The sequence below is a fragment of the Mixophyes fleayi genome, chromosome 1 (assembly GCF_038048845.1).
Source record: "Mixophyes fleayi isolate aMixFle1 chromosome 1, aMixFle1.hap1, whole genome shotgun sequence".
Classification (NCBI taxonomy): domain Eukaryota; kingdom Metazoa; phylum Chordata; class Amphibia; order Anura; family Limnodynastidae; genus Mixophyes; species Mixophyes fleayi.
The window spans coordinates 239,223,295-239,295,383 of NC_134402.1; the positions used below are offsets into that span (position 1 = coordinate 239,223,295).

Here is a 72,089-nt window from a genome sequence, read left to right on the forward strand (position 1 = left end):
ACTGAATATATATGTGAGGAGGAGCACGGGGAGAGACTGCAATACAGGGGATACACGGGCACCTTAAACTTGATCCACAATAACATGCACAATATATTAATGACTGAACAGCACTGCAATAATAGAAAGTCACTTGAGATAATCCGGCACAAGATAACACAGTCAATGATGGCAATAGTCTCAGCGGATAGTAAACTCCAGAGGAGAACAAACTCAGTCCAGCAAGATATGCAATACACCAGCACAGTCAATGAGAAGTATGCATACCGTGGTTCAGAAGCAGGCTGTCAGACAGGAGTGCAGAGATACCTGAACGGCTGGAGGCCGGCAGGATGCGAAGTCCCTGGAGGGGTGAAGCGGTAATCAAGTAGGTGCAGCGCACAGGTAGTTAGACCAGCAGGGGAACAAATACTCAGGAAGCAGTAGTATGTAGGACTGGACTCCTGGAGGACCCTGAAGAGTAGCGATGATCTAGATGAGATGAAAACAGTGAGGCGCAGATCCAATGCAAACTGGCGAGTAGAGACCAGCGGGAACACGAAGAAGCACGGAGAGCGGGTCAGCTGTTGTAGGACGAGTAGAACTGAGAAGTAGCAGCAGCAGGACTCTGCAGATACACGGAGGTAGCGGATAGCAACCAGCAGGTGCAGCAACGATGAAACACGGGAGAGCAGAGCTGAGCTGGAACTGTTGAGCACTGAGAGTAGCGGATAGGAATCAGCTGTAGCAGTCTCGAGGAAACACGGGAGAGATGAGATGAGCTGAAGACTGAAGCGCACGGAGGCAGCGGATAGGAATCAGCCAAACAGTCACGATGAAACACAGGCGAGTTGAAGTAGATTGAAGACTGTAGTGCATGGAGGCAGCGGATAGGAATCAGCTAACAGTCACGATGATACATAGCAGAGTTGAAGTGGCTTGAAGACTGTAGTGCACGGAGGCAGCGGATAGGAATCAGCTAACAGTCACGATGATACACAGGAGGGTTGAAGTGGTTAGGAAACCACAGGAGTAGAAGTGGTCTGGAAACCACAGGGGTAGAAGTGGTCTGGAAACCACAGGGGTAGAAGTGGTTTGGAAACCACAGGAATCAGCAGCGCTGAATACACGAGGAAACACAGGAACACCTTCAGAGGCTCATGGGGAATGAGACTCCAAGATCAGGCAACGTGGTATTGACCACAGGTGCTTAATATAGGGAGTGTTGCCTGATCTGCCAATTAAGTTAAAGGAACAGGTACTGAAGGGTTTGAAAGGGCTGCGCATGCGCAGACCCTCAGGATGGAGGACGACCACGGTTCCTAAATATACGGGAAGAAGCACTCACAGTCCGGTGAGTGACAATTTGTTGACTTTAAATACACTAAGGTTTTATCTATTGCAAAATAGCGTGTCAGTTGCTGTTTGACGAGGCAGGTGCCCAACTGGTGTACGGTATACAAGGCAGGTATACCGGGGGGCGGAAACTGAATACGTTTTCGCGACGTGCACCCAAGGGTAATCGCATCACTTACGGATTAGCTTTAAGAGTTGCGATTGCACCGCACGGCAAGGAAAGCCGAGATTGTGACTTGGGAGTAACGGGGAGAAATTACGTTGGTAAGGCTGGTAATTGACTTTACCGGATTCTACCAGTTATAATAAACTCAACAGATTTTGTTGGAGAGTCAGGGGTGATCAGGAAGCTGATAACCCTTTAGTCCGCATTGATATTTCTTTATTAGGGGTCCTTGTTTAATACAAGAGGAAGTGAGTGGACGCGGCTTGTAGCAAATACGTCCACAGGCCGGTAAAATATCTCTAGCCGTAGTGTTGAAAATTAGTGGCTGAATATTGTGTTATTTCTGGAACCCTATTTCGTGGCAGAATATTGTGATATTTCTGGGACCCTATTGTTCAATATGGGTGCTAAGCAAACGCTAGAGAAGGCCAAGGTACTGCCTAAGGAAGGTCCTATTGGTTCAGCGAGATTTCTCATGTGTAAGAAATATGGTGCATATGCAACTGCGTATTGCGACACGTGGGTCAAGATGACCAAAGGTTGTGATAGGCCTTTCCCAACAATAGGGAGTTTTAATGCAGAGGTACTAAATAACGTAAAAGATAAAGTACGGTTGATTAAGTCAACGAAAGTGAGAAATGCACATAATGATTGTTTAAAGTCGTGGCAAATGGAAGGTAACACGTGGCAGAGCAGCGAACACACAGCGGAAGTGAGTGTAGCGAAAAACGCGTGTTCAGCGGAAGTAAGCGTACCGGAAACAAGCATTCCGGAAGTGTGCGTTGCTAAGCGTGGCGAACTGAGCGCAAACACGCCCCCGATAAATTCGGTCGGGGCAGGAAGTACAGCCAATACCAAAAATGTAAAAACTGTAACTAGTAACTTGTATGTTGTTTTAAGTAATGTTAAAAGTAATGTTTCAGGACAAAGAAAAGGAACGGTCACACCAGCAGGGGCAGCGGCTGAAAGTGTTGAGAATAATGAAAAGGTTAACACAGGGGGAGACATCCATTGTACTGCAGCAGCAATTTCAGCAACTAGTTTTAGTGATTTGGTAGACTTGCATCCTGTCTGCACAACAGCAGTTCCCAATGGGAAAGCGGACAGAGATAGTAATGTTCCCTTGAAACATGTAGCAAAGCATGATCCATGCACTAGGTCTAAAACATTTTCAATTTTGTCTGATTTCCCTGATCCTAGGAAAGATTTGACCAAATGTCAGCAGTTGATTAGATATTATGGTAATGTGTACGAGCCAACTAATAACGATTGGCGAGTATTATTGAAGACCTGTCTTCCTCTCAATACTGATATACAAAAGTTCATTAAGGACTGTATGTTGGAGGAGGATGAATCCTTAACCGAGGATGATAATCAGGACAATATTAGACATATAATCACACAGTTGGCCATATCTTTTCCAGTGATAGTGGACTGGAGTAAAATTTTTACTATCCAGCAAAAAGATAGTGAAAATGCAACAGACTATTTTTGCAGAGCTCTGATAGCAATAGGCAAATATACCGGGGTACCCAACATAAAAGATAATGTACGCTACAGAGATGTTGCTGTTAAAGTTCTAATGGATGGCCTCAGGGAAAACTTGAAAAGAAGGGTGCAAACTTCATTACCAAACTGGAGAGGAATCACTGTAAGTGCTCTCAGGGAGTCAGGTATAGGACATGATTAAAGTATAAATGAACAGAAAGAGACACTAAGTGATATGGTAATGATGGTAAGTATCCCAGCACTAGAGGGACTGCACACACGACCACCAGCATACAACCCACATAACAGGAAACCCAGAATAGTGAGATGTTACAATTGCAGAGAAGGACACATTAGGAGAGTTTGTAAAAAGGAAGTGAAACAACATGAGTTGAGGAAGTGTTTTCAATGCAATAAAATAGGACACCTAGCAAAACATTGTGCAGACATGACAGGGACGTGCTTCTACTGCCGTAAGAAGGGACACATGAGTAGGAACTGTGTAGAGAGAAGAATGGATACCTGGGTTTGAAATCACATAGACATCCACAAAGGAGGCGTACACTTCTCTCAGAGGTTCCCCTACAATTGATTGCACACTCTGTAACAACTAATATTTTGGGGGAGAAATATAGCCGACTCTAGAGTTAATCTGTGGTAAGTATTAAGGTGCAAAATGTAGAAAGAAACTTATTTAAACGGTAATCTTTGTTGATTTTGTTTGTTTGTTTTATGTTGTCACATGTTTGCTTTCCTAAATCGCTGGCCGATGGAAAAGAATGAGAATGTTTGGTTTGTTTGTTGTTTAAAGATAACTATCTTGTCTTTTCTTCACAGATAAAGGCAGACAAAAGAAGTATAGACTAGTGTTTAAAAGGGGTGAGATAGAGAAATAGAAGAATTACTCTTGAAAGACTAATTAATAATAGACAAATAGAACACTCTTTGTTAGGCTGCAGTGTCTCATGATAATTTGTTTGGCTGAGAATCATTATCCAACAATGAAGTATATACGTACTTTGCTCCAAAATATCGTTTATGTATCTCAGATGAGTCATCAACAGTTAATTTTTACATGTCTCTATTATAAGTTAGAAAAGTCTGTTGAAAAGGTATGTAGTCAATGAGATACCGAGTTCTTAATGAACAAATGACGGACGACGCTGGATTGCACTGTTAAGACTCCCTAGTCAAGTATGGGGAGGGGTCATAGTTAGCAAATAGCTAAGGGGAGCAGTGGAATGAATACAGCCATTTCCCCATAGAGTCAGAATCCAATGCAGCTGTCATTTTGTTGTAAAAAAAATCTCCCTTTCTGCATGTATGTTTGTATTCAAATCTTTATATTCCCATCATTCATTGCTTTCCTATTTCTCATTTTTTTTACACAAACGCTAGTCTCTCTCCCTCTCTCCCTCTGTCCCTCTCTCTCTCTCTCTCTCTCTCTCTGCTCTGGTAGAGATAAAATCAGACACAGTCTCAACAATGGGGCTAAAACATATTTTTATTTTTTTACATAAGACAAATTCAGAGATACACACACTAGATTGACATGAGTTACAGAAACAGTCAGGGGTTTTGTTTTCATGTGTATAGAAACTGCTGATTTTTAAGCAGAAAGGTTCTGTTGTGGAAATACGATTCATGTTTTATAGATTGCATATCTGTTTTTGTTTTTTTTGTTTTATGATTTGTGCCTCCTGTACAAAAATGTGCCTTTATATGGATGCACAAAGGGTGGATAGGAGATTGCTGGAGGTTAGGCATACAGATATGCATCTCTGTATAGAACATTGGAGTAGGATTTATACCACAAGATACGACATAATGTGAAACCCTAGAAAATGTAGAATTTTCATGTTTTATTTTTTTTTCACTGTTAGACAGGCATGTACTGGATACTGTTATATTTGAAGAAAGTGTTATAGAAATAGACCCCTTTGCCTTTCCCACTTAGTCAAGTAGCTGAATGTGAGGTACTGAGAATGACATGTGAGTTGGCAGAGGGAAAATCGATTGATATACATTGGTCTTCAGCATTTTTCTAGTCAAGGGGGCGATGTTGAGGTAACTGAGAAATAGTTTTATAGCAATACCAGCACATGATTAGGACACTACATAGAGGACTTTATACAGTGACACAGTTACCAACTGAAGTAGCTGCTAGTAAGGTCCACACTTACACACACAACCATACATGGCTGTCACACCAGGGCGAACATAGCTGTCAAATAGACAGCAGGGTTTTATGTTACAGTTAACAAATCTATGTTTTGTTTTGTTTTTCGTTGTATTGTTTTAAGTTTTAAAATGTGAACACACACACACATGCACGCATACACATATTGGTTAATATAGGAAGATTTGTGTTACCTGAGGGATAAACTGTCTCGAAGGTGAAGAGATGTGGTGAGGAGTCTGGTGGACTCTGGAGAGATGGACAAGGTAGACCAATAGAGCCATCCCATATCCCTCCTGCTGATGGGTTTTCCTCCAGGTAAAACAAATACACGTCATCCAATTACCACCATGCAGGATCCTCAAGTATACACTGGTGTACCAATGAAATATGTCTGGGTAGAGGTGTATTGAAATGTGTCTAATGTATTACTGTATCATACTCAAAGCTTTTGTTATTCAATGTGATAGTCCTAGAGTTATAATAGACCTGTCAGTTTTTGAAATGTTCTTGACCCCTCATGAGATTGTAACTGGGAGGCTAGGTTAGATCTTGAGAGAAGGTAAATAGTGAGACAGCAACCAAGAACGTCCAAAACACTGTTTCCTGAAAGGTCACACTAACTGTCAGGATGTTGGATCGGGAGAGTAAGTTGTGGAGCAGAAATTTCTTAAGCTTAGGTTATTTGACAGACAGGTACCAGGTGTAGGCTACCAGCATCACGGCTTCAAGGGTAGCAGAGACACACTGGTGCCCATTCCACCCACTGCAGAGGGACCAACACTCAGAGAAGGGTCCAAGGGCACTCATGAGTCTGTACTGGAAGGCCTCGAATGCAGTTAGTAGCACCTGAGCCAAAGGCTAAGACTGTTGTCCAGCATGAAGTTGTAGTTTTTCCTGTTTTGTGTTCTCTCATTTCATTCTCTTCTCAGGGCGGTTAATTCTTTTGATTATTAGCAGGTGACAGAGACTGGTTCAGGTAGTGATAAGGAGGTATTGGGGAGGAAGAAGTTAGTAGCATAATCAGTCCAGAAAATTACTCTATTCAATTCAGGGGTAAAGGAAAATTTAGAAAGCTTGGAGAAAGTGCGAGGGGCTATTGTCTGAATAGCATTACGTCCGTAAGTACGGCGAACCCATGGTTAGAAAAGAGATACACCCAGCGATGTCAGTCCAGTAATATTCGGACTTGAGCAGGCATCCTTGAGAATGATTATCATTCTTGGGAGGGTAAGGTTTTAGACCAAACAAAGTGCTGGGCGTGCTCACACGTGCCTCAGTGATTATATCAAGTAGGATTAGTTCTCTTTCCACTAAATATTCTTGAGGTACCCGAACTATAGGCGGGAGGTCACTAAGGGAAAAAGTAGGACACCTAGGTCCCTTAGTCTGAAGTCTCCCAATGCTTTGCAAGCCGATCACTGTTAAATCTGAGTATTGAGAGACTGGGAAGAACGAACAGACAATAGCCCGCCCACAAGTGTTGATGAAAAGAACTGATGACATTATAAGAAGTGTGTATATTAACTCAAGCTGAAGGAGATTGTATATGACATTATTGATAGACATAGGATGATGCTATTGATGAACATGAAGTGTTTAAATGTATTCTGAGCTTAAAGACATGCGTTGGACAGAAGAACCTGTTAAACTTGAAGAACTGTAGTAGAGAATTCTGTATAGCTGATACATGTTCTACTGTACCTTGTACCTTTCCAAATAATGTATTAAGTGTTTTATTGCACCCTTAAAGGGCATACAAAAGGTTATCTCCAAGCTCCAGAAGTGTACGGTTTATAGTAAAAGAAGAAATCGTTTAGAGGATTAATCTTATGATAACTTGTTTAGACCTACAAACAGCGTGGTCATACACCAAGGGGGATTTGTATAACATAACAATGAAACGTGGTACTGAGATCCTGCATATAACATCTTTATGGTAATAGTTTATTATACTATCAAAGGGTGGACTGTTGAAGTTGTATAATTGGATGAACGAAAGTATATTGTTTTAATATTGGTAAGCGGTGCGTGTTGCGAAGCGTACGCCACGTAACACGTGGTGTGATGCGATCGCACGGTAAAATACGCACGCACACACTCGCATTACAACATTTAGTTATTTATACAATTCATATCGGTTCCGTTACACTGTAATTTATGAGCAGATAGCATTTGGTTTATTATTAGTTTATATAATATGATTATATGTACATTTTAGTGTTATTAAAGGTTTAGGTTATAGGAAAGGTGTCATGCCTGATATCATATTGAAGCCCTAATCATCAGCAGCTGTCCGGTGCAGTCGGCGAAGAGATCGCACATTGCATACTTTAGTTATTGATATTAGGGAATAAACCTTTGCATGATGCTGGCTATGAAAGGAGCAGACCCCCTGGAGAGACGACCCCTTCCTTTGGATTCCTTAGATTGAATCAGCCTATGAACTGTTTACCCTGAAGCCACCCTGTGCCTGGACTTATGGAAGCAAGCTACGTCATCTCTATTGTTCACAATGAAACACTGACTGTATATATTAGCTGCATCCCCCATCAGGGTCAGTCAACTCTGACCACAGTTATCTAACAGATACACTGTTCCATTGGGACCCATGGAAGCGCAGCGAATGCAGCGGTATGTATGTATGTAACTTTTGGTATTGGCTGTGCTGTACTGTACTGTATTATAATATGTTAACTTATTGAATTGTTGACTATTTACATCTGCTAAAATAAACCACCATGTGCTTTGGACACACATACAATTGATTGAGCAATGCTTATTTTAAAACGATAAAATTACTTTAACACCACCTACGACATAGGAAAAGGAGTGGGGATGCGCCTGAGTCAAGCGCAGTGGAGACTGATTTCTGTCTTGTGCAAGGTTCTGCAGTTGTTTGAACTTGCCACACAAGAAGTCAGTTCCGACACTGCCAGCTTGAGTCAGGTCATTCCCCTGATCAGGCTGTTGCAGAAGCAGCTGGAGAAAGTGAGGGAGGAGCTGGTAAACCATTGCGATTCCACCAAGCATGTAGCTCTTGTGGATGAAGCCCTTCGTACGCTTTGCCAGGATCCGAGGGTGGTCACTCTTTTAAAGTCAGAGGAATACATTCTGGCCACCGTGCTCGATCCTTGGTTTAAAGCGTATGTTGTGTCTCTGTTTCCGGCGGACACAAGTCTACAGAGGTGCAAAAACCTGCTGGTCAGGAAATTGTCCTCTGAAGAGGACCGTGACATACCAACAGCTCCACCTTCATATTCTTCCACACCTGTGGCTGCGAGGAAAAAACTCAGTTTTCCTAAAAGACCCGCTAGCGGGGATGCACACAACATCTGGTCCGGACTGAAGGACCTGCCAACCATTGCAGACATGTCTACTGTCGCTGCATTGGATGCTGTCACAATTGAAAAAATGGTGGAGCATTATTTTGCTGACACCATCCAAATAGATATGTCAGACAGTCCATATTGTTACTGGCAGGAAAAAAAGGCTGTTTGGAAGCCCCTGTACAAACTGGCTCTATTTTACCTGAGTTGTCCCCCCTCCAGTGTGTACTCGGAAAGAGTTTTTAGTGCAGCGGGTAACCTGGTCAGTGAGCGGCGAAGGAGGTTGCTTCCTCAGAACATTGAAAAAATGATGTTCATAAAAATGAATTATCAATTCCTCAATCAAGTACAGCACTGCACTCCAGATAATACAGAGGGACCTGTGGTTGTAGAGTCCAGAGGGGACAAATTGATAATGTGTGAGGATGAGGAAGTACACACTGAAGGGGGCCAGGAGTCAGAGGATGAGGATGAGGACGACATCTTGCCTCAGTAGAGCCAGTTTAGTTTGTACAGGGAGAGATGAATAGCTTTTTTTGTGTGGGGGCCCAAACAAACCAATCATTTCAGCCACAGTAGTTTGGTAGGCCCTGTCGCTGAAATGATTGGTTTGTTAAAGTGTGCATGTCCTATTTTAACAACATCAGGGTGGGTGGGAGGGCCCAAGGACAATTCCATCTTGCAACTCTTTTTTTGGCATTATGTGACCGTTTAACAGTCGTTTGCCATGAGCACAAAGTAAAACAAAATTAAAACAAAATTAAACAAATTAAACCAAAAGTATAATATAACTTATAAACACTACACTTGAAAGCTTGAGCCTTTAAATGAAAAAGTCACTCTTCATTGCACGAAGATTTGCAACAGGGACAGTTTTTTTGTTCACAAAGTCAACAAATAACACTTTGACCCTGTCTGTCTTTGACATACTTGATGGGATCTCAATGATGAATGCTCTGTACCATGGTTGGAGGAGGTATTGTGGCCCCGGTACCAAATTGGGTACCGGGGCCACTCCACTACGCAGTCCAGAAAGCTACCTCGGTGCAACGTTTTGGACTAAAAACAATATTGTGAGGTGTGAGGTGTTCAGAATAGACTGGAAATTAGTGGAAATGATTGTTATTGAATGCTATTGAGGTTAATAATAGCGTAGGAGTGGAAAACAACCAAAAAACAGGATTTTACCATTTTTTATGCTTTTTAAAAAATAAATCAGAACCCAAAACCCAAAATCAGAACCAAAACCTTTCGTCAGGTGTTTTGGCAAAACAAATCAGAACCAAAAACCTCAAGCTAATCAGAACCCAAAACCCAAAACACTAAAAGTGCCCGGTGCACACCCTTAGTTTTAATGTCAAGTTCCAGTCTGGCCCTGTAAATTACCCATACACTAGCATATATAAGGTAAGTTAAGTAAACGATTAATGCTATTTATTAATGCATCATATTTTCCCTTTTATAGGTTTTTACATTAACAGGGCTTTATGTTCTGAAAATTAAAAAATTGAAGGATATTTCAATTACAAAATAATAACCTTTTTTGGGCTAGAGATAAATTGTTTTTAAACATATTTGTTTGCAGGTAGCTGCTTCAAGAAAAAATGTTTTGAAAGAATATCAAAGCATCTAATTTACATACCACAACATCCTGCTGAAAAAGCAGAACACATGAAATAACATTTATTGTCAGTTGAAGTGAAGCTTCCTCTGTGTATTAAACACTGCGCTTGGAGAAAAAGATGATTTTATATTGTCCCATATGTGGCAAGCCTGTTTATTTTGGTAAGTTATTTTGTCTGCTTCGTGTTTGTGTATGTTGTCAGATACAAAGCTTTTATCAGAAAATAATCTTTTATCACCGTGTAGCTTATAAAAATCCAATGCATTTTATGTGCTTGTGCTTGATGTCATTTTTTATGAAAAGTATGAAGTAAACAAAAGATTTCACTTTTTCATTTAGGTATGTGCAGCTGAGGAGCTAGTCATCTGTATTTATTAAATTGCTTAATGTTTTTGTTATATTTGCCAGGCTTCTTACAGCAGGCAGGAAATGAGTTTACTGTATACAGCAGCAACAAACTTTTTTGCATTTAATAGCATTATAAATAAATTTTGTTTTCAGCGTGTATCACTCCTTAAGAAGGGATAATTGATTAGTCTCTTGCTCCTTTCTTAAAACCGCATTAGCATTATCTGTTTTGGAGATACAAATTACTTACTAATTGTGAAATTTCATGAGAGTATATAATCAAGTAAAGCTTCTGAATTAGAAAGTCTAGTAAAAGGACAACTTTGATACTCCTGTACCACCAAGAAAGCAGCTAGCAATAGGCATCATTGAATCATATAACTATTTGTTGTTATAGCCGGGCCCCGAAACTTTTGAGCCCAATCCCACTTGTAACCACCACAACAGTTTATTTTTTGTAAACCTATTACAGTGCCAGAGTCAGGCAGAATAATGAGTCTCCTCTATTTTATCTCACATATACGAAGCAGGTTCACCCTTATTTACCCTTTTACAGTTTTTCATTTTTGTTTTCCATATTTTTAACTGATTATCCCTACATAATGCAATCTGCTACTAAAATAAATCCCTATTTGTTTTCTAGAAGGAATGTGTCAAGAACACTATTAAGATGTTGCACAAATAATTAGTTATAAAATGCACTTATTTTAATTTTATTTTTTTTATCATTTTTATTTTAAATCAATTGTAGTTTAGCTTTCTTATCTGTAAAACAGACAGCCAGGTGTAGCGTTAAACCTAAAAAAATTAATACACTTCATAGATAAGGCAAGTTAACATATGACAAAACTGACAAGAAAAGTATTTATAGCCAACAACACAGCAGTTATTCCAGATTATTTAGAAATTGAGTGTAAGCACACAAGAAAGTGGATTTACATGCATTTTTATTTTAAGGGGCAAAATAAAACAAAGCAATCGGGGTTTCTGTCTTGCGTTCTACATGTTCTACATTTGGAGAGTAGGATGAAAGCAATATTGGTTGTGTGATAAGGCCCTATCAACAGTACAGATCATATTATATCATTCTACATAGTGGGAATAAAAGTTGTTCTTTAAATTGGTTTCATCGTCCATGCTGTGATTGCTTTACTTTATCTGCCTCAACCTAGTGTTGAAAGAAATCAGGATTGAGTCAATGTAATATCATGCAGGGTGCAATCTTTTCTGTCAGCAGTTAACTTTACATGACTTTATTTACTGGCACATTGGAGCACAATGTACACATTGCAATTTTAGTTAAAGTAAAACATTCAGAAATTTGGCTCAGTTTCTAGTCGTGTTTTTCTGCAGGTATTTAACCTATTCTAAAGACAGAAAAATAGTATAATAACGATTCTTGTCCTAAAATATATCATAGTAACATCACTAGGTTTGTTTCTTTACTGTGATCCCTTATGGGACAAATTATGTATGTAGAATGTAGACCCTGTGCTTTGACCTATTGGAAGATACTAATTACCGACGTAACTCTCATGTGTATAAAGTTATAACATTGCTCTGATGATGTGCCCTGATGATATGCCATGGAGGGAAATAAATAAATTGAAAGCAATGCGATCTAGTCTGTTACATGCCTAAATAAATTGTTGTATAGCATGATATCCAATTGCCTGTTATGCATAGTGATTCAAAATCAATGATGCTCTAGACTTCCTGAAAATGTATAGATCACTACAGTATTGTATAAATAGTAAGGGGAGCTCCAAATTGAGTCTCCTTAAGTAATATGCAGAAACTAGCACCAATAGGGAAAGTTAACATGTTTGTAACACTCCTTTACTTCAGCAGTTTAAGGGGTGTATGTGCGTCTTCTCACAGTTTCTTAAAAACCACCTCTGAATATTTATTAAAGGACAGATTGAAAAATAATGGGATGAATAATTTAATTGGTGGTTGTTAGCATAAAAGAAACTATCACAGTGTATCAAATTCACATGGGAATGCACATAAACAATGTAAAGGTTACAATAGAAAAATACTTTCAATGTGGGACAACTGAACAATAATGAAAATCAACATAAGTAATATAACACGGTGGGTTCACTTACACATCACACTTACACATGCACACAGGCTCACGCCACACCCCTAGGTCTAACTAGGCAAAATAAAAGACAATGTAGTATAACAGTTCTAAACTGTCACAAAAATAAGGAAGGAGATTACGCACAGCAGCAACCCTTTCTGATCAGGCATTCTTTTACTTGAAGTCCTCAAAGGTCACTAGCAATTATTAATCTTTTATTATTAGTCTTTATTTATAGGGCACCACAAGGTTTCTGCAGCACCGTACAGAATACAGACAGAGGACCATACATTGTAGGACAGAACAATAAACAAAACATTCTAAGACCTCAAAGCTCCAACCATAGCTTGCACATTGAAGATGGAGCAGAAGAATAGGTAGTGAACAGAAGAAAAGAGGGCCCTGCTCATGAGAGCTTACATCCTAAAGGGAGGGCAAACAGACAGGAGGCACAATGGGGAGTCAGAGAGGATCAATTGCAAGAGAAGCGAGTGGCGGGATAGGGGAAGAGAGGTGTGGAGGTCAGGCATGGAGAGCAGGTTTGGTGGATGGCTGGTAGGCTTTGAGGAAGAAGTGAGTTTTAAGTGCCCGTTTGAAGGTGTACAAATAAGGAGACAGTCGGATGGAGCGTGGGAGGTCGTTCCAGTGGAGGGGGGCAGCCCAGGTGTAATCTTGGATTCTGGAGTGGGATGAGATGATCAGAGAGGAGGAGAGGCTACGGTCATTGGCCGAACAGAGGAAACGTGATGGATGTAAGTAAAGAGGAGGTTGGAGATGTAAGGGGCAGTGGATTGGGAGACTGACTTGTTGGTGAGGGTGAGGAGTTTGAAAAGAATTCTGTAGGGTAATGGATGCCAGTGTAAGGCAAGGCATAGAGGGGAGGCAGAAGAGGAGCAGTGGGGGAGGTAGATGAGTCTCGTAGCAGTGGTAAGTATAGACCTGAGGGGGGCAAGGTGGGAGAGGCGGAGGCTGGGGAGGAGAATTTTACAGTAATCAACACAGGAAATGATGAGTGCATGGATGATGATTTTAGTGGCATCCTAAGATAGAAAGGGCTGGATGCGAGTGATATTAGGGAGTTTGAAGCGACAGGATTAGGCGAAAGATTGAAGTAGGGGGCAAAGAATTAAGGAGGAGTCAAGGATGACACCCAGGCAGCAAAGCTGGGGAACAGATGAGATGGTGGTATTGTTAACAGTGTTAAACAGATCAAGATGGGAAGAAGATCTAGAAGGAGGAAAGACAATGAGTTCAGTTTTGACAATGTTAATTTTGAGAAAATGTGAAGACATCCAAGAGGAGCTAGCGGAAAGGCAGTCAGATACACAAGAGAGTAGCAGAGGGGAAAGATCAGGAGAAAAGATGTAGAGTTAAATGTCATCATCATAGAGGTGATATTGGAGACCGTAAGAGTGATGAGACCACCCAGGAATGTAATGTAGAGTGAAAAGAGTAGAGGTCCAAGAACCAAGCCCTGATGATCTCCTATAAGAAGGGCATAGGGGGGGAAGGATAATCCATAAATGGATACAGAGAAGGAGCGGTTGGCAATTCACCAAAGTCAGGAGTCTACTTCATTGGACTCACTTGAAAAGTAGTCACCAGGCTAAAAAATAGTCACTAGGTCCCCTGCGTGGGATAATACTCCACATTCAGAGGAAGGGTGCAAACTCTCCCTTCTCTGACACTCTCATAGTCTCTGGCATTCCTCACTCACGTGCATGTGCACAAGGCCTGATTAAGGGATATATTGGTTAACATACCCATAATGCCCTCCCCATGTTTCAATGTTTACATTCGTATTCAGCAACAAGCAAAACATCATACTGCACATGCACAACAACCAATTAATGCACATAGGGAGTTATATATTGACATTTATTATATCATTTAAGTCATATATTTGGAACTTATTAATGAATATTCAAGAGTATTTTACATTCAAATTTAGACAGACTGTGCTATTCGTTTTTACCTGTTCTTGCAGCTGTGACTACCTGTCTTGCTTGTTCTTGCAGCTTTGTTGTCGTTTAGCTGGGTTCTAGAAAGTTGGGGTCCTGTATAGAAAAGATGCAAAAATTGTATTTTAATGCAGAATGTTAACAAACTCTGAATGATTAATCTGATTAGTTCAGATACAAAAAATTGATTGTCAGGACTGACACTCTTTAGACCAGAGCCAGCCAGGATTTATTCCCCAAGAGACAAAACACAAGTTTAAAAGAAACAAATAATGTAAGAATAGAGTCCATTCATGGAACTAGTAGTGCAAATATAGGGCCTGATTCATTGAGGAAAGTAAAGCAAAAAAATTAGTAACTTTAAACCTTGGCAAAATCATGTTGCATTGGAGGGGGAGCTAAGTTTAAAATGTAAGGACAGATGGGGAAGGGCATGTCCTAGATCAAGTTTAAATTTCAGCATAAAAATAAATATATCAAGTATTTGTGCGCTACATGAAAAAACAGCCAATATTTAACTTATGTGCAAAATAATAAACTAATGTCCAGGAGAAGACTTACTCATTGTTTTGCTTTGCTTTCTTTAATGAATCAGGCCCATAGAGTCCATTCAAATGACTTCTAGTATAAAAATCAGGTTTGTTATTTGGAATGTAATTGTATCCATGATCATTGAAGCTCAGTATCCAGTGTTTCCCAAACCTTGCCATTTAAATCATGAAGCTTAAAAACCCTGGTTTGGGAAACATTGAATACGTGATGATCCCTCTTCCAAATGTGTTCTGGGTGGCCAATTAGTGGATAACCCTGTGAGGGGGTCCCCGTAGGGTGTATGCTTACAAGATGGTTTCTTTAAAAACTGCACATCAAACAAATTCCTGATGGGGAACACGGGGTCTGTACCTCACGGCAAAATATAAACAGCATATAAATATGAGAGACGGGGTCAATTACCCACACGGCAGTAGATTCTCAAAGCTGCAATATTTCCTCAGGTAGTCCTAAACGATTATCTTCCAGTTAGATCAACGCGTTTCGAATCCAGTAGATTCTTTTTCAAGATCTTGAATAGGTAGCGAACTGAAATATGCTGTTTATATTTTGCCGTGAGGTACGCTCCTAGAAGCAGACAAATTTCTGCGGTTTTATATATATTTTAATCATTTGCAATAAATGGTATTATGCTATGATTTTATCTTTTGTGCACATGTTTTATTGCTGGAGACCACAGTAGAGACAGACCCCGTGTTCCCCATCAGGAATTTGTTTGATGTGCAGTTTTTAAAGAAACCATCTTGTAAGCATACACCCTACGGTGACCCCCTCACGTGGTTATCCACTAATTGGCCACCCAGAACACATTTGGAAGAGGGATCATCTTTGAGGACATCTTAAATATCCCCATATAAATGTTGGGACTTTACTGCTCTATGTATATTTTCTTCTTATGTTACAGTTATCCATGTTAGATGCTGGCATTCTTATGTATGTGAACCTTTCAACGCTGTGAGTTATCATTTTCCTTGTCATACATTTATTTGGGGAGCAGGTGGCTCTTTATATGTTGACTCAGGCTGCTCCTTGGTGACACAACAGCGCTCATTCTTGATTACATTGCTCTATTATACATTGAATACATGATGTTGGGCTTTAAAGATCATGGATACAAAAAAAATGGACTAGAGATATTTGTGTATTTATGTAGGGACTACAAGGAAACTGTCCCTATTTGTGTGAATTTTTGCATATTGCTTTGGACTTTCAATTTAGAGCAGCATTTAGGGATAATTTCTAATTGGTAAATTTGTTAAGTGAGAGCTGAGTAGATTTGATTTGCAAAAAGTTTGGGCCTCCTGCCATTGTTAAGGACAATTTGTATTGCCTTTTCTGGATCACCTTTGTTTATTCAATTTGTTAACGATACCAGTTTGCTCTTTTAGTTTTCACAATCCTGAAATATGGGTAAAGTAATGATTCACCAACTGTAACATAATAAATTAATGTCTAAGAAAGAACTGATATGCTGAATTAAACATGTGTAGTGGCGAGACTCATGGTCAAGTATAAGAATAATAGGAAGCTAAAAGAAATTCTCAAATTGATCTCCAATGTTGTAAGTTAATGTGTTAGAATTATCCTCTTTGACCACTATGTATATATATTTATATATTATTTCATTATTTATTATTTATCAAACTAATATCATTATAATAATAATAGTAATGGGACCTACAAATAAACATTCATGTTATACCACACAATAGTGTCCCCAGTTCATATTATGCCACATAGTTGTGCCCCAGATCATATTATGACTCACACCTGTGCCCCCCAGTTTTATTCCACCTAGTTGTGGTCCCAATTCACATTAAGCCTCACAGTTGTACCCCCAGTTCCTCCTATGCCTCATGTTTTGCCCCAATTCATGTTAAGCCCCATACTTGTGCACCTAGTTTCTCCTATGCCTTATAGTTTTGTCCCAATTCATGTTAAGCCCCATAGTTGTGCCCCCAGTTCCTCCAATGCCTCAGCAACTCTTGCTAATACCAAAAATGCTGGATGCTGGTGGTTCAATTTCACATCACGCAAGTCAGCGACATCAACATTTAAAGCGGAATTTTAAGATAAGAGTTAGGGTTAGGCTGTACCTGCTACTATTCCACTTTAAATTTACATATTTCCATGTCGCTCACTTGTGTGACGTCAAATTGAAGCGCCAGAATCCAGTATCTTCGGTATTACCAACAGTCACACTGTTTTCGGAAATCTACGCTGTCTGTATTAAGGTAATTCTACATTTAAATCATTTAGTTGTTACAGTTCTCAGGGTTTTTTGGTCACTATAGTGGGTGTCGCTAGTCAAAGCACCGGAATACCATACCCAACCCAAAATCAATACTTTAACAAAAGCAGTACAAAAGCTTTATTTTACAATGTATTAAAACATGCAAAAATGCCAACAACAAATACATTCCTAATATTAAAAACAAATGTCATGACCATGGCATTCTAATGAAAAGCATAATATGTATAAAAAATTGGTGTGTAAACAACCTCAATTCTGAATAACAGATGCACAATTTAGACAGTTCAGAAAGCATCAATGTTGCAACACGTTACTCCCACATGGTGGGTACATCCAAAAGGTAGCTGTGGCAATATAACTGAGTGCAGTTCAGGTGGTTTGATATAATATAGTATGTTTATATGTGTGAAAATGTAAGTAACAAAGTATGTCGTACTATAGGATTTGAGAAAATATTGTAGCCTAAATTGCAGCAGCCAAAGGCAAATTTCTAGAAACAGCCAATCTGAATATTGCACAACATACTTACACAGATAGCAATGCTTCAAAAGATGAGCAATCTAAGACACCCAAATCACAATAAACAGGTTTAATAGCCCACTTCAAATTCATTGTCTACTGTAAGGTGAGTGTAGTTAGGTTACATTCACCCAAATGAAGACACATATACTTCTGTCAGGAGTCATATCTTTTGCACTGGCTAGAGGGCAGGTCAACTGTTGGCAACCATGAATCCTTAACTGAACTGCCTATGTATTTTAGCTCTAGAGAAAGCTGTTGATTTCATGCCACACCGGCAGTCTTGTGAAAATCCAACAGCTTGGAGTGTGTAGCCCAGTGATTTACTGTAGCATCATGCTCACTGCTAGAAATAGTCACAACACTTGTTTCAAAAGTTGCGCAGCACCTATTGCCACGAAAGAGGCATTGGAGATCACCAAATGAGAAACATAGATAGCAACAGCAATCACAGTTGATAGCAATAAAGGTTGAACTCACTGTCACACATTGCACCAGCTACCTTTCATTTTGGTCACTGTTCTTATCTGTTTCCCTTGGTTCTCACTCCCTGCATTCACTTGCTGGTCTAAACTGAGCATGCGCACACCTGGTCTTTTCAAAACTTCCTGCATTCTCTTGATTGGCTAATTGTCTGTCAGCTCTGTCGATTTAAAGCACCTGCTTCTCTACTAAGCTGCCAGATTTTGAGGTCTCCTTACCTGTTAGGGCGCTGTTCTCTCTGGCTCCCTTCTACACATCGGTATCCTGTGTTACCTGTTCAAGACCTGTGGTATTATTGCAAGAACCTCATGCCTCATCATTGGTCCAGTCCTCAAGCTATTCAGTTTCCATCGATCTCAGTGCATCAGTTCTCTGCAGGTCACCACCTCTCAGTTGGTATCCTGTGTTACCTGTTACACGATCACGACCTGTGGTATTGTTGCAGGAACCTCGTGCCTCAAAATCAGTACTGTTCTCACTATTCGCTTTCTAAACACCTCAGCACTTTGGTTCACTGCCGTTCACCTGAAGCTCTGCATTGATCGTCCAGCAGTAATGCTCCATCTCGATTCCATCTCACCCTGCTCTAATCTCCCTTAGAAAACCGCGACATGCAGCTAGAGAGCAGCGAAGTCCATATTCCCTTGCGGGGATCCTTGGTGAATACCTCTACCGTTAGACTCCGTACCTCTCTGGGGAAAAGTCTATCTAGAGCGGGGCTTTGACGTCTACTCCAAACTCAGGCTCCGTAACGCTCACTGGGTCAAGTGTGAAAGTTGGTATGAAAGAGGTATGAAGAATGCTTGGTCAGGACATTATTAAGCTACATTTAGAAAACAAAAAACCACTTGTGAGAGCATATTATGGTATCTTTTATTGGAAATAACATCAAAACAATGATCTACATAATCAAAGACAACAAATAAGTTCCATATAACAGGCATATGTTTTGTCGCTATTTAAAAGTGGAATAGATTATATGTACAGAGCATCATTTTCTTATCATTGACACTTGTAATGAAAACAAAATAGAACAACTATAGTTTTTAATAAGGGTTGATAAGATGTTTTATTCTTTAATATGGTGCTCAATCACTTCCGCCTGTAGCTCCGCATTATGCAGAAATTGGTAAGGAATTGTATTACTAGTGGGCTGATAAAGAGCTGGTCGCAGAATGGGATAACTTTCTGTTAAAAAAAGAACAAGAAATAGCGTACACATGTCCAGATGCATCCGCTTCCGCATCGGCAGTTTTGATTATAACAAGTCATCAGTAGCAGTGAGCATTTACATCTGCTCTACAGCAGGTGGAAATATACTGCTCCTAACAGATGTATATATGTTTTTCTATCCAGACACAGCCAGGCATACGTGATATAAGGGCTATGCTGAACTAATACGCCTCGAGCTGGAACTATCCAATCCAGTACTAGAGTTTGTCATACAGACTACTGTGAATACACATGCAGCAAGCACTTTCTAAGTTTATATGGGCAGGCCGTAGCCTTAGGGTTCGAATGCGAATTGTTACCAAACACCAAACAGCTGGAGGTCTGGGACTACAAAACCTATTAAAGTATTATCAAGCAACACCTATCCCAATGTATTCTTTGGCATTCACCTCCCAGCAGTGGGTTTGAATCAGGCATACTACAACTATACTCTCCATATTCATTACTATGGGTCCCGCTCCAACCCTGGACCAGACACCGGGCTCAAATCCCCATATCACAATTTTCCATATCCATTTGGGACCAGGTATCCCAGACCTATAAATTATCCATTATTAGTTCTCCTTTGGCATAATAAAAATTTCCCAGCAGGCTAGGACCATAAAATGTTTCACAACTGGACCTCACATAATTTGCTATTTGTCTGGGACCTGGCCCCGAGAAGATTTTTCCCTACATTTTCAGAACTACAACACAATTAGATTTACCACACAAGATATTTTATCAATATCTTCTAATACAACGTTTCTTTTATTCCATGCAAACACCTCTCCTATCGAATCAATGCTCGGCTCTGGAATCTCTGTTACTCTCCCATAACAAAAGGTCTAATATCTACCTTGTATCAATTAATCAATAGCTACAATCTACCAATAAAAAACCCTCTTGACCTGGCCTTGGAGTGGGATGTGGGGGAAACCCTGAGTCCTAAAGAATGGACAAAAATTACGTCCAATCTACTTAAATCATCAATTTCAATCAGAGTATTTAGTCCCCTCCCGTCTTCATGCTATGTTTCCTAACTCGGTTGACCAATGCTGGAGAGGTTGTGGCTTTCGTGGTACCCTGCTGTACGTTTAGTGAAGATTTCCAAACATACAGACCTATTTACAGCAAATCCATACTCTTGTTGAATCTATTACGCTGTTATACTCTTATTTCACCAGACCGCTTCCTAACATCACCCAGCCTATACAAAAGCTAATGAAACACATTTTGAATACAGCTAAATGCTTAATAGCAGCATTTTGGAAAAGTACCTCCGCCCCTCACTCTCTGCCACTATACAGTCATGGGCAAAAGTTTTGAGAATGACAAAAATACTATTTTTCACAAAGTGTGCTGCCTCAGTTTTTATTATGGCAATTTACATATACTCCAGAATGTCATTAAGAGTAATCAGATGAATTGCAATTAACTTCAAAGTCCCTCTTTGCCATGACAATGAACTTTATCACAAAAACAGCATTTTCACTGTTTTTCAGCCTTGCCACAAAAGGACCAGCTGACATCAGGTCAGTGATTCTCTTGTTAACACAGGTGAGAGTGTTGATGAGGATAATACTGGAGATCACTCTGTCATGCTGATTGAGTTAGAATAACAGACTGGAAGCTTTAAAAGGAGGGTGGTGCTTGAAATCATTGTTCTTCCTCTATTAAGCATGGTTATCTGCAATGAAACACGTGCAGTCATCATTGCTTTGCACAAAAAGGGCTTCACAGGCAAGGACTTTGCTGCTAGTAAGAGTGCACCTAAATCAACCATTTATCGGATCATCAAGAACTTCAAGGAGAGAGGTTCAATAGTTGTGAAAAAGGCTGCAGGGCGCCCAAGAATGTCCAGCAAGCACCAGGACCATCTCCTAAAGTTGATTCAGCTGTGGGATTGAAGGCACCACCAGTGCAGAGCTTGCTCAGGAGTGGCAGCAGGCAGGTGTAAGTGCATCTGCACGCACAGTGAGGCAAAGACTTTTGGAGGATGGCCTGGTGTCAAGAAGGCCAGCAAAGAAGCCACTTCTCTCCAGGAAATACATCAGGGACAGACTGATATTCTGCAAAACGTACAGGGATTGGACTGCTGAGGACTGGGGTAAAGTCATTTTCTCTGATGAATCCCATTTCAGATTGTTTGGGGCATCTGGGAAAAATGCTTGTCTGGAGAAGGAAAGGTGAGTGCTACCATCAGTCCTGTGTCATGCCAACAGTAAAGCATCCTGAGACCATTCATTTGTGGGGTTGCATCTCAGCCAAGGGAGTGGACTCACAAATTTTCCTAAAAACACAGCCATGAATAAAGAATGGTACCAAAACATCCTTCAAGAGCAACTTCTCCCAACCATCCAAGAACAGTGTGGTGACGAACAATGCCTTTTCCAGCATGATGGAGCACCTTGACATAAGGCAAAAGTGATAACTCAGTGGCTCGGGGATCAAAACATCGAAATCTTGGGTCCATGGCCAGGAAACTTATCAGATCTTAATCCCATTGAGAACTTGTGGTCAATCCTCAAGAGGTGGGGGGACAAACAGTATACCATAACAACATTTGTAAAAAAAGGTCTTAAAAAAATATATTTTATGTGATCTATTTATCAACTATCAAAAACCAATAAAATTATTTTCTCAAAAAAAAAAACAACAAAACTCCAGATGGGGCTTGGAATATTTATGTTGTTTATAAAAGTTAAGGTACAGCATCACATAAGCCTCCAATTGCTCCGAGCATGTGCAAAAGGATTGCAGATAGGATGTGCTACATAAACTGGCGTACATCCCACTCTGTATCATCCCCTAGGTATATAATATATATACATGCATGGATGCCATGAATAAATGAATATAGTCAGCATACAAATTACATAAATTACAAGTACAAGTCATACAAGTACAATTGCAAGTAGCATAAACAATATATAATTACAAGTTAAAGTAAAAAAAAAGTACAAGTTAAAAAATAAAAACATAACACTCCCACAAATACAAGTTAAGCATAAAATTATAATAGTTACATTTTAGGTAGACAAATGAGGTGCAGACCTAAAACATATGGTAGAGAGGGGTCTGTTGGCGAGAGCTTGCATTATGCATAGCACTCTTGTCGGATCCTGGAGTTGTAGATTTCCAGTCATGACAAGTTTACTGAAAGTGATAAAGTATTTGCACTTTAGATACATCTCTTCAATACATTTTACAGTCCCTATAATAAAATGGTAAAAACACTCTACATGGTGAAATAGAGACATTTTGTTGTACAGTTGGTGAATATTGCAAAATGAGGGCATATCCTGGGCTTAAAATATCCAGGGGTGAATCTTTGAAACATGACATGGTTGCTGAATATTAGAGATAGCTGACAACAATTCAGGGGCTCAACGCAAATTGCATTTTATGGTGAATAAATCCACTGCAAAAAGCACTAGTTCTGAAATGGTTTATGTGCATGCTCCAATGTAAAAAAACATATTATATCCCAAAAACGCAAACTGTGTTCAATTCAACATGAACCCCTGATGAAATAAACATTACTAAAATCAAACATTATTTAGAACTACTAAATACTTATAACTATTAATTCACTACATCGACTAAAATACTTAAATGTGCTTCCACTTATGTGCTTCCATATATATATATATATATATATATATATATATATATATATATGTGTGTGTGTGTGTATATACTAATATACTTATCATAGCATCAGTACATCTTAGCAACTAAGATGTATTTAGCAACTTCAGGATGCTGAAATGCCATCTGTGCAATAGCACTGTGCAATGAGAGAGGAATACGCAATACAAAAATTCACCACCATGTAAACAAATCTGCATCAGTCCAGTGAACAAGATATCTAAACAGAAAATATACACTTGTAACCAAAATCATTAGCAGCCTTGCAGTTATTGAACGATTTGTTCCAGAGAATTGTTGAAACTAAAAAAAATATTATGGTATCCACATATGTATTTTTTGTGGTTTGCAGTGGAATAAAAATATAAAAATCAGGAAAATGTACTAAGTAGTTGCTTGTTCCACACAGAAATCCTTAAATGGGCTGGACAAATATTTTAAAATATAATAATCACCCATTAAACAAGCTTAAATAGAGAAACTGACTCATTCTCCTATTTTGTGTCACTGTGAAAGCTAGAAAATTATCAGAGGAGGTCAGACAGAAAATTGCAAGCATGAATGGATGACCTTAAGGCTACAAATCAATCTACAGAGACCTTGGTGCTCCTGTTTCTACCTGACCTGATGTTATTATGAAGGTTAAGGCCAATGGCACTGTAAGCCAACCTCCTTGGAAAGAGAAAGCTTGATAAAAGATTGTATGAATGGAGAAGAAAGGACCTCAATAAGCTACCAAACAGATTCAAACTGACCTTCAGATACAAGGTATAACAGTTTCAACTTGTACTATCCAACTTAATAAAAGGCCCAAGAAGGCCCCCTGCTGAAAGAGACATAAGAAAGCCTGGGTGGAGTTTGCCAAAACTCATCTGAACAGACCAACTTTCTTTGACAGACGACACCAAATTAGAGCTTTTTGGTGAAGCACATCATCACTATGACTACAGAAAGTAAAATTATAACAATACCGCGCTACAGTCAAACATGGAGGTTTGGGGCTGCTGTGCTGCATCTGGCAATGGGTGGCTTGAAGGTGTTCATAGTATCATGAAATCTGGAGATTATCAAGCAATTTTGGAGCTCAGTGTCAAAAAGCTGGGTCTCTGTTGAAGGTCATGGGTCTTCCAGTATGACTAACCACAAGCACATTTCAAAAGCACTCAGTATTGGTTCAAGACAAGCTGTGGGACTGTTCTGAAGTGTCCATAAATGATTCCAGATCTAAATCCTATAGAACACCTGTTGAGAGATCTGAAAACAGCAGTTGGGAGAAGGCACCCTTCAAGTCTGGGAGAACTGGGTCAGTTTGTAAAAGAAGAGTGGACCAAACTGCAGTAGAGAGGTTCAAGAAGCTCATCAATGGCTATAGGAATCGGTGTGATTTCAGTTATTTTAACCACTGACTGTGCTACCAATTATTATGTCTATGGTGTTGATGCAATTTCTTTTCTTTGTCTTATTTACACAGTATTGAACTCAGAATAAAAACAAAGGTTATGAATTTTAACAGAGAAAGAATTGTTTAGATTAAATGGTGTTGTTAATTTCACCCCATGTTTAGAGGAAATTGTGAGTTATTTGAAAAAAAAAAAAAAGTGCAAGGGTGCCAATATTTTTGGTGATGCCTGTATATGTTTAATAAACTAAGTTAAATAAGCCAATGAAAGAAAGATATCATCCCAGTGGTATTTACACAGTGATGTTCACAGAATTGCCACCAACGTAAGTCGCAAAACAGTGCATTAATGAAAAAGAGAGGAGAACAATCATGAAATACAGAATAATAATACCCACAACCTAAAATTTTACCTAAAATGACTACAATTCTACTAAACCATTGGAGAGATCTGTACAAATGAATAAATGTACAATTCCACAGTCGGCAATGGATCCTACTCAGTACCTGTAGAAACATAATATGAACCACTAATGAAGCAGACTCAAGAGATTTCAACCAAATGTTTATAAGAAACAACAAATATCAGTCCTCGTTCGAGTTTTAAGATGCTAGTATATTAAGCCGGTTAATCCATTTTGCTTCCAATTATAGTAATATTTTATGTATCTAATGGCATAAAACAAAAGTCCAGAATTTTGTGGGTAAAGTGCCTTGCAAAAGGAGACATGTTTAAATCCAAAGTCTTGAAATTTTTAAGAGCATTCTTGATTGAAAATCGATGTAAAGCAATATGCTCATTCTGGACTTTTTGTCTGCTTATAATTTGCTTCATGGGCATACAAGAAATCTGCTCTCACAGTAAAGACATTGTAGTAGCAGTAGTACTACTGTAGTAGTACCCATATTAAGATGCTCACAATTATAACAGATAAGTGGAAAACAACAGTTATCACAACCTGTACATCAGTAGATACAATGCTTCAAGGAAAGCCAACTTCTAGTCTCTGGAGGAGGTGTGTATGCTTTTTTTTATATTGATGCAAAAATAGATTTACATATGATGGGCCTGTGTATCCCATCTCAGTCCCCTGTAATTGGTAATAAAATGTATGTTCAAATATTTAGTAATTTTTATGAAGAATCACATCATTGATAAGCATCAAATAACAACAGGTAGCACAGAATGGTGTGGATTGGAGATTCTAGAACATATAACCATATCCATGCCTCCATTGTGTGGGATATTTGTTTACAAACTAGATAAATCTCCAGCCCACACAATAGTCAACAGGTGGACCAGATATTGTGGACTGGAGATGTATCACACAGTAAACAGTAACAGAAAGGCAACTGTTGGCAATGTATCTGTTTGACACCACTATTAATTTCTTGTTAGCCTATTATTTTCCCATTCTTTCCATATAAAAGGCAAACTATCTATTTATTAAAAACAAATGTCAGGATGTCATTGTCTGAGACAGGTTTTGCTTCTCAATATTTTAATTTGCTATGCAATGTTTTTTCTCTACGTTTCAACATTCATTTTTGTTTCAATATTTCTACAAAACATCACCCACTGCAAAACTTTCATTTTTATTTATAATTGTATGGAATTCTCAACCAAAATGTATATTGAGGGTATAACAAGCCGAATTATTCATCATTAGTTTTCTTTTATCATGAAGGGATTTTTTTAGCCTTTGTGTATTTTCGGTCACTAAATGTCAATAATTGTCAACATATTGATGGTTAACATAATACTCATTAACCAGCGGTACCTAACCAGAAAAGATTGCAGTCCACAGGCTGCAAGTTTTAGAACTTTTGACACTTTGGAACTGTTCTCCTAACTACATTAGGACAGTAAGGGGGGTATTCAATTGTTAGCGAGTTTGTAATTTCGTGCGAGTTAAGTCTTTTTTTCTTATTTTCGAGCGCGGAAACTTCTCCCGCAATTCTAATCTTTTTTTTTTTTTTTTTTACCGAAACGGTCTTATCGCGCTCCAACCGTTTGTCAATGTTAAAGTATAGGCTGGATGCGAGCCCTCAGCGGAAAAAGCTATTCAATTGTTTTTTAACGCTGTGGGTGAAACAGGCAAATCTGCTGTTTCATCTCGCACCTCCTTGGTCTGCTCAAAGAAATTTTTTTTTTATTAAGTTAAGAAAAATATACATTAAACTGAAAAAATAGGTGCGAAAGTCCATAAAAATAACCTAAAAACTGAAAAGTACTATTTTTTTAAAAAAAAAATAACAGTGTAATAATTAAAAAAAAATTCAAAGTTCCCCCTTTAAAAAAATCCATTAGTGGGGAGGGGGGGGGGTGGTTGTGCCTGACCTCAGTCAGCTTTCATCAAAATTGTGAAAGGTAGCATGTTATTTATGTATTTTTTAAAACCAAAAGCGTTTGCTCCCCACTCAATACTTAGTCTTAACCCTAGTGCTGGCAGGCTATTGCTGTGTGTGTTTAAATCTTTGAAACATTTTGCGTAAGGTTCCCCCTATTTTCATTGAACCAGCACTAGGCAAACCAGCCGGGGTGATAGGCACTATAACAGGGGGGTGGGGGAACGCAGGTTGGGTCCCACGGCCATAATGACTAAACACCCACAGACTGTTCAGCGCTGGCCTGGATTCTCTAGGGAGTGTGGTCCGCTGAAAAATGTAAGCGGGCCACCCCCCTAGGGACACCCAGTCCAGTGCCGATAGCACTAGGGCTCTTCCTACTACCCCTGGGCTGTGGGTAGTAGGGTAATAAATGGGGATTTTGTATAAAAAAAATAAAAAATAAAAATTTGACTTGTGGAACTACATGTCACAGCCAGCCATGTTGGCCTAAATAGTGTGGGCATGCTGCTACTTGTCTAACTACAAGCACCAGCGTACCCATGGCACCCAGGGCATGTTTGCACTTGTAGATCCACAAGTGCCAAAATGCTCTTACACCCACGGCTGGCTGTGATCTGTAGTTCCACAAAGCAAAATGTTAAATAAAAGCACAACACCCTCATTACAACCACAAATCTTTATTAAAAAATAATAAAACCCCAAGAAATACAGTAAACACCCTCATGTACACCATTGATGTTAATTAAAAACAAAAAAAAACAAAATACTCACCATGGACGAAATCCTCAGTTTTCTGATGCTTTACCTACACACACTCATTTACGCAAAGTCCCAACAAATATTTGTACCTTATAAATGTCCATGCTTGGCCAGTGTTCACGAAATGTTTGTAAATGGCAAAAAATTTACCTACTTGTAAAATCTATCTGCTGTCCAGGGGGGGGGGGGCATTGTTGCTTGCAGTGCTGGGGCCCTTCTTGATTGCAGTGTGGGGGCCCATTCTCTTGTGCAGTGCTTGGGCCTTTCTTGATTGCAGTGTGGGGGCCCATTCTCTTGTGCAGTGCTGGGGCCCTTCTTGATTGCAGTGTGGGGGCCCATTCTTTTGTGCAGTGCTGGGGCCCTTCTTGATTGCAGTGTGGGGGCTTATTCTCTTGTGCAGTGCTGGGGCCCTTCTTGATTGCAGTATGGGGGCCCATTCTCTTGTGCAGTGCTGGGGCCCTTCTTGATTGCAGTGTGGGGGCCCATTCTCTTGTGCAGTGCTGGGGCCCTTTTTGATTGCAGTGTGGGGGGGCCATTCTCTTGTGCAGTGCTGGGGCCCTTCTTAATTGCAGTGTGGGGGCCCATTCTCTTGTGCAGTGCTGGGGCCCTTCTTGATTGCAGTGTAGGGGCCCAATCTCCTTTACAGTGCTGGGGCCCTTCTTGATTGCATTAATTTTCTTTTATTTTTTTATACTAAAATAACTGCCTTAACCACTCCTCCTTTCAAACTCGCTAGGACCAATAATAGAGCGCGAGGGGGTGGATGCAGTGTTAACAATTGAATTGAGCGTTTTTTTTTAAAAAAAACGAGCGCAGGTTTTTTGGTTTTTTTTGAGCGCAGGATTTTCACCCTTCTCGCTAACAATTGAATACCCCCCTAAGACTGGTTCCTAAGGAGAGACTTGGTATGTTTTAATATGTGATGGTTTATCTGTGATTTAGTCCTTATACAATCAACATTGAACAATGTAGGCTACTGCAAGCTACCAGTCAGTTTTATACACATGGTACTTTTTTATGAGCTTGTTTTTAGCTTCATATATATTAATGGTTTGTATTTTGTTTTCAACTCTGGCTGACTCTTACTATGGCCTTTTATTAAATGACATACTGTTACATGTCATTAGAGTAATTTTAGTGCTGCTCAGTTAACACTTTTGTTGTATATCACTGTTGACAGGAACAGTAGAATCACTAGAGCAGCAGCAATATAGACTTTTAAGAGTATAATGCCAAATAGGGCTATTTTTTTTTTGTTTTGAGAAAATGGTGTCTGTCCTCTTCTGAGACCTGGGAATGGAGTAATGAACTGTCTCATTTGGTTCACGGTACCCTGACTGCAGCTTATAGCACTCAAACACAGCACTCTGAGCTGCTTCCTGATATGAAGAGGAAATCCTGTGACTTCACTGCAGAGGGTAGTCCCAGAGCAGTGCAAAAACTATAAGGTTTCGCCTGCATGCTAGCACCATGGGATCTAGGTCAATTGGATTTAATAGAACCAACTGTACTAGATACAATTTACATTAGATCATTTAGTGTCACTAAATAGAGACATCCATCAAAATCCAGGGTTTCTCTCAATTAAAACATAAATCAAAGTAAAACATGCCATCAGATTTCAAATAATACAGCACCCATTGTTAGAATCAGGAGATTATAATTGTTAGATTTCTTTGGGCTTGCGCTAATTTTTTAAAAGTTACAAAACACAGAATCTTGGAAATAATATGTTTTTCCTAATTGTGTTTACTTTGCCTCACATAGTAGAGTAAAAACAAAACATTTCATTTCTATAAATTGGTGAAGCCATGAAATGGTTAAAAATTGTAGGGAAAATACCTCATGAACTTTTAGGTGGGTAAATCAAGCCAAAGTGAAACTCTTATTTGATTCATTTTAAGTGTTATACAAACAAACCAAATTTACAGCACAGAGTTTTTTTATTGAACATTTTACACTTCAGCTTCACAAGCCTGTACTTATGTACTTGGTGTAGTGAAGTGATGTGAGGAAAAACATAGTGATGTGTTAATAAAATGGTATTAGACTTAGTCCATGAGACAATATTGCTTCTGAAAACAACTCTTTTTAACCGCTTTTGACTTGATTAGATTAAGAAAAATGAGAGCCAGAAAATGTCTGTTCAGGGATTTTTTTTCTCCATTTTCTCATTACAAACTGAATCATTATTGTATAAAGATTGTATAAGTCCATTTACTGTAGCTACATTTACATGGATAAGGCATCTGTACTTCCAATACTTCATTGAAACTCAAGCAATTAACTCATCCAAAGACAAATGAAAATGGAAATGTTTCATCTTGTACGTTATAAAATGTACACATTTTATTGTCTCTCAGTACGCTGTACAGAGTCACCAACTCACTCACATCAGTCCCTGCTTAATAGGACCTTACAGTCTAAATTCCCTAATACACACACAGACACACACACACACACACACACACACACACAGACAGAGACTAAGGTCAATTTAATAGCAGCTAATTAACCTACTAGTATGTTTTTGGAGTGTGGGAGGAAACCGGAGCACCCGGAGGAAACCCACGCAAACACAGGGAAACATACAAACTCCACACAGATAAGGCCATTGTCTGGAAGCGATCTCATGACCCCAGTGAGTCAGAAGTGCTAACCACTAAGCCATCGTGCTGCCCCATATACATATGTATCCTTTGCATATTCTGTGCTTAGGTCATTTATTATTGAGCAACCTGCAATAAGCGAGTCTGTTGTTTGCTCCTGTGCCACTCACAAACTACACAAAACATTTTGTTTTAAATAATTCATTTTAATTTATTTTTGTAATCATTAATTTATTTAACCTTTAATGTGCATATTACTTTGTGGGGGACGTGGCTTTAAAAGACGCATGAATATGTTTTACTTCAGACACAAATGTTTCCTAAAGCTCTTTTCAGAAATGTGAAGCACTTGACTTAATTGATGGAAGGACTCCTGTGGATAGAGAGAACATCAACGAGTGCCTATTTGAACAACCTATTCAGTCAAGTGAATATAGAGCAGATTGCATAACTGCTATCATTAGAGTGAATATTTTAAATGAACTGTCCTTTACTGCTGAGCATGCCCTTCAGGAAATCTATAGCAGAATTTTACTATTATCTTGTTTTGATGCACCATGCAGATTTGGGACCATGCAAAACTTTTAGTTGTGTATTTCAAACATTATGGTAAGATTACTAGTTTCATCACCAAATTAATTATAATGAATTATGATCACACAATATAGTATTAGCCACTACAACCAGAGGTTTATGTCATCCAATCACCTTTGGCCTTATTTAGAGTTAGGCATAGAAGAAGGGGCAGAACAGACGTCTCTTCTGATAAGCACATGCACAGTGGATGCATGTGCTAACCATGCCTGCTCAGAAGATGAGACGGCTCTGCTCTTTTCAAAGCAGAGTGGGGGCTCAGGAGCAGCATAATTACTTTGTATACTTATAATAGTTCTATATAATATTTATTATATATTATTATATACATATATTACTTTGGCAACTACTTTATGGGACACTTTTTGCTCTATCTAGGTGCATTTTAAAGAGGAAGTGTAATAATAAGCACAGATATAAGCAAGCAAGTTATATGGAAAAGTTTTCATTAATTAAACACCGTCTTTAAATGTTTTAATAGGCAGTACTTTGAGTTAACATTTTTACTTTTAGCAGTGAAAGGAGGATGCGGCGTCTTCAGGGTGTAATCACCCCCTTGTGACATGAGAGGAATATCCCCCGCTTCCCTTTAGCATTTCAGTATCGGAGTAACTGAGCTCTACTAACACTAGCACATATGCAGTTAGCATTAAAAGCTTTAGTCTGATACTTCTCCAGTCCATACAAGTAAATTGGATATTGTGACTTCACAATGAAAATGGGTTTTAATAAAAGAGAGTGGACAAATACAAATAGAGCCCAACTGTCCCTCATGTTTGGACAAGCTCCGGGATAATCAGGATAGTTCCCTAAAATCAGGACTATCCTGATGGAATTGGTAAAGGGAGGTAAAGGTATGTTATTTTATTGACTATTGAAGACAAAAATACAAACTATGGTGGATTATAAAATTACCTTTATTTTTATTTATAAAGTGCTTAAATAGAAAAATACAGGAAAAATGCTAAAATGCTTACTTTTATTGGCATAACCTATTCACAGAACTTCTGGTCCGATGCCTGTAATAGGTGCCAGTGGAATGTGAGAAGGAAGTGAATCCACACACGTTAGTAAATTTAGCCAGGAACGTTGGTACAGACAAGTAACTTGCAGTTGGTGAACAGCGGGCAAACAGGAAATATCTATCTATCTATCTATCTATCTATCTATCTATCTATCTATCTATCTATCTATCTATCTATCTATCTATCTATCTATTCCAGTCTTGTATATATTAGATATGCAGTCTTAGAGCCAATGTACTACTCATCTATGTAGAACACCTGTTTTTTATATGCAGGGCAGACACTATGGCACTATCTACTGCAGTTCCAATATCTTTTGCCCCCTACACAGCATAGACACGCGGCTTAATATCACGCAGCCAAATATACCGAAGGGGAGTCGGAAACTGCACACATAAGAGTTATCATAACTGTTTTTTCAACTGGATTCCCATTTATTATGTAATTTATTTTCCACCCCACCCTCAACATTAAATTAATAGCATTCCCATTTAATGTACTAAAATATTCCTTTGCCGTCAGAAGCCCCAACAGTAAGTGAATAATATTTTCATTTTATAAAGAGACCTATTTCTCCCTCCACCAGCCCTAACATTAAATTAATAGCATTGCCATTTAATAAACCTACATATTCCCCCACCTTCAACAGTAAATTAATAACATTCCCATTTATTAAACAGACATAATCACCCCTGCAAGCCCCGACATTAAATTAATACAATCCCATTTAATAAAATATGTATTTCCCTATGAGCCCCAAAACCAAATTAATATCTTACACATCTCCCCTACATTTAATAGAGTTTATTATTGCTAATAAAGACATCACCACCTTTTGAATATATTACCGGTTTATTTTTTATAGTTATATTGAATTAGCTATTTTTATTCTATAGTATTTATGTATCATATGTTTATGTACCATAAAGAAAATCCCCTCTTCTCTCCAGCATCCAGCCACCTCTGCCCCCGCTGTTATCTCCAGTCCCCCTCCTTTGTTTTCTCCAGCTCCCATTCCCCATTTTATCTTGCCACCTCTCATCCCTTTTCTATAGCCCACCCTTTCCCATTTTCTCCAGCCCCCCTCCTCCATGTACTCCAACCACCTCTCTGCATGTTCTCTCTGAAGTAATATAATTAACTTCTCCTCTTCTTTTGTCTTCTTGCTCGCTTCTCTGCTTCTTCTTGCTTCTTTGTCTTCCTGGCTTCTTCATACTGGCAGCGTTGTAACGTCACAACTCTGCCAGGAGCTGGCAGCTGGGCATCCTTTCCTCTGTTTCCGGGCTGGTCTGCAACCCTGCATGAAGTCAGCCAGCCGGAAAGTGTCCATTTCCAGCCAGTATGATATCATTGTGAAGCAGTTATACAGCGGCGAAGATAAATCATATTAACTTATCTTTATGGGCTTAATTCTGTGGGGAGACCTGGGGCTTTACAGTGTGGTAAAAACAAATTATGGAAGTTGAGATGCTGATGTATTGCCTGGGAAATTATACAGTTTAAGGCATATTTAGAGATGGCTTATGTCCATTTATCAGCAGTAAATATATGCTTTTCCATACTGTGCGTGTGTACCAAAATGCGTTTGTATTTAGATTTGAGCGGGTCTTAGACTTCCTACACTTTACATCTGGAGAGGCAAAAAGGGGCAGGAAAGAGTAAGTTGACTAGGTAAGGGTGTATACACATAAGTTAGCACGCTCCCTGGAGATGCAACATAATTAGACTTGGACACAGCTCCAGATACATTTCTTTGGATGCCTATATTTTATGGGTCATAGAAATCTGGTATAAAGATACGTGACAATGATGACACCAGCAGCACTATTTAGCCGGATGTAAATGACTGTGTTGATCCTTCCAGCTGTACTTCTTTTATTATTATTGCAGCTATAGTATGACAACTTATGGCCATCTATTTGGAAATGTTATTTCTATTCGGACTACTGCAGGAAAGATGATTTCCATTGGATTTATAAAGCAGTAAATGACAGTTGTTGGGGTGTTTGTATTTAATTAACTTTATACAGGATATACAAATTACACATTTAACAATAACACTGTCAATACACTATTCTCTCCACTATAGATGGACGTAACTCTACATATTTGAATGCCCCACTTTGGTCTGTTGTAGAAATACTGTTATGTCTGAAGTTGGATGTATGTTGAGATATATAAGACTGAAAAAACACACATTAGACTGTAATTTTGCAATGTTCAAGACATAGAAATACGTCATGCTCTAAATCAGATAGCAAATGGTACTAATTACTAGGCATTATAAGACAATGCACCTGTTGAGATGAGAATAGTAAGCAATGAATTGCTTGGGCTATTTTAACACCAATATAGGTATAACAAATAAAAAACAATGGTAGCAAGGAAGAGTGTCTCTGTAATAAATACAGTTGTGGCCTTCAACCACAGTCCTATTTCAACACCTAAGCATTGCCCTGCACTTACAGTAAGCTATGTGTAGGTTACAATGAACAAATTTTTTTGTCGGATTTTACATTTATACAAATGCCACTGTTTCACGTCCAGCTAATCAAGTTTCACTAAAAGACATGTCGTGTAGAATAAAATTGACATTAAATAAGTTGTATTTAACAAATAACATCATATAAATAAAACTTTAAAAGAACAACTAATAGGATAAATATTAACTATAACTGCATTTTTATACCCATAAAATATCTTTTCATTTTTGTTTGCTTTAACAATTAATCTATTTGACGTAAACACAATAATTGTCTTGATAACATATATTGTCTAAATAATTCCATCTGGTAAGACCGATCACTCTCATTACAAGGCAGCATTAACTGTGGGAAACATTCATGTCTTCTTTGGTCATGCTTCATATAAAGAAAACCCAGCCTAGCATTCTACATCCTTTTTCCAAACAGAGAACTGAACAAACTCTGTGGCTTAAAAGGAAAGTCTGATGAAGAGGCTTGGAAAGACAAGAGACACGGATAGCTAAAAGGTCCATATCAATCAAACTTAAAGAAACCTCCGACAAAAATTACTATGGTTGGTATTATACTTCTACCTGACTCCATAGAATGTTTCCCTTTTGTCCGATTGCCTCCTTCTGGGTCGCATGGCTTCTTACATAGTCTATTTGAGGCTCCAGTTGCCAAAGACCTCCGGGTATTCCTCCTATGCTACCCTCCCCAGGACCTTGACAACTGTTCCAAAAAACTGACCCATACATATTGGCAGCCGCCAAGTCCCTTATAGCACTCAACTGGAAAAACACTTCCCCCATCTCTCTCCGCCCTTAAAATACAAATTTGGCATGTTTCAGTCATGGAAGAGATTACCTACTAACTTAACGATAGGGTCCATATCTTCAACTAAATCTGGACCCAATGGCAGTTCACGGAACACACGTTCCCCTCCAGCTTTTAGCTTTCCCATGATGACCCATGTGCGGTGAGGCAAAAAGACAAAATACTGTTTTTAAGTAACATTTGAACCAAGGTTGCACAATTGTAAAAGTTGGATGTATGAACTTTGATTCATATTGAGGTACATCTAGCATACAATGTTCCAGAATCAGTTTAACATGAGCTTGATATCATTACTCACTGTTGATGGGGGACCCTGCTGCCTGCTCATACTCGGTCTGTAGTTTCCAGCTTGCCTATATTCCCAACCCCGCATTTTAGCACTGTCTTGGTCACATGTAGCCCTGTCTTCATTAACATATTGACACATGAATATCACAATTTTTCACAATATGAGCATACTTGCATAATAAAATAATCTGTGCTGCTCTGAATAGTCAAATGATCTGATTGGCTACGTGTTCTACCGTTACATGCAGTAGAAGAAGGATGACAACAAAAGGTGTTCTAAACCTAAATGTACCCTAAAATGTGAGAAAGTCCACAATTATAACAGTAAAAACTGATGTAGTCATTGAAGTGTCCCAAAATTTATACATCTTGCAAAGTCATTAATAACATGTGCGGCAGTAATATTTGCAATGTTTATAGGTAAATAGGTAAGGCATTTTAAACAAGGCTCAAGTATATTGGGATTTTGTTTGCTTAATTACTATATACCGCACTTGTATATAGATGTCCATGCCAAGTATTAATAGCGGTTTAAGTGTCTATAGTCTCAGAATTTGCAATATTCAGTAAGGCTGAGTGTTGAGGGGTTCAAACAAGCACAATATGCTTAAACCCTAGCCTGTTGTGTATACAGATATCTAAATACTACCAGGAATATATATATTTATATATATATATACAAGTTAACTCGTGCATGATACTCATGCATTCTAGTCAAATCAAGCTACTTAAGGTGTTAAAAAGGTTCTTGTCATGCATTTGAGCCATAGCCCAGGCCTCAACCACCAACCACTCCCCACTGTCACCCCCGGCAACCACCAACCACTCCCCACTGTCACCCCCGGCAACCACCAACCACTCCCAACTGTCACTTCTCCTTCAAGAAATATATATATCTTTTTTTAAAATTCTTTATAAACACTTTTACCAATTAACAAATTAAAAACATCTTAGTATACCAAATTTCAGCCCTTTCTGAATTTTTTTTTACACACACACTAAGGGGCATATTCAATTAGCTTTTGGATTCGCGGTAACGCGCCGGAACAGCCGCGAAACGTATTACACGGTACCGCAATAACGTGGATTTTTGTTCGCAGCCCATAGGGTTGCGAACGAAAATCCGCGTTAATGCTGTACCGTAATACCCGCAAGAACGCGCACTTTTTGCGGCAACGCGCGTTACCGCGAATCCAAAAGCTAATTGAATATGCCCCTAAGAATTTAGTAGGTCAGTGTATAACTCCGCCCAGCAGGTGGCGCTGCAGCTTGGTTTTATATTTTCCACACACAGACAGACTAACACACGCCACTAAGCATAAGCATTTATATTATATATATATATATATATATATATATATATATATATATATATAAAAATTTAGAACTGGCGGCACAAAAAATATACTAGGAGTGTAAGTGAATGGAATTTCTTAGTTTTATGCTAAAGGCAGTCTGAGAAGTGGCGTTATGGCATACCACCGTATACACCCCTCTTCGACCTACACACACACATATATATATATATATATATATATATATATATATATATATTATCCCAGGACATTGTGATGTGTGTTTTAAGAAAAATTTTAATGTGTTAGAGATCAGCTGGGGGATGATCCCTTATAAGAATGACAGGGCCTGATTAAGGGTTCCAGCTGCCCTAGGATAACACACCGGTTGCCGCCCCCCCCCCCCCCAACCAATGTTTACGCACATATTCAACTGTAAATCTGTAATTATGTGTCTAAATTTACTACAGATTCAAATATTGATTGCTGGTACAAATTGTATTTTTATTAAAAATGTCTCTACTACCTGCAGTAATATAGAAAAATCAAATAATGGCAACAGTAGAAAATGATAAGTAATTCTAAATTAAATATAGTCAAACTCTACAAAAGCGGCTACCAGGCTACAAAACTGTATCAAAGAATTTTACCTAAACTTTTTTCATTTAAAAAAGTGCAAAGAATTGCTGTGAATCAAAGTATAATATTATAGCAAGCTCCTTTTTCGTGCATTAGAAGAGGAAAACTTTTCTATTACATTATCAAACTTCTGTAGGAAGTCACTTTCAATGAATAACAGTGCAGTGAGCTTTCTTTATGTAAAGCTGAGCGCAAATAGTTTTTTACCCTCTTTAAAGCAGAAAAAGAGCTTTCTCCGCTACAGTTAGTGACTGCCATACTTAAAAAGGGGTGTAATAATATTTCAACTTTTGGGAATATTGATTCTATATTACATTTTTTTAACAATGTCAAGAGTCTTGAGGCTTCTGAGTTATGTTTAATACTTTGTTGATGGTCGCTTTTATGACCTTTCCCAAAGAGGCTAAAATGGACACACTCCTCAGGAAATACATTGTCCAAATCCGATTTGTAGTTTGTAACAGTTGGTCTGCTGTCTCTCGAATTTGCCATTTTGCATATCACTTAAGTGCCATAAAAATCCAAGCAGATTAAGTTGCTCTGTATAAATTTCTCTTCTTTCCTCCAAACTAACCTTAAGTACTTCTATTGTGACATAATATTTCTCCATAATAAATGACTGCCTTCCATCAAATTCTGTGTTTCCACCAGTACTTTTGTCAAATCATCATCATCATCACCATTTATTTATATAGCGCCACTGATTCCGCAGCGCTGTACAGAGAACTCATTCCCATCGGTCCCTGCCCCATTGGAGCTTACAGTCTAAATTCCCTAACATGTACACAGACAGAGAGAGAGAGAGATAGAGACTAGGGTCAATTTTGATAGCAGCCAATTAACCTACTAGTATGTTTTTGGAGTGTGGAAGGAAACCGGAGCACCCGGAGGAAACCCACGCAAACATGGGGAGAACATGCAAACTCCACACAGATAAGGCCATTGTCGGGAATTGAACTCATGACCCCAGCGCTGTGAGGCAGAAGTGCTAACCACTTAGCCATATGCTCTCTGTTTCCTTCTCACATCTTTGTTGTAGACATTTGACTCACAATTCCATATTATCTCTTAAATCTCTTAAACTACTATGATGAAGCATGATCAAAAAGGTGTCTAATGAATTATACAACCCAACAACTCTTTCCAAATTTGTACTTCTTCCTTGAATTTTTTCACTTACATCTTGAAACTTTAAAACTTCAGTATACTGTTCCAAAAACACATCATTATTGTAATTTACAGGCTTTTAACTTTCTCCACCATTAAGTTAGCATCAATTCTGACCTCCTTATTCACTGCCTATCTCTTTTAATGTGGAAACCACTTCATGGTAGGATTTATGCAGAGCTTTACTTGCATCAGCACGGACACTCCAACGTGTTTTGGACAGTGTTTTCAAACCAAAAAAATCATTTTTAAATTTAGATAACAAAATCTCCCACCTGTGAGTTGAGGATGAAAAGAAATTGCAGACCTGTTGATGTAATGCAAAGAAGGCAACTGATTCCTTACTGCTTTCTGCAGCTGCGGAGCCCACAAGTTGTAAAGAATGTCCAGCACAAGGAATATAAGTTGCTAAAGGATTAAGCTGTTTAATTCTAGATTGCAGTCCCTTGTATGGCTCTGACATGTTATTGGTTATCGTATCTTTGGCCTCGACAATCACTCAAATTAAGATGTAATGATTCTATTGTAGACAGAACAGCTTTTTCCATTTCCTCAACTTTGTGGCCATGATTAGGTATAAATTTAATAAAACGTTCAACTGGGGTGCCATCTGGCAAAACATAACAAATAACAAATGTTAGTTGGTCAGTGTTCAATACATCTGGTGTGGAATCAACGATTATTGAATAATATTTGGCCTGTTGTATCTCTGTAATGATATTGGTTTTGCTCAGATAGTTGCAGAATAAACTCATCAACAATTGTGGAAGGTAGTAAGAAGGTCCACCTCTTCCCTTATTCCCAAATCTAGCCAGATGATCAGCCATGAATTTCCATTCTTTAAAGAACCAATAATCTCATTCTCTCCATGAAATGATAGTCCTCTGGAGACACATAGAAGTATATTGCGACAATAGTTTACTTCTTCATTGTATTGTTTAAATAACTGGATGTCCGCTCTTTCTGAAAATTTTCCTCTGTTAACATATTTTGCTAGACATTAATGTTCAGAAAGATTGTCATGGTCAGATATAGTATAATTGTTTTTCCAGTCATTAAATCCACTGGTGGTTAATAAGGTTGTGCCTCCATAAAGTTTGCAAGGAGCACAAAATACCTGACCAGTTGATATTGAATGCACTAGCCAAGGTCGCTTAACAGTCTCGACATTAGTACGTTTTTTAGAAAAAGCAGCCTTAGATAAAAATCGTTTCTGATTTAAATATTGCCTTTCAGATTTGGAAAAAGTCTGCCCGATTGTTCTGCTTTGTTCCATTGTGAACTATAAAATCTCATAGTTCATCACTCACCACCCAAAATGTTGGGTCATCAGATGGATAAGACAACTTTATAGCAGTTACTGCTTGTTGTATACTAGTTACTGGGATGGGTGTCAGTGACTTACTTGGTGCACTGATGATGGAACCACAATAACTAGCAGAACTAGTTGAAGGTACTTACTGTGCAACAGCATCATCACCACATTTATCAGCAATACTTAAATCTTCAACCATATTTCCTACAGAACGGCAGAAAAAAGAGTCAAGTTTGGGAATCTTTTTCAATAAAGAAAACTCTCGTTCATCTCTCTCGTTTTGCTCTTTTTTGAAACTCAGCCCCACTTGGCTTTTTAAATGGTTCACGGGAATCTTTGTCAGTCATTTGGTTGTTATTAAAATCCCTAAAGAAAGGGATTAAGGGAGCCAGAAATGTACCAAAGTTATGTGTCTCAGGAGCAAAGATGTTCAAAATAAACAGATATAGCTATATCCTACGCCTCAAATACAATTATTAAACTTATTGAAATCAATAAACGCCAATACTTCACTGCTGCTGTTCACAAAAGCCTTGCGTACTTCTCCATAAACTATACCAAAGAAACCACTAGAAAGAACAGCACTGTGCAAATACTCTAGATATGACTCACTGCACAACTATGTAGAGCTACACACATATGTTTGTGTATATATGTCTGTACATATATATATATATATATATATATATATATATATATATATATATATGAATATATACATACACAGTGCTCAAAGTGGAAGTTTACAATAATTTTACAATTAAGGCAGTAGATATAGACATACACACACATACATACACACACACACACACACACACACACATATATATATATATATAATTATTATGCCCTAATTGTAAAATATTAATACATAAAACACACAGAGCCTGATTCATTAAGGAAAGGAAAGCCAAAAAAATAGTAACTTTGCACCTGGGCAAAACCATGCTGCATTGAAGGGGGAGGTACATTTAAAATGTGGGGAAATGTTTATAGATAGGGTACCCCTTGCATTGTAACATGGTTTTGTCCAGGTGAAACTTACTTATTTGTTTTACTTACTTTCCTTAATGAATCAGTCCCACATTTTTTTGCAAACACATTAAAATGTAAACTAAAGTAAAATTCCACATTCAAACTTAGACAGATTGCGCTGTTGTCTCTTACATGATCTTGCAGTGTAGACTACCTGATGTTCTCTCTTGCTTGTTCTCGGAGAGTTGTTGTCAGTTGGCTGGCTTCTGAAAACTTGGAATCCTGTATTGAAAATGTACAAAAATGCAAAGTGTTAACAAACCCTGAATGATTCAAACACAACACTCCATTATGACCAAATAAAACAATTCCCTAGTACAAGGCATAAATAGACAATAAAATATATGAAAATTATTTATAATCATCTACCAACTCCTACCATTCAGTTAATTAACCTCCCCCGGTCCTTATCCAATTAATAATTTTGATGCCCCTGCAGACTATCCCCCCCAACCAATTAATAATATTGATTCCACTGCAGCCTATTCCCTGAGTCATGATCGCCCCCCGGCCCCCTCATAGAGAATAATAATTATGCCCGGCAGCTGATTCCCCAACCCCCCTGAGTCATGATCTCTCCCCTGGCCTTCTCATAGAGAATGATAATTATGCTCCTGCAGCTTATTCCTCCCCTCCGATTCATGATCTCCTCCCTGGTCCTCTCATAGAGAATAATAATTATGCACTGGCAACTTATCCCCCCTCCACCCCTGAGTCATGATCTCCTCCCTGGTCCTCTCATAGAGAATAATAATTATGTCCTGGCAGCTTATCCCCCCCCCGAATCATGATATCATGATCTTCCCCCTGGTCTCCTCATAGAGAATAAAAATTTTATGCCCCGGTAGCTTATTCCTCCCTCCTGAGTCATGATTTCTGCCCCCCTGGACCCCTCATAGAGAATAAGAATTATGCCCCGGTAGCTTATTCCTCCCTCCTGAGTCATGATTTCTGCCCCCTGGACCCCTCATAGAGAATAATAATTATGCCCTGGCAGCTTATTCCGCCCCCTTCCCCCGCCCCCAAGTCATGATCTCCCTCCTGGCCCCCTCATAGAGAATGATATTTATGCCCCAGCAGCTTATCCCCCCTTTCCTGAGTCATGATCTCCCCCCTGGTCCTCTCATAGAGAATAATAATTATGCCCTGGCAGCTTATCCCTCCTCCACCCCTGAGTCATGATCTCCTCCCCCCCTTGGCCCTCTCATAGAGAATAATAATTATGTCCTGGCAGCTTATCCCCTCCTCCCCTGAGTCATGATCTCCCCCCTGGTCCCCTCATAGAGAATGATTTTTACGCCCTGGCCCCTAATTCCCCCCCAGTCCCTCCCTGAGTCATGATCTCCGCCCTGGATCCCCCATAGTCTATGGGCCATAGAGAATGATAGCTATGCCCTGTAGCCTATTCAGCCCCCCCCAGGCATGATCTCCCCCTGGCCAGCTCATAGAGAATAGCGATGACCCCTCAGCCGTTTTCACTTTAACTTACCTTGTGGACTGCTGGACTGGTCCTCTTTTGTCCTGTGCAACGCCCCAGTGCTTCTTCTTTCTTGCAGTACGGGTGTGTTCTGTCCACTTAATGTGGTCTCGTGAGATGTTAAAATCTCACGTGACCACACTAAACAATTCACCGTGCCCGCACTGGTGGAAACTAACAGCATCTGATTTGCTGTTAGCTGCCGTCTTCTGGGAATGGAAATGAGTCGATTGAGGTGGCGAGTGATAGGCTGACTCCAGAGACCAGGGGCAACCCTGATAAGTAATCTAGGGTAGGCAGTGGTTTTGAGGGGGGGAAAAAATGGGCAAAAAAAAATTTAAAAAAAGAAATGTTTCTGTATGCCGACACTGCGATCCCCCCTTTCCCAGCGTCCCAGGCTGCAGCCTGATCAGCCTATTTGTTGATCAGGCCCTGAAGAATGGTGTGTCTATAGGACTTGCAAGGAGAGGATTTTTGAACAAATAAATGGTTGTGCTTGTGACCAGTGTTTGTAGAATACACTTAATACAGTTATGATTTGATTTTTTTGTGAGTTAGAGCTCAGATAAGGAGATTTAATTTGACGCTATTGTTATTGTTTGATTACGCACAGACCAGAAAACATTGTGAACTTTTGTTTTGCTGGCAATAAAAGCCAGCCAATATTCTGGATTGTTAATGCAGGTTAAAGCTGCTGACACAGTTGAAAAAAAGCGAAAACCCCACTATATATATATATATATATATATATATATATATATATATATATATATATATATTAATATATATATATATATATATATATATATATATATATATAGATAGATTTTTTTTATATTTTGTAGCAAGTAAACTATAGGAGTAAGCTCTCACAAGTAGTGCCCCCTCCTCCATTTATCTTACATCTGCGCCTCGTTCATCGGCATTGTCTATACTTGTACTGAGTGCAATTTGTATTTTGCATGATTTGTAACTCTAACTGTGGCACCTTACAAATAAGCAATGATTATTATGATGATACCACTGTTAAGGCTAACAGTTAATATAAGTTTGTAGAACAGGTGGAAGAGGTCTTAGGTACTTAGGTGTCCCCGGGTCTTAAACTCAGAGTAGTACAAGTTTATGGATAAACAAGAGGATGGTGGCAGGAGATAAGTGTAATCAAGAACAGACTGAAGCCACAGGGTAAAGGCAGGCAGCAAGGTAAGGTCCAGGCAAAGGGTCAAGGCCGGCAAAAAGACAAGTTATCTGGGTTATAGGCAGAAGTCAGGGTCACTAGAAATAGATACATACGTGATTAATTTTTACTCTTTTAGTATATAGACTTGTGTATTTGTTACTATATATTGGTTTGCTCATCACTATATGATATTTATGTATATTTTTTTGGTATTTTTCTCTTTTTTGACAGAACATACATAGATCGGTGCTCTGGTCAGAATTTATTTATCTGTATTTATGTTTTATTTGTTATGTTTTCATGTTTATTTAATAAATAGTGTTGTTTTTATCTATTTCCATGAATCCTACGAAATTGTTTAGTATACACATTCGGTATTATTTCAGATGGTGGCGCCCCAGCATTCAGCGCTGTGATCTATTTTTTTTATATGTTGTTTCTATTTAGATCTCACAGGTTCTTCACAGCTGCGGGTGCTGTTGCGTCAGCTATTTGTGGAGGTCCTTTTTATATAATCTATCCAGCGCCAGAAAATATATTTCTGTTAGTTATATTTATGGAGCTCCAAGAGAGTGCATCGGCCTTGAGGTTCTTAGATCCTGGTCGAAATGTAATTAAGAACTTGAAACAAGTAAAAATGAGAGCCCAGCGGGCTTGCCCAGCATTCAAGGTTTTGGCGGCCTGAATGTACTGAAGGTTTTTATGATCCGTAATTATGGTGATTTGATGGGCAGCTCCTTCCAACAAGTGTCGCCCCTCTTCCAGAGCCCATTTGATGACTAATAATTCGCTATTGCCCATGATTGCGGCTGCAAATTATCGAGAGAAGTATGCACAAGGATGCATGGATCCCTCTGAGAAAGAATAGCACCACATCTGAAGCATCTACTTCGACTATAAATGGAAGTTTCGGGTTTTGCTGCCTGAGAACTGGAGCAGATGTAACAGCATCTTTAAGAGCTGAAAAAGATGCTAAAACTGCTGGTGACCAATTAACTGTATCAGCACATTTGCATGTGAGAGCAGTAATAAGTGCCACTAGTACTGAGAATAAATGGATGAACCTCCGATAATAATTTGCGAAGCCAAGGAATCTGTGAATAGCTTTCAAATTAGTGGGGAGTATCGAATCCTGGGCTGCTCGCACTTTGTTGGGATCCATTGAGAAACCCCTGGGAGAAATGACGTATCCTAAGAAGGTAACACAGGTGACCTCAAATTCACATTTTTCGAGTTTAGCATACAAGTGTTGCTGACGAAGTTTAAGAAGCACTTCACGGACATGCTAATGGTGTTTAGCCAAGGACTGTGAATACATTAAGATATCGTTCAGGTAGCCAAATTTGTCTAAGAATTCCCGCAGAACATCATTAATTAAATCTTGAAGCACTGCAGGAGTATTGCAGAGGCGGAATGGCATAAAAAAATATTCGCAATGCCCTGAGTGAGTATTGAAGGCTGCTTTCCACTCATCTCCTTCTTTGATCCAAATCAAGTTGTAGGCGCCCCAAGGGTCAGAGAAGATAGCGGCCAATTTCAGTTGATCAAAGAGAGTGGAGATGAGAGGAAGTGGGTATGCATTTTTAACCGTGATTTTGTTCAAACCACGATAGTCGATGCAAGGCCTCAGACTGCCATCTTTCTTGGCTACAAAGAAACACCCGGCTCCTGTCGGAGACTTGGAAGGTCGAATGAAGCCTTTCTGAAGATTGTCCTCCACATATTGCTCCATTGCCTGGGTCTCAGGAATGGACAAAGCATATAAACATCCTTTAGGCAACTTACACCCAGAAATAATATCGATTGCACACTCATAATTCTGATTAGGGGGAAGAGAGTCCGTCTTTTTCTTTGAAAATACATCATAAAATTCTCAGTAAGGAGTAGGAAGAGATTCCAGACCAAGCTGAAGGACTTGAATTGGTAAATTCAAGCAGGTGGATGAACACTCAGGACTTCAGCGAATGATCTCACCTTTCTTCCAATCGATATGTTGATTATGGCCCTGCAGCAAAGGATGCCCCAGAATCAAAGTAGCGTAAGGACACAAGTATCAAATAGAATGAGAACGGGTGGAGTCTTGGCATGAATCCTGCCTCCAATTAGAGGGTTACCAACCAATCCACAGACGGTGATACCTGAGTTCAACTTATTCGAAGGAATACCAAGAGTTTGGGCCAACTTGAGGTCAAGGAAACTGCCTGCTGCCCCACTGTCAAGAAAGGCTGAAATATCGGGTGGGGTATGGGATAAGGGCTATGAGAAAGCCGACATAATTTTGAACGAAGTTACAATAACGATTGCTATAAGAGCCATATAAATAAAAAGCCTACTATGTAACAGATAATACGTTTTTACGAAGGTTTCAATGACCGGCTAGTGTAAGATCCGAATGGGGTAAGTAGCTACAGTAGGAAATAACGTCATTTAGCATAGACAAAGTGAAAATGACGGTTTTAAAGCGACAATACCCACAACCCACGCCATGTATAATGCAGTACAGGTGTATAATGCAGTGGCGGATCCAGGGGGGGGGGGGAGCGATCTGGGCTTGCTGCCGGCGGCTGCACACTATGTGCAGGTCCGTTCGGCAGAGAGAGTTAGGGAGAGAGTTCTGCCCAACTGCTCTGATTGACACAATCAGAGCAGCTGGGCAGGACTCTCTCCCTAACTCTCTCTGCCGAACGGACCTGCACATAGTGTGCAGCCGTCGGCAGACTTAGGTGTCAAAAAGGGGGCGGGTCTAAATCGCCCCCTCTAAATCGCCCCCGGTACAATTAAGTTCTGAATCCGCCCCTGGTATAATGCAGTACAGATGTAGGGTCCGAGTATTGCGGCTTTAAAACCGGCATTTTCACTCTGTCTATGTAAAATTACGTTATTTCCTACTGTAGCTATTTACCCCATTCGGATCTTACACTGGCCGGTCATTAAAACCTTTGTAAAAACATATTATCTGTTATATAGTAAGTAGGCTTTTTATTATTATCGCTATTATAGCAATCGTTATTGTGGCTTCCGACTACCACTGGAAATATCAGTGGATTAACACAGAATTTTCTGAAGAGATTATTTGAAGACCTAGGCGCACCTCTTCTCCAACACCTAGGCCTGGCCTTTTCCCAGCTTGTTAGGACAAGCACGGACTAGGTGCCTCTTGCTGCCACAATACATGCAAAGGCCCAGGGAACGTCGTCTGGATCGTTCTTCTGAAGAGAGATGGTAGGCGCCTAACTGCATGGGCTCCAATAGTGCAGGAGAGGAGGTTGGTGGGGAACTAGAAGAAACAGACGTATCTCTCCACGCTTTCCTTTCCTTTATCCTACAATCAATCTTGATTACCAAATGCATCATGTTATCCAGGGAAGTTGGTATAGGGTACTGCACTAAAGAATCTTTGATTTGCTCAGAGAGACCTAGGCGGAATTGAGTCAGAAGTGCCGGATCGTTCCACTCGCTATCAGTGGATCATTGCCTAAACTCTGCGCAATAGTCTTCGGTGGTGCGTCGCCCTTGCTTCAGGGCCCTGAGAGGAGACTCTGGCGAGGCCACTCTTTCCGGGTCATCATAGAGCAGACCCAAGACTTTAAAGAAAGCATCAACTGATTGTAGAGAGGGACTCAAAGGGGGAAGACTGAACGCCCATGACTGAGGGTCACCTTGGAGCAGAGATATTATGATGCCGACTCTTTGCTGGTCAGAACCTGAAGAACGTGGTCTTAGGCGAAAATAGAGCTGACAACTCTCTTTAAATTTGCGGAATAATGCTCTATCACTAAAGAAGTGGTTGGGTAAATTTAATTTGGGCTCCACCAGAAAAGACTTGCTGGGCTTGTGAGGTTCTAGATGCCTCTTCTTGTGCAGACAACCGGTGCGAAAGACCTTGAACCATCTGTGATAAGGTTTGAATCTGACCAGCCAGAACCTGGGCTAGGGAAGGATTGGTCCTGCTTTCATCCATGGAATGTTAAAGCTAACCGTTAATATCATAAGCTTGTAGAACAGGTGGAAGAGGTCTACACCTATAGCAGCCCACTTTACTGTAGAGCTCACAGGTACTCAGATTCCCCCAGGTCTTAAACTCAGAGTAGTACAAACTTATGGCTAAACTGTAGCGCAGGCAAGAGGATGCTGGCAGGAGATAAGCGTAGTCAAGAACAGGATGAAGTTACAAAGGATCTGGACCTCACCTCGCTGCCTGCAAAGGCAGGCATTGAAGTGAGGTCCAGGCAAAGGGTCGGGGCCGGCAGAAAGACAGGTTATACGAGTAACAGGCAGAGGTCAGAGTCACCAGAAATAAATCACGGTCCAAGAAATAAGCCAGAAATCATGCGCAGAATGATCTATCCAGAAGTTCAGGAACAAAGCTCAGGAGCAGGTGAGCAGCTAGGACACTGAACGCTGTAACTGGCCTTCCCTGCCTTAAATACATAGATCCACCAATAGCACCCTGCAGAAGTTAATCAGCCTCAGGAGGCTGTTGATTAATTTGCCCTAGTTGCGCACGTGCCCAGCCAGCTATCATGCCGGTACATGGTGATCCTGATTCAGAGCGTCCCAACCGTTGCCTTAGCAATGACAGGGTCAAAGTCCTGGTCGTCATGGAGACAGTTGGGACACAGCCAGGGTAAGTGGTCCTGTACACACAAATGTTGAAAAATAATGTCTGTTAAAAGTGCATATAGAATCTTGTACTTTGTCCTTGCTTTTATCAGAGCATTTAAAGTGTGTTCTAAAATATTCAATAAAGTGTAGTGTACTATGCACTTAATGCATGCACACATAGATCTCCCTTATATTATCCCAAGAGTTAATGTTCATGACCACTGTAGGCAAAGTAGAAATTTACACAAAATGAAACAAATGCCTGTCAAATAATGTGCGTGTACCTGTTCATAGGTTTTTGGACTATCATTGTTAAAGTGCATTTAACAGGCTTGCAGAACATGTACAAGCCCAAAGGTTCAACAAGTTTTCGTTAAAATAAAACTAAGCTGTGAGCTGATATGGTTTAATTATTATTGTGATAAACAACAATGATAGAAGTAGTTACCGCATATCTTAGGAATTCGGGCTTAGAGAGATGAATGGTTTGCAGGTCTATTTATTGTTAATTTATCATTTTTATCTTCCACTTATTTATTAAAGCATGTTTTAGCTGAGAATGGCCATCCCCATAGAGCTCTATGAGGACAACGAAAAGTGTCAATTTAATAAGCAGTGAAAAGGTTAACTTTCCGCTGCTTGCATTTTTATCTTTTGAAAATATATTGTCATTTATTGATGGCATTAATCTAGCACTAGCATATCTTTCAGTACTGCTGGAGGAGCAATATAGAATATGCAGCTTGCCTCTTCGTGCACCTTACTCTGCAGTCTATATGCTCCTCCCCTCCTTCCTGAGAGCACTAGCTTATTGTAAATAGAAGGCACAGAAACTTGCAGGGTTTAGGGTTAACTTTTCTGGATGAAATAATCTACAGAACAATAGTCTCTATACATCAGGCAGGACAGATATAGTGGAGAGGAGTCAGTGTGTGATCTATATATGCACCGTGATACCGATCTACCCTCCTTGTATGCTAGTCACATCTGCTCTAAGCAAAGGACAGATGTATGGTACTTCCCATTCAACAGCAGTGTTAGTGGAGGGCACAGAGCCCTTTCTATTTGCAGCACATGAAGCCCAGTCAAGAAAGAAGCTGGCAGCAGCTGCTGATCACTCTTGTCAGCCCCATCTATTGATATGTTACTCCTAGTTCAATACAGCAAAGCCACTGAGTACTGCAGACTCTCTACTGTGTCACCCAACACAATGGGATGTCAGCAGTGGAGGTCAGGAGTGTACATCTATGGGGACCTGCTATGCTCATGCACAGCTACTAATGGTTGGTTGCAAACTGAATGGTCTGTCAGACAAAAGGGCACACTTATAAAACTTGGAAGGAAGTAAAATGTATTTCTCTTATTGATAATTAAAATAGTGTGCTGATTATATAATCTGTCTTTAAAACCATGCAGTGCCTGGACCTGTGTTTCTTCTGTATCCCTAGAACGTTATAGTGATGTAAGTTTTGTTCCCTAAAGTGTGGGGTGAATGAAGATTGCAGTTTTTATCTAGCTAATAAATGCTTGTGCCTTCTACTATATTTTCTGGATGAGGCACAATGAATAACTTCAGGCTTTAACCTTCCAACTGTCCTCCTTATCATCACTGATAGCGGTAAAGAACATGGCATGGTGGCTTCCATGTGTCTCACCTTTACACCAATCCAGTTCTTAGGGAATTAAAGTGCGCCATCACAAGAGTGTGCAAAATTATATAAAATAATGGCATATCGCCCATGAGGCATGACCAAACAATTGCAAAAGCATTAATCCATGCACAATTGCTGTAAATAAGATACAGGAAGCCACTCATATTGATTCTGTTGTAAATTACCAACTTTGAATCTTAAGTTGTCACAAGACATACATGAAAAAGATGAGTAAATAAACTGTTTTAAGTCCATAATACACATACTCTACGGATGCCCACTAGTCAGTCGATTGGCTTTTGTTTCCCATTGTAAAGGATTAAATGGACAGGTACTACAGAGCTAAATGCAGATTGCTGCTAAATGGGAGTGCCCAAGTCAGATGACAAGAAGACATTGAACTAGAGGTGCAACAATGGTGTTGGATAATGAATGGATTATACAAATTGATGATAAGATAAATGAGGTGTCATGATGAGAGAGTTAAACTCAGCCTATAGAGTTGTCGTGTGTCTGAACCAGGATCTGTATGTCTGCTGAGGACATCTTCTGGAACTTGTATGAGAATCTCACATTAAGTACATAATAGCAACACAATTTTGAAACAGATTATTAAATACATAAATACACCACCAATTAACAGATTTTATACCTGCTCAGCCACTTTTCACTGAGAGGAGTTATAAGATACTGCAAGGCACAGGCCACTGTCCAAGGTACTGAAATGCTATCAGTTCTTTGGCAAGGAAGAGAACACTTCTGCCAGAGAAAGCTATATCTGGGGAGACAGCCAATGTTCTACTTGCTGCAGTAAGCACTAGCAGAGCTGAACTTTGATGAACTTACTTGTTTGAAAGGTGGCATGCTATGTCAGTGTCACTTTGAAAGTCACCGAGATCTTCAGTATGACCCATTATCCTCATACTGTTTCACTACGGCATTTGCATGGCTGTGTGCATGATTTTATGCACCATGCTAGCAACGGGTATGACTGAAATGTCCAATCACACTCATTAAAAAGGTATCCACATACATCTGGCCATGTAGTGTATATCCTAATGATGTCTATTTAAAGAATAATTAGAAAAATATTTTTATTTATCTCACAGCTGAAAGAAAACACTCTCTAGGAAAAGATTACCATCCACTTTGCCTGAAATGTTTCCAGTGTAAAAGACAACTTACTGCAGGTCAGCATGCTGAGGTAAGTCAATAGGATCATAATCACAACAACCCTGTTGAGGGTCCTTGATGTGTGTACAAATTAGAAGTGCTATAGGTATGTGCTATCTTTACTAATGATTACTATCCTTTTTTTTCACTAATAAGTGGAAATTTAATTGCTTTTAACCAACTGGCTGTAAATTTACTGATATTTGGCAAACATGGTTGTGTCAAACTGGCAGACTGCAAACAGTAATAGTGGCTCCTATAACACACAATAAGAACTGACCTGAACTGAAGCCTCATCCCTCCCTTGGTGAAAAGACTCTTAAAGTAACTTTAGGCAAAAGAAGTTGTCATGGAACTTGCCAATTCAAAATACATTTATTGTGATTCATTGAATGAAAGCTATGAAGAGAAATAGGTTACAAAATCACTTATAAAGCCTGATCAACAGCCATTGCACATGAATACACTACACTTTTCTAGGTGAAAATGGAGGAACCGCTGCAGCTGAGAATAATTATTATAGCATAGACTTCTGTTGTACTATGTCATCAGCCTTTATTCCCTGCCCAAAATGCCCTAGATGTGCTACTAAGTGCAAAAAGGAACTTGTCTCTTGGAATAAGTGACAAGACTCTTCAGTTGGCTCTGTGCATTTAACTTGCCATGGGTAAAGTTAAGTAGCACTTAGCTGTAAACCATGTAATTTTTTTTAAAAAAAGCCCACATTGCGCAAACATTTCCACCAATGGACATGGGTTTGTGGAGCAAGATGGCAGCCATTGAGACAATTTGCACATGAGGGGGTCAATAATTGATTAATTACATTTTTCATCAGTCCTGATTGGCATCTGATTGACCTGCTCAACACTTGCAAGGTATTGACAGGGGTTTGGGGCACATACATCGATTGAGCTGGAATTGACAGTTAAAATCACTGCATGCAACGGCAACTGCACTTACACTAAAGATAAAAATGACCTATATTCAGAGAAGAATCACTTTTCAATTGATGATAAAAATGTTAATGCCAAGAGTATAACATATTTGTCATTAATAATTATGAGACCATTCTGTAGTACATGAAACATAGTTACTATATAAAATATTTATGTAGAGTATTTCTTATTTCTTTTATCTTACAGTACGATGATAAACCATTTTGCAACCGTTGCTATCTCTTACATTTTGGACCAAGAGGTAAGCTTACTAGTATCCTAATTACACTAAGTGTGTCATTTGTCAGTGTACCTGCCATTATCATTGGACAAAAACAGTAAATACATACAAGACTAAAGTGTGACTTATTTTACATAAGCAAACTAATAAACTACTATCTGTAACATGCTGAGATTTGCCCAGTGTCCGCTGTTGCTGGCATGATATTGCGTTTGCTAGATGAATGTGCACATAAATGATTGTCAGCCAGCTGACTGTTTTAAGATTTCTTCAGTGACTGATTTATATTTCGTGTCCTTGTCTTCTGCTTTCTCTCCTCGTTCTAACCATATTACAGCACCAATAGATGCACAGAAATGCTAGTAACCAATGATGGTTTTATATACAATCGGATGCTGATAATGCTGCTGCCTACCAATAACCACCCACACTTTCCCCAGCAACTATTATTCCTCTAACTTCCGTATCATGTGTTTTTTACACCTCTTAGATTGAAATCTCGTTTGGGCAGGGTCATACCTTCTGTTTCATGTCATTGTATGCAACCTGTTTGTGTCATGTCATGAACCCCTCAATGTACAGAGCTGTATAATATGTCAGTGCTTAATAAATAAAAAATATAAAAATGATAATAAAAAAACATGTTTTGCAAAGCTGTCTGAGCATTGATTTCCTGTATACTGACTTCCCCATAAGTTATTTGTTTCATTCAAATGTGAAGAATAGTTTTGTGACTACTCAGAGATGAAGGTAACACCTCCAACTTTGCTTGGACAATTCTCCATGTGCAAAGCTAATAAAGTCTATGATTCAACTTCTTAATTTTTAAATTGTATTTTTTTTAATTCTTTATTAAAACAAAATCTGCTAAAGTCCCCTCACAACTCATGTCCCTTTGTAGGAGGAATTTCTCTTCCAATTACTGGATGATTTGTACAACAATACGTCATGGTGATGAATGACTATCAGCAGCACCAGTGTTTCTGGTGGAAAACTAGGTTCACAGGTTCGAATAAGTTAATGACACATCAAACTCAGCTTCTATCTTAGAAGAGCTTTATTGAGAGGGAGTAGCAGAAGCAGCTGTAAAAAGATAATAATGTGAAGCAGTAGAGTTTAGGGATCATGCAACAGATTACTTGGCTTGTGATAGCAGTCCTAGATATGCTCTATCAACTGTACTTTCCAGGGGTCCTTCCTTTCTGAACTCTGAAAACTGGGATGTTGATCAAACTCCGACACCAACACGATTTGATGGTTCAGACATGAGGCACCTTAGATATGTTGAAGTAACTGTACTTCCCATGGGCCCCTTTCTCTCGGCTATTTGAAATATGGGATGTTGAGCATACTCCGGCACCAACACAATCTGATGATCCAGAGACGAGGAGCCCTGTGTTGCACAGCAATTGAGCTTTTATAGTCAGAAAGCAGAGCGTCCTGGGAACACATGCAATTATGGTTATACAAATGAATTCAGGCTTTTAATTGGTACAATAGAAATGATGATTGCACGAAAAAGCTCCAATCAGCCGACATCCGACCATTTGGTCAGATATCGTGTGAGTGTGTATAGTGACACAACGATCTAAAGTCATCCCAAAGGGCCGGTCTTCATTTTATTTGGTTGGTCGTACTGTTTAATATTTTCTGACCAAATACCGACCTGTTATGGCTTTTTAATCAGTGTGACAATGTGACAAGAATGAATGGATGAATATTGTGCTGTCATTCTCTGAAGACTAGAGGAGCAGATTAAGGACTAGATGAAAAGCACAGATCTGAAGGTAAATCATGTCAGTGTGTATGCATGACTTGCCAGACTAATCGGACCTTCAGTGGTAGGTACAATCGTTTGAGATAACAGGTCGGTCGGAAAATTCTTCAGTGTGTACCTGGCCTTACTCCTTTGGCATAAGTAAACAATAGGAAATCCTAGGGCTAACATAAATACGTCACCTACAGTGTAATAGATAACATAACACGTAGCACGTGGCTCAGTGGTTAGCACTTCTGCCTCACAGCACTGGGGTCATGAGTTCAATTCCCTGCCATGGCCTTATCTGTGTGGAGTTTGTATGTTCTCCCTGTGTTTGCGTGGGTTTCCTCCGGGTGCTCGGTTTTCCTTCCACACTCCAAAAACATACTGGTAGGTTAATTGGCTGCTATCAAAAATTGACCCTAGTCTCTCTCTGTCTGACTGTGTGTGTGTATGTGTATGTTAGGGAATTTAGACTGTAAGCTCCAATAGGGCAGGGACTGATGTGAATGAGTTCTCTGCACAGCGCTGCGGAATCAGTGGCGCTATATAAATAAATGGTGATGATGATGATATATTACCAATTTTAAAACTGATATTCAAACACAGTATGGGGTGAGCAGTGATATGCTATGGGGAATGAAAACACACATACTGATTGCAGACAGTCATAGTGTGTGTTAGGGCGGACACTCTAGGGGGCATGGAGATACAAATTCATATTCACACTGTGTTTAGTGCTAACTCTATAGAAAATGAGGCCCTAAATAAGGTTATCAAAGCAATAACACAGCAAATCCAGGATTTTTTTTTTTGGTCATGCAGCTGAATTCTAAAGGTTTAAGGAAAAAATTGGGTTTGAATGAGTCCCTGGAATTTGATTAACCAAATCCATACAGATTTATGTGACCTTAATGTGCAGTGTGCAGAGCACATGCATTTCTTCCAAAAGCTGAAACTATAGATATATTCTCTTCCTTCAGACCAATAATTAATTTTTATATGCAAAATATGTTTGCGATTTAGTTTGGTATTCAACAATTTTATTATAAAAAGGATTTAGTATGTTTCCAAATCCTAAATATGTAATATGAAATATTATTACAATGTGACATACTTACAATTTTTTGTGGTGGTCAACAGTTTTGTTGTGGTACAGGGCACACCCTATTCATGGAAATATGTTTTTTGAGCTACTTAGACATTCATGTTTAAAAATGCATTTTTAATTTAAACCCTCTATCTATAATGCATTTCCAGACCATATATGTAGTTTGCCTGTCAAATGTTCAAGATTGGCATAAGCAGATCAGGGATGGGTGATGTGCTCACTCACTTTACTTTATGTTCTAGTAAAAAAAAACAAAAAAAAAAAAAACTCCTCCTGAGTGAATCCCTATAATTGCTGGAGAATATAAAAAGCAAAACAATACGTTCTTTTTGCAATCAATATGAATATTTGGTTTCTGCAGCTCCTGTAGCTTCACTATATAAGCAGTTTGTAAGCTGTTTGTAGTGAACTAACCATTTTAGTTATTGTTCTCCGCTATATTAATGGCTTTTTTTTTACCAAAGTAGTAGAAGAGTAGAACAATAGAGTTTTTGTTTCTCTGCCCCTCTGAATTCTTAATAGATGTCAAAGATCATTGTTGATAATAAGGTGGGTTTCAGAAACAAGAGACGTAAGGAGCGTTACTCTCTCTAACCATATTATAATCAGAATCACTTCATCTGAGTTCACTTCTCAACCTAACATTTTAGAAGTTAAGAGGGAGCAACGCTTCGATCTCCACTCATATATAACCTTTGCACATTCAATGATTATACAGATAAAAAAAATAGAAAAGAAAAAGAAAAGAAAGGAAAATGCCTCTCTAAGCTCCAAGAAAGCGGCACATATAACAAAAAATAAAAATATATCTTTACAAGAAAAAAATAAAGATTTTACAAGCTGATAGGCCCTGTCTAAACTTAGCGAGCATGAATGTATGAAAACAACAAAAAGGTTTCACTGTTTGTGTGTATCGCTCTATCAATCTATATATTTAAAATATATTTAATAATGGATATGTATCATCATATTAAAGGTGCGTTCTTTTTCTTTTTTAAGTAACACGTGGACCAGCTTTTCGAGGTTCTCTTGGGCAAGGGGCAAGTTCTTCCTCATCCACCCTAGCAAAAGGCAACCAATCTTAAAGACATATGAATTTGACCTTATTTCTTGTTGTCAATGCATCAATTAAAACAATAAAGATTATTTTACAAAATATGTATAAAAAGAATAAATATGTTTAAAAAGAATAAATTGTAAATATGCATTATAGGCAATGGCTTTCTTAATTTTCTATCTTTGCTATCATTACTCTTGTAAATATTATATATGAATAAAAAAAACATCTCATTTGTGAATAAACCTGCTTCACCTGTATAAATATGTGGAAAATTATTTGGACTCATATACACGGATGGACGCTTCAAACATTTAACACACATTTTAAAGCCAGGTAAATGGACCTAACATATCAATAAGTGAATTTCTGCAGCCAAGAACCTTGAAGAAAAAGTATAAAAGGTTTATATAGACAAAATAAATGCTAGCACTGTAATAATATTATCATCAAACTTCAAGTCTGAAATGCTGCCCTTCAGTGACAGAACTGTTACTTTTATAAACAGTGAAAAGCAGGTTGTACTACAATTCAAATGCCATATTACAATTGGTTGAGATAGTATATATGTGTTTCATAGTCCGCTGAGGTCCAAGGTCTGTGATGGGTGTTTTTTAAAATTTCAGGAATGTCTTTGTCCAACAACAAGTAATAAGAAACATCTGTTCTTAGAATTAACTCTTCCACTCTCCTCAACTCACGGATTCGGACTATATACAGTCATGGCCAAAAGTTTTGAGAATGACACAAGTATTGTTTTTCACAAACTTTGCTGCTTCACTGGTTTTAGACCCTTTTATCAGATGTTGCTGTGGTATACTGAAGTAAAATTACAAGCATTTCATAAGTGTCAAAGGCTTTTATTTACAATTACATTAAGTTATGCAAAGAGTCAATATTTGCATTGTTGACCCTTTTTTTTGAAGACCTCTGCAATTCGCCTTGGCATGCTGTCAATCAACTTCTGGGCCACATACTGACTGATGGCCACCCATTCTTGCCTAATCAATGCATGGAGTTTGTCAGAATTTGTGGGTTTTAGTTTGTCAACCCACCTCTTGAGGACTGACCACAGGTTCTCAATGGGATAAAGGTCATCATTATCATGTATTTATTTATATAGCACCACTAATTCTGCACCGCTGTTCAGAGAACTCTTTCAAATCAGTCCATGCACTATTGGAGCTTACAATCTAAATCCCCTAACATACTCACACACAGACCAAGAGAGACTAAGGGAAATTTAATAGCAGCCAATTAACATACCAGTAGGTTTTTGGAGTGTGGGAGGAAACCGGAGCACCTGGCGGAAACCCATGCAAACACGGGGAGAGCATACAAACTCCACACAGATAAGGCCATGGTCAGGAATTTAACTCATGACCCCAGTGCTGTGAGGCAGAGGTACTAACCCCTAAGCCACCATGCTGTCCACTATCTAGGAAGTTTCCTGGCCGTGGACCCAAAATTTTGATGTTTTGATCCCAGAGGCACTTAGTTATGACTTTTGCCTTATGGCAAGGTGCTCCATCATGCTGGAAAAGGCATTGGTCATCACCAAACTGTTCTTGGATGGTTGGGAGAAGTTGCTCTTGGAGGATGTTTGTGAGTGAGCCCACTCCCCTGGATGAGAAACCACACACATGACTGGTCTCAGGATGCTTTACTGTTAGCATGACACAGGACTGATGGTAGCGCTCACCTTTCCTACTCCGGGCAAGGGTTTTTCCAGATGTCCCACATAATCTAAAAGTGGATTCATCAGAGAGAATGACTTTACCCAGTCTTCATCAGTCCAATCTCTGTACCTTTTGCAGAATATCAGTCTGTCCATGATGTTTTTCCTGGAGAGAAGTGGCTTCTTTGCTGGTTTTCTTGACACCAGGACATCCTCCAAGAGTCTTCGTCTCACTCTGCATGCAGATGCACTTTCACCTGCCTGATGCCATTCCCTGAGCAAGCTCTGCACTGGTGGTGTCCCGATCCCGCAGCTGAATCAACTTTAGGAGACGAACCAAGTGCTTGTTGGACCTACTTGGGCACCCTGAAGCCTTCTTCACAACTATTGAACTTCTCTCCTTGAAGTTCTTGATGATCCGATAAATAATTGATTTAGGTGCAATCTTACAAGCAGCAATATCCTTGCCCTTTTTGCCAAAAGCAATGATGACTGCATGTGTTTCCTTGCAGATAACCATGGTTAACAGAGGAAGAACAATGATGTCAAGCACCACCCTCCTTTTAAAGCTTACAGTCTGTTATTCTAACTTAATCAGCATGACAGCGTAATCTCTAGCCTTGTCCTCATCAACACGCTCACCTGTGTTAACAAGAGAATCAATGACCTAATGTCAACTGGTCCTTTTGTGGAATGGCTGAAATGCAGTAAAAATGTTGTTTTTGGGATAAAGTTCATTTTCATGGCAAAGAGGGACTTTGAAATTAATAGCAATTCATCTGATCACCTTTCATGACATTCTGGAGTATATGCAAATTGCCATCATAAAATCTGAGGCAGCAGACTTTGTGAAAAATAATATTTGTGTCATTCTCAAAACTTTTGGCCATGACTGTAATTGCAGTAAAATACCACATCATATTAAATTATTAAAATAAAATAAGATAAACCAATACATATATATATATACAGTCAAGTCCATAAATATTGGGACATCAACACAATTCTCATATTTCGGGCTCTATACACCACCACAATGGATTTGAAATTAAACTAACAAGACGTGCTTTAACTGCAGACTTTCAGCTTTAATTTGAGGGAATTTACATTCAAATCAGTTGAACGGTGTAGAAATTCCAACGGTTTCTATATGTGCCTCCCACTTTTTAATGGACCAAAAGTAATGGGACAATGGACTCAAAAGCTATTTCATGGACATGTGTGGGCTATTCCCTCATTATTTTATCATCAATTAAGCAGGTAAAAGGTCTGGAGTTGGTTCTACGTGTGACATTTACATTTGGAATCTGTTGCTGTCGACTCTCAATATTAGATCCAAAGGGCTGTCACTATCAGTGAAGCAAGCCATCATTAGGCTGAAAATCAAAACAAACCCATCAAAGAGATAGCAAAAACATTAGGTGTGGCCAAATCAACTGTTTGGAACATTCTTAAAAAGAAAGAACGCACCGGAGAGCTCAGCAACACCAAAAGACCCGGAAGACCATGGAAAACAACTGTGGTGGATTACAGAAAAATTTCTTCCCTGGTGAAGAAAAACCCCTTCACAACAGTTGGCCAAATCAAGAACACTCTCCAGGAAGTAGGTGTATATGTGTCAAAGTCAACAATCAAGAGAAGACTTCACAAGAGTGAATATAGAGGGTTCACCAAAAGATGCAAACCATTGTTGAGCCACAAAAACGGGAAGACCAGATTAGAGTTTGGCAAACAATATCTAAAAAAGCCATTACAGTTCTGGAACAAAATCATATGGACAGATGAGACAAAGATCAACTTGTACCAGAGTGATGGGAAGAGAAGAGTATGGAGAAGGAAAGGAACTGCTCACGATCCAAAACATACCACCTCATCAGTGAAGCATGGTGGTGGTAGTGTCATGGCTGCCAATGGAACTGGTTTCCTTGTATTTATTGATGATATGACTGCTGACAAAAGCAACAGGATGAATTCTGTAGTGTTTCAGGCAATATTATCTGCTCATATTCAGTCAAATGCTTCAGAACTCATTGGACAGCGCTTCACAGTGTAGATGGACAATGACCCGAAGCATACTGCAAAAGCAACCAAAGAGTTTTTTAAGGCTAAAAAGTGGAATGTTATGCAATGGCCAAGTCAATCACCTGAACTGAATCCGATTGAGCATGCATTTCACTTGATGAAGACAAAACTGAAGGGAAAATGCCCCAAGAACAAGCAGGAACTGAAGACATTTGCAGTAGAGGCCTGGCAGAGCATCACCAGGGATGAAACCCAGCGTCTAGTGATGTCTATGCATTCCAGACTTCAGACTGTAATTGACTGCAAAGGATTTGCAACAAAGTATTAAAAAGTGAAAGTTTGATGTAGGATTGTTTAGTTTGTGCCATTACTTTTGGTCCCTTAAAAAGTGGGAGGCACATATAGAAACTGTTGATATTCCTACACTGTTCACCTGATTTGGATGTAAATTCCCTCAAATTAAAGCTGAAAGTCTGCAGTTAAAGCATGTCTTGTTAGTTTCATTTCAGAGAATTGTGTAGATGTCCCAATATTTATGGACCAGACTGATATATATATATATATATATATATATATATATATATATATATATATGTATATATATATATGTATATATATATATATCATGCTAATATATTGGCCTAATCCACAATAACTTTGACACATTTTAAGCAAATGGACCTGTAAGCAAAATCATTCAAACATTCACTTTGCTTCAAAAATATTAACATTATTTTCAATATTGTAACGTTCACTAGTGGAAATATTTAGTACAATATAAGGAAGTTCTATAGGACTGCTCATTAAGTACATAGTACACTATACTTAACTAAGGCTTTGTGAACATGATTTAAATGCTCTGATAAAATCAAGGTCAACGTACAATGTTTTGCCTATCATTTTAGGTGCCCTCCATACTGCTCTGGGCCTTGTTTCCCTCTGCCATTTTTGTAGCACATAGAGGAGGATAGCACAGTTTTGCTAAACATCTTCTTAGTCATCAGCAGCTCTACAAATAAAACAAGATGTCTTTATTGAGTCACTGCTCCTCACATTCACTGCACCCATGCATGGTAACGTTGATGCTGGCTGGGAGTAATGAGATGGGGCTTATATCCAGCTTTGGATACATAGCAGCACCCATTCTTGTGACACATTGTGAATGGGTTAACATTACTATTGGATAGCATTGGAACTGGTGATTCTGGGCTCAATTTGGAGCTGTCATTTGGCTAGTGAGGAACAGACAGGTGTGTGCTGAGGATATTTATTATTTATTATTGTATTGTATCTATCTATAAAGTATATGTGGTGTACGCATGACCTTTCCTGCAATGTTATATCCAGGCTGGATATATTAGCTTTTGTGGGATCCCATGTATCAGCATGGCTTGCTAGGTATGCTGGGACATGTAGTTCAACAACTGTATGTGTTTCACAGATTTCATCATCCATAGCTCAAAAATGCACTGGTAAATGATTGTGACCCCCCCCCCCCTCCTTCCCCAACGATATGCTGAGGACACTATCAATATATAGTTATAGACAAATACCAGCAAATTAATGTAACTCAGGTAATTAATAATGTAATTATGTAGCCTATTAATAAGTATTCTACTGTCACAAACTCCGAATCAGATGGAACCTTGGGGTCTGCTTGGCTGGACACTACCCACAAAAAGGCATGGAGACTAACAAAAAGGGTGGTATTCTCCAGGGATCCCGCAAAGGGAATATGGACTTTGCGGCTCCCAGACCACAGGTCGCAGCCTTCTAGTGTGTGACAAGCGAGACTAGGTGGAGGGCCCTGGAGCTAAGACAGGAGAATTATACGGCAGGTGGGAGGAGCGCTGACAACAAGTTAAGTAACATAGGAGGTTTAGAGTTCACTGGGTTGCACTATTCTGTAGACAATTGTAGCACTGAGCTGGGAAGCCCTCGTGCAGGATCTGTGAAAAGTTGCGACGGTCTGCAGGAGAATGCGGAAATCAAGGTAACCAAAATGATGAATCAGGAGTACACAGGAGTGCAAAGGTCTGCAGAGTAGCATAGCGCTGAGGTCTTGAATAGCTGGGAAGCCCTGATGCAGGATTTGTAGGAGGTGCGACGGTCTGCAGAAGGATACTGGAGTCCAGGTAACAGATTGGATAAGTCAGAGTTACACAGGAGTGCAATGGTCTGCAGAGTGATGTATCGCTGAGGTCCGGAGAGCTGGAAGCCCTGGTGCAGGATTATAGGAGGCGCTATGGTCAGCAGGAAGATGCAACAGCAACAGAGAGAAACCAACAGGAGCAGGAGGAAGGAGCTTCCTAACAGGTAAGGAGACCTGAAGATCTGGCACTTAGGAGCTGTAGGAGCCAGACAGTAATCAGCTAATGGATAAATGGAAGAAAGTTATAAAAGCTGGGTCTGCACATACTCAATACCGCCGCCAAGATGGCACTTACCAATGGGGAGCACAGTGCTGCTACAGGGAGGAGAACGGCTGCATGAGGGGGCAAGTAGGAGCGTCGGACCTCAACTTTGAGGTTAGCAGGTCCAGTGTGTGACATCTACAATAATTAATGACTATCAAAAGGAAGCAACAACTTTGATTAATAGATTTTTTTTACAGAAGGAATACAATGCTACCCTTTTGCCCAACATTAAAATAGAGAATGAGAATACTGACCGGAATTCATTGTGAACAAATCCCAAAAATTCTCATTCCAATTATATTATATGTTTTATATCCAATTCTAAAAGGATCTTAGAATCCTTGATCGTTGATAATTAAAGGATCCTATAAATAATCCCAGCTTTAAACTCACAATTTACAGAAAAAAATATGTAAGTACACTGTGCCCCTAGAAAACAAAATATTTCCTTTTCCCTGGAGAAAATTTACAATTTGGACCAGATATAGGGTACATTTGCACCACATGTAAAATATGAATTTACTAGTTAAAAGCCCATCAAAATACGGAGAAAAATAAGAGTGTTTTTTGAATGTTCATGCTGTACATTCATTAATTGCTCAATAACAGGGGCAGATCTTATTGCACCCAATTTGACTTGTGGCAGCATAGATTGAATGCTTTTTCAGATGGCTGTTCATCCACAAAATGCTTAGCGTGGCAAAATTCACATATACTGTTCATGAGACCACAGTTATGAGTACTAACATTTGTTTCATCAAAGTTACCAACATCAAGAATGACGTGTCATCTTGTTCATTGACTTTATAGTCGTTAACAAGATATTAGTTCTGTTTTGTTTGCTTTTCGATTGTTTTCCTTGTGATGGGCAATTTGCTGAGGAGTCATATTTACATGGCAATAATGATAACATTCGCATTCTCTTTGGTCATCAGTTATAGTTTGTCGACAGGCTTTATCACACTCCGCCCTTCGTCTTTTTTTTGCTGCTTCTTATGTGCAATTGGGTGTGGTAGGCGATAATCCTGCAAATGGAAAATTCTGATTGCTGTAATTACGAGATGCAGTTAATTTCCGACTTGATGAAAAACTGACTATCAAGAATTCCAGCAGTACAGCATAGCGTCACTTTCATTCACATCAATTTGAATTGCATCTGTTAAATTTATTCTATTAAGGGGGCAATGTGTTTTGTGTTTTAATGTGTGTAATGTGTTTTAGAAAGGGCTGGCCAATAGATACCAATAGATTCCTGCCAGGTCCTCGCATTGCAGCCTTAATAGCATAAATGTAAAAGTCGCGATTTAAAGTTATGTGAATGTCACTGATGCTATGTTGTAATGGCAGAAATCTTTACAGTCAGTTTTTCATTATGTCGGAATGGACTACATCTCATAATTGCAGCAATTGGAATTTTACTGTTGATGCAGTTACTCCCACAGCAGACATTTGCCTCTTAGGTGGCTTGCAGTTACCATTCGTTGCTTAAATTAATTAGTATATATCTATTAATTTAACACTAAGTGCAAATAAAACTAATAAATAGAAATATGAGTCAATTTGGAATAGCAAAGGTCATTATAAATGGTAACTGCCACCCAAAAAACCTAAATAAGCCAACCAAAAAAGCCCAAGACATGAGGAAAATCTAGTCAGTAGCAATAGTCAAGTACACAAAAGAGTCATTTGCAAACATTTAACAAAATTTGTCTTTTTTTGTTTTGTGTGTGGATTTATAAAGGTGAGGAGCAGTGTTAGCCTTTTGTATATATAGATGAGAAACGTGATTTCTGAGTTTTGGTTGTTTTTACTTACCAAACCTCATATATTATATCTATATATATAAAAGAAGAAGATTGTGTTTGCCCGTTTGTTTGTAGGCGTATATCTTCGACACCCGTACACCGATAACACAAGGTGGTCCAGTTGGATCCCGGGCCAGATTTTAAGGGACTTAGGGAGCCGGTCGGGCCTTCTGTTGGTATACAGTGGCCAGAACTTTGAACCACGGACCCTATTCCGAGCCTTCCACTGGATGGATTTAGATGAAAATTTCAAAAGACTTTTAACATTGGATCCCAGGAGACATAACAGGGGGTGTAGGTCTCAGTCAGACCTCCTAGATTTAGGAGGTTTTGGGTCCCAGTTGGATCTCCCGTTGGTGTACGCTGGTGTACGCTGGGCAGAACTTTAACCCAGGGAGCCTGTTATGAGCCTTCCACTTTCTGGATTTGGACCAAAACTTCACAGACTGGTAACACTGGATCCCAGGACACCTACTAGGGGGTTGAGGTAACGGTCAGACCTCCCGCTGGTGTACGCTGTCCAGAACTTTGACCGAGAGAGTCTGTTCTGGGCCTTCCACTGGATGGATTTGGATAACATTTAATATAAAAAAAACGACACTGGGCAGCCACATCATGGGTGTGTTGGAAGAGCTTCTAAGCTACTAATTATTTTTAAAATGTTGACAGTTACATCCAACTCATTGTTAACTTAATAACTTGAAGATTAAAACATGGGCAACACCGGGAACTTCAGCTAGTATCTCCTATTGTGCGCATGTGGTTTACAATATGTGAGACACATTAAAAATAAAAACACCACATAAGCCACTCATTACATGAAGTTTTGTGGCATTGAAGCCATACCCATTGACAAAAGGGGGATTAGCCCTTTTATGGAAATACGTAACATATATATATATATATATATATATATATATATATATTTTAAATACCTTTGCACCTGTGCAGTGTAATGATTCCTTTTATTTTAATATTTTTGGATAATTATTTTTTTTAAATACATATATACTTTTAATAATGAATTGTTTTATTAATAATACGGCAGTCATTACGTTTTATAACATTACAGTATATTTATATTCATTTTGTGGCATTTAGTTTTATTGATTTTTGGAGCAATGAATTACTATTAGATGATTGTAGCAATAGACAACAGTTTTATGCCATTTACCATTATTATGTGATAAATTATTCAATTATGTCTTAAAGAGAGCACTTATTTAAAACACTAGCTACTTAGCTTTGTTAAAAGTGCCCCATATTGCATGTAGAAGGAATAATCCAAAATGCAAATCAAAGGAGGACACAAGGTACTGGGCAGCTGATACTGTGACCTATTTATATGCATTTTCCTATCCAAATAGTGTAAATGTGATTACTATATTAAGTGGAGGTATATAGAGGTGTTAAACATACAATTGATCTATCAAGTACTTTATTTCCACTGCTCTACATTTTATATGTACATCCATTGATTTCTGTGACGGGCATCAGAGGTGTGGCTATTAAACTCTACACTTACAAAGTTTGTTCAGGCATTGTGTAATTGTTTAAAAACTGTATATTCTATTTGACTTCAACAGATAAACTTGGATGTTGATACTTACATTGATATATTTATGTAGGGCAGGAATAATATAATATAATATATGCACAAATGTGTTACTATATGTTGATTTAAGCAGTAAAGTTTATTTTTACTATAAACCAGTAAAATGATTTTCTCATTAAGTTTTGAATATTTACAATCATAGTAAAACAAATTAATTAATGACCCCTTCAGTCAGCACTTGAATGTGTTATTAAGATTAAACATGAAGCAGTGTTCTGGGTTGGGCATCATTCTATACTGCAATGTGTGCATTCAGAGATGCATAGTCACTATATCTAACATGTGGTCATGCGATTTTTCTTTGGTAATACTAACTAAGTAAGTGACCAAGGCTCTCTTAGCAACATGCTGCAATGGAAATATGGGCTTTCCCAAAAGCCTGTGTACCGGATTTGTTTAATGTTGATGTGGAAGCCAACCTGATTGACACAATACAGACTGTTTATGGTTGATATTGTATCAATTAAGCAATACAATATGCTTATAATTTTGTGTGTCCAATTCTGTTATCTTCAGAATTCAGCTGTAAAGGGTCAAAAGTTGATTTGGTCTGAACAGATAAACGGCCGTTAGGGCCAATATCGCAATAGTGTGTATGCTTCAACGATCATGTTTCATCATACTAAAGCACATTGTATCATTTGATTTGTTTTTATAACCGGACTAAAATTCTCTATAAACAATGTGTACGTACCCACGACCTTCTGTCCGACAATTCTGCCGATAGTTCCTTTCTGGGCGCGTATTTTTATATTTATGATGTCTCTTATGTCTCCCACGTGCTGTGTTGTCTAAACATAAAGCCTATGGAAATAATGATCATTTCATAGTGGATTAATAATAAGCGTTTTCACATGCTCTATACGTCACCTATGTGTTCCTGTATGCAAGTATATATAACATGAATTGTAAACACATGTGAAAATACATATTCTCTATAAAGTCTCATATATTTACCGATTTGACATGTGTCCATTCTTCGATTCTGTATTATCTACTCGTAATTTTGGCTGTTGTCATACTGTATCATATCTGGTGTCAGAGAGGAAATCGACAATGTGCATATATATATATATATATTGCAATGAAATGGAACACGGCATCATATTTAACACTCTCATGGAGTGCTAGCATTGATGTCCCGCCTAGGTTTTTCCAGGCATGCTGCCTTGATGGTCCATATCAACTGAAATATAGATGTGAATATATAGGCACATGGTCCACATTACATTTTTTCACTTTTTAATGATTTTTAATGATCTTCTTTTGTTTTCTCTTTTATTTCCCCAAGTCCTATGTCTTCCACTTTAATGTCCACATTGGCTATGGGTCCTTCTATTTTCTTCTGCTGTGTTGCTGTACAGTCTTTCTCATGGATTTTTCTTTCTGTAAATAGATGTCATTGTTTTACTAATCATACTAATAGTTATTAGTACTAGTATTAGCATTATTAATTATTAATATGTTAATATGTTCAGTTTCTATTTTAATAAAAAAAATTATTGTTTGAAATCAGACTATTTCTTTCACCAACCTTCTTATATTGTCCATGAAGAACTTGTATGATAGCCAGAGATTTCAATGAAATAGCTGTGCTGTACTTGAGATCAGCCAGTGCCCTTCCTGTGTCCAATAATCTAAGGGTAGCAACCAGTCTCTGCTCTGCAGATATGGTCTCCTTAAATGGGTGTCCTCCTCCTGGATGAGTGGGGAGACAAGCTCTTGGAATGTGGGCTCATTCATCCACAGTAAATTATTGACATCATCAGGATTGTTGTCCCATATCTCCTGTAACAGAGGCATATGTGAAAAGGAGTCTCTTCTCTGGAACCATTCCTTGGTCCAACAAGTCCGATTCTTTCTTTTGCTTTCCCTCCAGTTCTGTGTTTGCAGTGTTCTTACCATGGCAAGAAGCAACAAAGCACAAGCTTTATGTGTATTGGAAGGGATGATCATTATATTTCTATAAATCATAACAAGTGTACAGCTGTGAACGGATCTGCCAAAAGTACACTATACACAAAGCTGAACAAAGCAATGACTGAGGATGATGGTATTTTCTGTTTCTGGATTTATGTCTTTGGGTGTTGTGTGTGCTGTGGTTCAGCCCTTTATTTAAATAATGCTTGCATATTACTGCCGGGATGGCAGATATCTGTACAGTGTATACAGAGTAAAGCTAGCTTGAGCTGATGATTATGACAGACGAAAACCACAGATCCAAATCGTGTAAAACGAGTAAAGTGTGTACGCACGAATCGGCATGCTGATTGGGACAATTATTGGTAAAATCGTTAAAGATATAGCATCAGCAGACATTTTCTATAGTGTGTACCCAGCTTAAGTGGCAGAAGGAAAAGCTTATTTACCTTTGGGTTTAAAGGACAATGAGAAAAAGTCAAGCTAAATAAGGTGAAGTGAGATTCACGATGACACAATTAATTAAAATGTTGATGTATGTTGTTTCTTTATCTGAAGGTAGCCAACGTTTATTAGAAACTTCTTTACCATATTAGGAAATTGTAAATAAGATTACATTACATTGTGTAACAGATGCTGTTAAAAGGTATAAAAACTTGTACTGGTGTGCACAAGGACACCTTTCTCTCTGCTTGAGAAGTGTCCATGTCTGATATAAATGGAATAAAGACTTCATATTTACATCAGAAGACTGATGTATGTGCCTTATCAATGTGTTTTCACACAACCAATGAAATATTTAAATGCACAGCCTAGCTATACAATACATTGAGAAGTCTGATGACTTAATACAAAGAGAATTTTAGTGACCTCCATAGAATACAGAGAATTGTCTAATGATCTATATACAATACAGAAAACACTGAAGGGCCAAAAAGTAAAGCATTCTAGTAATCACTATTTAATACAGCGAGCACTTTAGTTATCAATAGATCTTCTATACAATACAATGAGCTTTTAGCAACTATTAGACAATCATCATCATCACCATTTATTTATATAGCGCCACTGATTTCGCAGCGCTGTACAGAGAACTCATTCACATCAGTCCCTGCCCCATCAGTCTAAATTCCTTAACATACACACACAGACAGACAGACAGAGAGAGACTAGGGGCAATTTTGATAGAAGCCAATTAACCAAATAGTATGTTTTTGGAGTGTGGGAGGAAACCGGAGCACCTGGAGGAAACCCACGCAAACACGGGGAGAACATACAAACTCCACACAGATAAGGCCATGATCGAGAATTGAACTCATGACCCCAGTGCTGTGAGGCAGAAGTGCTAACCACTTAGCCACCGTGCTGCCCCAATACAAAGTGCATTTAAGTGACTAATATATAATACAGGTGGGATTCTAGTCCCTATCATAAAAAAACATAGTCTATACTAGTGAACACTATACAATGCTAACTCCTGTTCTAGTAGGCACTATACTTTGTAGGCCGCCAAAACTCTGGTGGACACACCCCAGCTTTCTTGTGGCTAATTAATGCAGCTATAATATTCTCTGGTGGCTTTACAATGCAGGGCCCCCATGTCTCAGGTGACTTTATAATGAGGGTCCATTAAATCTCTGGTGGCTTTACGTTAAACAGCTTCCAAATCTCTTGTGGAGACACAAGGTATACCCAAACAAATTACTTACCCATCCTGCAGTCCCACAGTTCTCTCTGCACTGCATACTGGACTGAAAACTTGTTTTGGGAACCCATCACACATAGTAGATTGCTCTCAGTACACTCTTTGGTGGATATCATTGGCTATCTACTAACATGTCAGAAACTTCTGACACTCTAATTGGTGAATTACTATTAATATCCATTATTCAGATTGTTGGACCAGTCCTGAATGATAAGGAGAGACCAAGAGTCAAAATTCCATCTTCCATCCTTGGCAGCCTATCTCTGGCACTAGCGAAAACGGCAGATTTGCTGCAATAGGTACAAGTGATGTGAGTGAAGTTGCCTCAAACGTTTGTGCGAATCAAGTTTTGCTTGGTAATATACTGTAATCTCTGATTTCTGCGTTTGTTTCTCCATTCTGCAGAATGCCACTCTGCACTGCATTCGTAAATTTACATTTCACCGAATTTATATTCTTTGAATAGAGCTGGGATGAATGCGGACCAATTCATTCTGATTAGTGATAGAGTAGTACTGCTGGCGAATCCTGAGCAAAATCTCATAGCCAAATATGGAAAGAACTCAACAGCTTTAAAAAATTTGCTTATCTCTAACCCACATTATCATCAACAGTATAATGATTGTGCTCGAGGATATGGCTGTCATCTAATCCTGATTTGAGTTATTTCCCATATCGGCTTGTTACTGTTCACATGTGGGTTGTTGCTACTGTGGCTAAAGTGTTTGTACTTGCATTAGCTCACCTTGGATCCATCACTTTTAGCTTCTCCTTTTGTAAGACTCTGGTATTTACTATTTTCAATGAATGGTAACTTTCCACAATTAACTGTAATTATATTTCACTTTTTACCATGTCAAAAACAGAGTTTTCAGCCAACTTAGATCATGGGTCAACTTAAGACAATGTTTAAATATCTGAAGTATTCGGTATTAGAAAGTAGTAAGACTGGCACATATATTTGCTTACAACATATGCAATGTAACACAACTAATTCATGGACCAACCTAAAAAAACTTATTCCTGAAACAGAGAAAAAAATCTACTTTTACTACCTTATCATACCCCAGCTTTGCTCCCATATTCATTATACTTTCCAATGTAATCACAGCTGCATTCTAAAATGCATTCACATTCTTCATTTTTTATATTTCAAAATGCTACATATTTAATAGTTATCTTCTACATAACAAAGATATATTTTCTTCATAGTGAATTTAAATATGTGTGATAGAAAATCAAGGTTATTACCATCATGCTTTGTCTGAAACATCGGCAACAAGACTCACATCCAAGAAATCTGAGGTCCATGCAAATTAATTTGTCGATTTATTAGTCTACATTATGTTTCTGATCCAAAATGTGATTTTTGTTTGCACTAATTTAAAAAAAAATCTAATCATAGAAGGAACCGTTTCCTTTCATAATGCATAAGATGTTGTGGTCTCTAGGACTGTGTGTAAATATATAAATTGGTACAAATTATTTTTGTTACCTAGGGAACTAGCAATCAAACTAGTATTTGTATTTATCAGATCTATGTAATACAGGGATTAAATTATGTCCATGTTTGATAGTTTGCCAGCATAGCTATACTTTGAGCAGTTTTTTGGCCTGGAATGCATTTGATGGTTCTGATCAAAACAGTAAACACATGGTGCAATACATACATTAGTAAATAGGTCTGTAAACTAACCTAACTAATCTAACAGCATTGTTTTCTGATATAAATGGGACCAGAGCATTTGACTATGCCATTTGCAGCAGGACTGATTAAAGGAAAAAAGAATACACAGTGCATGTTCAGCTTGTCTGACAACAGGAATACTTTTATTTGTCAGGATTTCCAAGTGATATTTATATTGTTTATTGTTTACAGAGAGGGACTTCTTTTAGTAGCATTTTTAAATAATATTCTTATTTTTATTTAGCCTAATATGTAAGAAAACAATAATCCCAAAATAAATGTTCATGATTGGCAATTCAATTCTCACATTTGTTGCGGTTTATTTGATACGTAATATGTGTAGTTTCTTCTAATTTTGGTAAAGCAATAGGGGCAAGAAATAAGGCTTTGTGTCTTTGTATTTCATGGTTTCGTTTTCTCCAAGAAGAAAGTAACACAACCTTAGCAGGGTGCAAACTTGAACATAACGAGACTGATTTATCAAGGGACGTAAGCAGCAATTTTATGCCTGTCATATGCAAAATTACTCTGCAGATGCCCAGAACCGGACCATACACCACAGAACGCAGCAGCGTTCAATTCATCTTCGAGCGTAAAGGACACTTACTACAGGGAACAGGGCAGGGAAGGAGCATTTGTCCATATTCAATATACAGTAAGGATGTGCCAATTGGCGAGCACACGCAACCGCGTACAATTCAAGCTCTGGGCATTAGTTAGCTATTTGTTTTTCAGCCATATCTCTTTCTCCAGCTACTCTAAGTGCCACTTACTAATGATGATGCCTGTGTATGCATCATTGTATACAGGGGTATACAAGCAGTAGCAACTGTAAAAATTATTTTATGCATAGTAGACATTCATAACATTAAATGTATTTCTTGGAATAAAAAATGTTTTTAATATGTAATCATTACAGGCTATATTATTACCAGGTGATATTATATTGGATGATACACATGACTGGGCAGTCAACTTGGAAGGCTATTCTCTCTTCAGGAGGGATAGGGTAAATAAAAGGGGAGGAGGAGTATGTCTTTATATTAAGCCAGAATTAAAACCAAATATTCAGGAAGTT

The 72,089-nt window shown here is 38.8% G+C and overlaps 1 protein-coding gene across 1 annotated transcript; it reads left to right on the forward strand.

Annotated features, from left to right (window-relative positions):
- Positions 1-10,190: 10,190 nt before the first annotated feature.
- LOC142107590 (cysteine-rich protein 1-like) lies at positions 10,191-56,347 on the forward strand. Its single transcript, XM_075191102.1, has 4 exons — positions 10,191-10,282; positions 50,996-51,090; positions 52,202-52,256; positions 56,105-56,347. The coding sequence occupies exons 1-4, from the start codon at positions 10,240-10,242 to the stop codon at positions 56,188-56,190; spliced, it is 279 nt and encodes a 92-aa protein (XP_075047203.1). The 5' UTR covers positions 10,191-10,239; the 3' UTR covers positions 56,191-56,347.
- Positions 56,348-72,089: the final 15,742 nt, after the last annotated feature.

Excerpts from the sequence above, each read along its gene's own strand:
- LOC142107590 (XM_075191102.1), top strand. The coding sequence starts at position 10,240 with ATGATTTTATATTGTCCCATATGTGGCAAGCCTGTTTATTTTG. Across the intron at positions 51,091-52,201 it reads CTGCAGGTCAGCATGCTGAG|TACGATGATAAACCATTTTG; the intron begins GTAAGTCAATAG and ends TTTATCTTACAG. Across the intron at positions 52,257-56,104 it reads CTTACATTTTGGACCAAGAG|TAACACGTGGACCAGCTTTT; the intron begins GTAAGCTTACTA and ends TTCTTTTTTAAG.